General features: G+C 46.3%; 1 protein-coding gene across 3 annotated transcripts; it reads left to right on the top strand.

Moving 5' to 3' along the window:
* The first annotated feature begins 43,977 nt into the window (after positions 1-43,977).
* Positions 43,978-54,770, top strand: LOC103649816 (putrescine hydroxycinnamoyltransferase 1). 3 transcript variants are annotated; one of them, XM_020550134.1, is made up of 3 exons: positions 43,978-44,009; positions 46,661-47,106; positions 53,644-54,770. In XM_020550134.1, the coding sequence occupies exons 2-3, from the start codon at positions 46,687-46,689 to the stop codon at positions 54,514-54,516; spliced, it is 1,293 nt and encodes a 430-aa protein (XP_020405723.1). In that variant the 5' UTR covers positions 43,978-44,009; positions 46,661-46,686; the 3' UTR covers positions 54,517-54,770. The 3 variants fall into 3 exon arrangements, with proteins under 3 accessions (XP_020405723.1, XP_020405722.1, XP_020405721.1); XM_020550133.1 differs by lacking the exon at positions 43,978-44,009 and adding an exon at positions 46,277-46,320; XM_020550132.2 differs by lacking the exon at positions 43,978-44,009 and having other exon boundaries at positions 46,336-47,106.
* Positions 54,771-72,089: the final 17,319 nt, after the last annotated feature.

Here is a 72,089-nt window from a genome sequence, read left to right as displayed (position 1 = left end):
TATTCTTGTGCATTTGAGAATAGTGTGCTACCTAATGAATTAATTGTACTTAGGAATGAAGGAAAGGACCAGCAAGGACATGGTGAAGGATTTGGAGGCGTGGAAGGCTAGCAAGGACGTTCGGATCAAGGTGGAGGACCAAACCGACGTCCGTAATCTGTCTCGGTGCTGCGACACCATAATTGGCCTTTGGGCCGTGTATCTTTGTTGGGCCCATTAGGGTGCGTCCAGGGAAGGAGTCACGCTCCTAACCCTTATATAATCAGTAGCCACCACCACATTAGGACTCGGGTTTTGCTTAAGTCAGATCTGTTAAGAACAGTCGCCGTAGATCGGTGTGTGAGACTCCAACTTGTGAGCTTAATCATTCATCCGCAATATTCCAGATTGTGTTCTTTCTTGTTCTTGCTTGTGTCTTTGATTCTCAGGCAGGAATTAGCCCTCGTGGCGAGGTCAATCGCACAGTGCATGGTTGATAACCAGAGGAGAAGTGGTGCTACGATTGCGGGGTTCTAGTCGTGTTGATTGGAAGCCGGATCGTCTGTGTGACATCTCCACCAAATCGATAGTTACCTTCACCAGACGGAAGATTGGGCACCCTCATTCCTATCAAGTGGTATTCAAAGACTCAGGTATTACCGTCAGGTTTACCCTAGTTTAGTTTATGTTTTTCATCCTATAACTCTAGAAAATTGCCAAACAAAAAAAAATTCGCTGTCCTACAACCCTGTTTAGCCTTGCAATTTTGTTTCAGATTGCTTTGTTGAGTTTGTGTCCATGTTCGAGTCTTGTTGCTGGTTTAGGTCGTGTCGTCATCATAGTTCAATCGCTCCGTCGCTGTTATTTGTTTTCGCCGCTATCCCATCCACCTTTCCCAGATTACAAGTCGAGACACCACATTACTCGATTTGCCCTCGCTAGCCGCCTTGTGTGAACTCTCGCCACGCTAGCCCTAGATTAGGTTGCAAGCTGCCTTGCATTGTAGCCCCTCCTTGTTTCATCATCTGGCGCTTACCTATTGCTTATACCAGGGAGGTTTGTGCCCCTGTGCTCCATAGCCGCCGCTACGGTTTCTACCAATTTGTGCCATTGAAAACCATAACTTGAGATACCTTACAGCATATTCTTGACTCCATTCTGGGGTGACCCAAACTCGCCTTCGGCCTGTTTGGTTCGGTCAAAAAATTCAAAAAAATCGGTAAGATAATTAAAAAATTGTTTAAGAGTTTTCAGGAATTTTAGAGATCCTTTGTGATTTTCTCTAGGTCACAATACAACTCTGTTTCAAGTGAAATTTTGTGTGCTTCCATCCTTTGTGTTTTTGGATCAGTGGTAAAAAATTCAGAATATTTTGAGCTCTTTTGCTGATACTCCTTTGGAAATGCGCCTTTGATTTCTACTATTGCTGAAAAATCTGCTCTATTTACAGAACTGCCATTCTGCTGGTTCTTTAAGTTTTTGTCGACCGTTCCTTGTTGCCTTTACCTTGTTGTGCTTCGATAGGACATGTCTTAGCCAGCAATTGTGACTTGTGCTTTGGACACTTATTGAACTTCGCTAATCTGCACTCGATTTTTGCTAATCCTTGATATTAATTTTTGGCCTCCCAAGCTCCACATACTTTCTTCTCATCAATATAGCTTTGACCTTGCAATCGTGATTTCAATCCCTCTTGGTAAGTATCACGAACCAGCCTCCGATTGTACCATCCTTTGCTTTGTATTTCGTCAGACACTTGTAAGAGCTTGGTAAGATACATTAGAGCATGTTCCTGTGTTCCACCTGAGAGGAGCGTGTAGTGAAATTATTAGGGATAACCTTCACTATTTGTTTCCTGTTTTTGTGTTTCAATGGCAGGCGATGAAGAAGAAGCAAGGATCCCTACAGACTTTGATGAATGTGTTAGCCGCCAAGATCTTGAGGCAAACAACAAGCTCCTGAAGGAGCAAATGGAGGAGACGGTCCACAAGTCAGTGCATGATGCATTCATTGGCATGGACCTTGGCAAGACTTACGAGAGGCTGGATCGACGATTGTCCGAGATCGTCGACAGACTTGCTGTGTTGGAGATGCAACAACAAGCACCGCCACCACCACATCCTCGTCCACGTCTTCCCGATGATGCGGTGTTTGATGCAGAAGGTAATTATGATGAAGCAGCCACCAGAGATTTGCACCTACGTCACCGTCTTCATCAAAACACAGAAGGTATGCCACACCGCCAGCAAGGTAATAACAATCGTGCTCCTGACGACCCTTATGCTAAGATTAAATTTACTATACCATCTTTTTCGGGTCATTATGATGCTGAGGGATATCTTGATTAGGAGATGACGATAGAACAGAAATTTGTTGCCCACCTTGTACCTGAACGACATCAAGTTAGACAAGCCATTAGTGAATTTAAAGATTTTGCTATTGTCTGGTGGACTGGTCTAGTTGGGGATGGTAGAGCACCTACGACTTGGGAAGATCTTAAGGTAGCTATGCGCGATAGATTTGTTCCCCCATCTTATCATAGAGAATTGTGTAAGAAATTGATGTGTTTAGAGCAAAGAGATAAATCTATTCAAGATTATTATGCTGAGCTTCAGAAAGGATTGCAGCGTTGTGGGATAATAGAGGGACATGAGGACGCTCTTTGCCGTTTTTATTCAGGTTTGTGGCGTGACATTCAGGACATTGTGGATTACAAAGAATTTAACACTATCAACAAGTTGTTCCAATTTGCTATGCTTGCAGAGAAGGAATTGCAGGGACGCCAACATCGACCTAGGGCTACTTTTGGCGCCTCCTCTACATCACGGACGCACACACCTGCCTTGAGTCATACACCTTCGACCACTCCAGAGTCCATGCGACCTCCCTCGACACCTACTGCACATGTTAGTAAACTTCCTTTGCAGGTACCCGCCAAGAAACAGAATTCACCAGCACCTGCAGCACCTTCCATTGGTCATTCTTCAGGTATTGTTTGTCACCGCTGTCATGGGATTGGTCACGTGAAGAAGGATTGCCTGAGTCAGCGAACATACACTGCTACGGATGATGGCTACATTAGTGCTTCCGACGGTGAGGATGACGATGATGACTCCAGTGATGTTGCTGCTAATGATGATGCCATGCTTGGTGCTGATGCTACGGTGAACCTTCGAAGCATCATGGTGCAGTGTGTTCTTAGTTCTCAGCCTAAATCATCAGAGAAACAACAACGCCATAATTTGTTCCAGACTTTCTTCGCCATCGAGAATCGAAGTGCATGTATTTATATTTAAGGTGGAAGCTGCAAAATTTGGTGAGTTCAGATTTGGTCAAGAAGCTTGGTCTGACCACACGTCCACGGCCACATCCATACCACATTCAGCGGATCAATGATTCAGGAAAGGTTAAGGTAACACACATGGTACGAGTGCATTTCTCCATTGGTATGTATTCTGATTATGCGGATTGCGATATAGTACCTATGTAAGCTTGTTCTCTTTTGTTGGGTAGACCTTGGGAATATGATACTGATGCACGTCACCATGGTAGGAGTAATACATACACTTTTAGGCATAAAGATAAAAACTTTACTTTGCTACCTTTGATTCGCTGAAATTGTACAAGCTGATAAAGATATAGCTGCAAGTACCCATAAGGAACCAACTAATGAGACAGAAATTCAGCAACAAAATAAATTGAAAGCTCATGTCATACTTGCTACTAAATCTGATCTTCTTGAAACTCATGGTACTGATGCTTGTTGCTATGCCTTGGTTTGCAAAGATGCTTTCTTTTCTATTAATGATATTCCTAGCACTTTTCCTGCATCTGTGACTAACCTTTTGCAACAGTTCCAAGATGTTTTCCCTTTGAGTTACCTCCAGGACTTCCTCCCATTCGTGGGATTGAGCACCAGATTGATTTGATTCCTGGAGCGAGCTTGCCCAACCGTGCTGCATATCGAGCAAATCCTGAGGAGACTAAGGAGATTCAGCGCCAAGTCCAAGACCTTTTGGACCGCAGGTATGTACATGAGAGCCTTAGTCCTTGTTCTGTTACTGTCATTTTGGTTCCAAAGAAAGATGGCAGTTGGCGCATGTGTGTAGATTGTAGAGCCATTAACAACATCACTATTCGGTACCGTCATCCTATTCCTCGATTAGATGATATGCTTGATGAGTTAAGTGGTTCTAAAATATTTTCTAAGATTGATTTGCGCAGTGGGTACCACCAAATTAGAATGAAATTAGGCGATGAATGGAAAACTGCTTTTAAAACCAAGTTAGGCTTGTATGAGTGGTTAGTGATGCCTTTTGGATTAACTAATGCCCCTAGTACTTTTATGCGTTTGATGAACGAGGTTTTGCACCCATTTATTGGAAAATTTGTGGTGGTTTATTTTGATGATATCTTGATCTACAACACTTGTTTATCTGAACATCTTGACCATCTACGTGATGTTTTTGATGCTTTGCACGCCGCGCGCTTATTTGCTAACCTTGAGAAATGCACCTTTTGCACCGAACGAGTATCGTTTCTTGGCTATGTTGTCACTCAACAGGGTATTGAGGTTGATGCGGCCAAGGTGCATGCTATTCAGAGTTGGCCAACGCCATCGACGGTGACACAAGTGCAGAGTTTTCTTGGACTTGCAGGATTTTATCGTCGTTTCGTGAAGGATTTCAGCACCATCACTGCCCCATTACATGAGTTGACCAAGAAGGGTGTTTCATTTAATTGGGGGCAGTCACGAGAGGATTCTTTTGCTCTTTTAAAAGAGAAGCTTACTCACGCGCCACTACTCCAACTTCCTGACTTTGGTAAGACTTTTCAACTCGAATGTGATGCAAGTGGAGTTGGCATTAGTGCTGTTTTGATGCAAGGAGGTAAACATGTTGCACATTTTAGTGAGAAATTGAATGGCCCTGTTCTTAATTATTCCACGTATGATAAAGAATTATATGCACTCATACGATCTTTGCAAACATGGAAACTTTATTTGTGGTCTAAGGAATTTGTTATTCATTCTGATCATGAGTCACTTAAGCATCTTCGTAGTCAAACAAATCTGAACTGTAGACATGCTAAGTGGGTAGAATTTCTTGAAACTTTTCCTTACATCATTAAACATAAAAAGGGGAATGATAATGTGATTGCTGATGCTTTGTCTAGACGCTATGCTATGTTGTCTCAACTTGATTGTCGTATTTTTGGACTTGAAACAATTAAGGGACAATATGCTTTTGATGATGATTTTAAAGAGGTTGCATTAAATTGTAAAGAGGGCCATACATGGAATAAATTTGTGCTAAATGATGGATACTTGTTTAGAGCTAACCGCCTATGCATCCCAGTTAGTTTGGTTCGTCTTTTGTTGTTGCAGGAAGCGCATGGTGGTGGTTTGATGGGTCACTTCGGTGCCAAGAAGACGGAGGCTGTGCTGTCCACACACTTCTTTTGGCCTTGAATGCTACGTGATGTTGAGCACTTTGTAGCAAGATGCACGATGTGTCAAAAAGCGAAGTCACGATTGAACCCACATGGTTTGTATATGCCTCTTCCTATTCCTTTAGTTCCGTGGGCGGATATTTCTATGGATTTTGTTTTGGGATTGCCTAGGACGAGAGGGGGAGCGATAGTGTTTTTGTTGTGGTTGATCGTTTTTCTAAGATGGCACATTTTATACCTTGTCACAAAACGGATGATGCCATTCATATTGCTAACATCTTTTTCAAAGAGATTGTTCGTTTGCATGGTATGCCTTCTACTATTGTTTTAGATCGTGATGTAAAATTCTTGAGTCATTTTTGGCGTACTCTATGGAACAAATTGGGGACAAAATTGCTATTTTCTACTACTTGTCATCCCCAAACTGATGGAAAAATAGAAGTTGTGAATAGAACATTGTCTGCAATGCTGCGAGCAATATTGAAGAAAAACTTGAAAATGTGGGAAGAGTGTTTACCGCATGTGGAGTTTGCATATAATCGGGCGGAACACTCCACCACCAAGGTAAGTCCTTTTCAGGTAGTGTATGGTTTTAACCCTCGTGCTCCTATTGATCTTTTGCCTCTACCTACTACCGAGCAAGTACATAGTGATGCTAAGGAGCGTGCTGACTTTATTTTGAAACTTCATGCTTCAATTAAAGCCAACATTGAAAAGATGAATGAAAATACAGAATTGCTGGTAGTCAAGGTAGAAAACCAGTTAAGCTTGAAGTGGGTGATTTAGTGTGGTTGCACTTGAGAAAAGATAGATTTCCAGAGTTAAGAAAGTCTAAATTGATGCCACGTTCTGCTGGTCCATATAAGATTTTGGAGAAAATAAATGATAATGCATATAAACTTGAGTTGCCTCTCGAGTTCTGGGTTACTCCTACATTTAACATTGCAGATTTGAAACCATATTTGGGGGAAGAAGATGAGCTTGAGTCGAGGACGACTCCACTTCAAGAGGGGGAGGATGATGAGGACATCACTACCATGGATACAAACAACACTCCCCTAATTGATGTTCAAGGTCTGATTACTCGCGCACGCGCAAGACAATTGAATTTGCAGGTGAGCTCGTTCCTATGTACTTATTCTTGTGCATTTGAGAATAGTGTGCTACCTAATGAATTAATTGTACTTAGGAATGAAGGAAAGGACCAGCAAGGACATGGTGAAGGATTTGGAGGCGTGGAAGGCCAGCAAGGACGTTTGGATCAAGGTGGAGGACCAAACCGACGTCCGTAATCTGTCTCGGTGCTGCGACACCATAATTGGCCTTTGGGTCGTGTATCTTTGTTGGGCCCATTAGGGCGCATCTAGGGAGGGAGTCACGCTCCTAACCCTTATATAATCATTAGCCGCCACCACATTAGGGCTCAGGTTTTGCTTAAGTTAGATCTATCAAGAACAGTCGTCGTAGATCGGTTTGTGAGACCCCAACTTGTGAGCTTAATCATTCATCCGCAATATTCCAGATTGTGTTCTTTCTTGTTCTTGCTTGTGTCTTCAATTCTCAGGCAGGAATTAGCCCTCATGGCGAGGTCAATCGCGCAGTGCACGGTTGGTAACTAGAGGAGAAGTGGTGCTACGATAGCAGGGTTCTAGTCATGTTGATTGGAAGTCGGATCTTTGTGTGACATCTCCACCAAATCGATAGTTACCTTCACCTGACGGAAGATCGGGCACCCATGTTCCTATCACATTTGCTTTAAAATTGTTATATAGTCTCTTGCCACTACATCTATGCTTGTTACTGGTTACCCCTGCACCCAAACACATACATACTAAAAGTAATAATAGAGCCTCTTCTGAATTTAAGTAAGAGCATATCCCTGCATGAATGAGCTAGCCAAGTTTTTGTAACATCCCAATTTCTAACTCAGGTTTGAAACCCTAATCTAACCCCCTCCCCTTCTTATTACCTATTGCAAAACTCCCTTAGATTCTTCCCATCATATGCATACACTTTGTTTGAATATGAACACCTCGCTTAGATTTTATTTTCCAACACCAAGATTATCTACTAAATAAATTGTTCAAAAGGAAAAAGAAACAAAAATGGAAATAGGAATTTGAAAATAAAAAGTAAAAGAGAAAACCCTCTCCCCTAGCTAGGCTGGATTCAGCCCACGCCGCGGCCGCCTCCCCCCCCCCTCGCGCTCGCACTACCCCCCCTTTCGGCCCATTGCCGGCCTGCTACCGCGCGCGCGCAGCCGCTTTGCTCGCTCTCTCTCTCTCGCTGACGAGCCGGCCCCACCTGCCAGCCACCCTCCCTCACGCGCTCCCTCCCGCTGGCAGACCGGCCCCACCGGTCAGCCGCTTCGTCGTCCCCCTCGCGTACGGCTCGCCGATGTCCCCTCCATCGCACAGGAAAGTTGGGCACCGCTCGTCCTCGCCGCTTGACCGTGTACTCGACGGTACCGCCCCGTCATGAAGTCTCGTTGTCGCCGCTGTGCGGCATTAATGCCGGCACTATGCACCTCACCGGCGCCCGCCAAGCTCCACCGCTCCCCTTCCCTTGGGTGCCTATAAAAGGTCGCCCTGAGCTCCTCCTTCCCCACACTAGCCTCAGCCACCACTTCCCTCCCTCGCCAGAGCCCAATTCGCGGAAGCGCCGCCGTCGTCTTCCTCTCCGGCAAGCCGTCCCCCTCTTCTCTCTTCCCCTCTGTTGGTCCAGCGAGCAATTGGGTTGGCCTACCAGCTTCACCACATCGCCGTGAACTCAGAATGCCACTCCGCCACCCCAATCCCTCGCCCGAAGCTCACCGACGGCGACTCCCGCCGCCGAGCCCCGCCACCTCCCCACGGACAGTCCCCTCCCGGACCCCTCTAGCCAAATTAAGCCTGCCCCTAGGTTCGCCAGACCCTCCCCGTGTTAGGCGACCACCCATTGCCTAAGAATAGGGATGAAAACGGACGGAAAAAATCCCGTTCCGATCCGACCCATTTTCTACATTGTTTCCGTCCGTTTCTAGATTTTCGGAAAAATACGGGTTCGGGTCGGGTTACGGGTTGGAAGTCTACGGGACCGGGACGGAAACGGGAAAGGGTATTTTCCGTTCGGATTATCGGGATCCCGTATTCGGTCGGGATATTTCCGGATTTAACCCGGATTTAACCCGAAGCTTAAGGCCCACAAGTTGTATACTTTGTACAATCCATCAGCTTGTGCCCATCATCCATTCATCCGTCGGGCCCAAAACAGCCCAGATATTGTTTACTGGACACCTCTCTCTCTCTGGCGTGCAACCTTAAGCCCACTCACGAAGTCACGAGGACACCTGCACGGCTCCACCTCCACTGCACACTGTGCTCGGCGGCTGCAAGCCTGCAGGACACCTTCTCCTCCATACGCCGTCACGCCGAGTCGCCGACGGCGACGGCCAACTCACCTTCTCGCCGAGAAGAGCCGAGCAAGCCGAGCACGGACGCGAGAGTACGGGGCACCGGACGTCCACTCACCTCCGCATATATATATATATATATATATATATATATATATATATATATATATATATATATATATATATATATATATATATATATATATATATATATATATATATAGGGTGATGGTAATGGGAGCCCTGGGCTTCCATTAGTATGGGAAGCCCCAGTCAGGTATATCTACGCGCGCTCGATCTGGTTCTGGTTCTGGCTCGAGCGGATTGCAGCGTAAAACGTGACCTAAAACAGCGTAAATGAGTACGAAATTTAGCGTAAATCTTATATCTGTTTTATAACAGCAAACGGGGCCTAAAATTACGGCGTAAAAATCGCATGCAGCCGATCGTGCGCGGGTTCTGGCTCGGGCGGATTCCAGCGTAAAACGTGAGCTAAAACAGCGTAAATGAGTACGAAATTTAGCGTAATTCCTATATCTGTTTTGTAACAGCAAACGGAGCCTAAAATTATTTATCTTGTTGAGTTCCTTTCATTGTTTATCAGCATGGGTTCCTTTTATTGTTTATCTTGCTGCTTGGCTGTTTGCTGCAGCCCACAAGCATATATATGTTATGTGGTCATGTAATCTTCTGGTGATGCAGACTTATTTTCTCGTTGTTTAATGGACTGTTGAATTTGTACTATGGCTATAACACCTTGTGAGTGTTTGTTTTCGGCTATTTTTTCCGTTGAGGCAATTTCCGTCCGTTTTCGGTTAATTTTCGACCGTTTTGGTTCGTTTCCGTAAACCCGTGTAACCCCGACTGACTTCCGTCCGTGGTTGTTCCGCTCCCGATCCCGTTTCCGATGATGAATTGTGGGAGCGGAAACGGGAGAAGAGTTTTTCCGTCCGTTTCCGTCCGTTTTCATCCCTACCTAAGAACAGGGCCACCGGCGGCGAATCGCCGCCGAGCCCACCGGCGGCCGGGTTTCTTCCCCCGCGGACGGCCGGTTCGCCCGCGCCGTCAACCCGTGGCGTCGTTGCCCCCCTTCGCTCTCACTGGCGTGTGGGCCCGCGGCGACAACGTCCTCTCCCCTCGCGCCCGTGCTGTCACCTCGCCTTGGGCCACAGCTGGGCCGGCACCATCGCGCGCGCTCGCGCTGCGCCTGGCTGGGGCAAAATCCCCCCCCGGCCCACCAGTGCTGGAATCCCTTTTCTTTTTCCTTTTTCCAACCTTTTCTCATTTAATTAGTATTTCTCAATATTTTATGCACCAAAAATTATCAAAATGATTCCTAAAGTCACATGTAATAATAATGTTAGAAAATGACACACTACAATTGGTAAACCACAGTTGATGTATTGTTTTATTGACTGTTTTTACTAGAAGAAGCGGGGACCGTTGATCCGGAACCCGTAGCCCCGGAAGAAGGGTCGGAGCCCGATCTCCCGGAAGTAGATCTTTTGTGCCAGGAAAACTTCGAAGAAGGCAAGTCCATCCTTCCCTTGATGCATAAAATACCTATTCTTTCTACCACTACCTAGGCCGGGATTTCAAGGTGGGATAATTGCATAGTGAGTAAAGAGATAGCCTGCATTAACATATTTAGATACAAAATGTGGGTTGGGAGAAAGGGCAATATGTTACTTCAAATAGGGTTCTTTTAAAGGGATGTACGATGAAGGGTACTCACCCTCATCACCTTGGGAGTGGGATGATCAAGGACTCCCTGGTTTAGGGGAGGGCCTAAGGCGAAGGCTCAGCTGGTTTAGGCGTGAGCAGAAGGATTGTCCCCTCATATAAGGACCGGTTTGTCATCTTCACTACCTATACTCTTTAATAGTACAACCACTCGAGACTGTGTGGGCAGTCACTCAATCTGAACTCGTACAGTCCAGCCCCAGGGTTATGAAGGCTGGGGAGCACCGGGAGGTTAAGGAGGGGGAATGTTTTGTCCGGTTTGGACATGGCGGTGGCCTGACTCCTTTCAGGATAACCATTAAGGTTAGGATGTGCGAGGAAGGAAAGAGATCCGGCATTCGGGTCTCGCAACGGTGAGATCGCAGAAACCGTACTAGTGGGTAAAGTGTACCCCTCTGCGCAGAGTTGAAACCTATTCGAATAGTCCGTGTCCACTGGTATGGATGAGTCTGGTGTGGTATGAAAATTAGTGTTTTCATAACCTCCGTGAACAGGGAAATGTGTGTGTAAGTGCATACAAAAAAAGAAAACAAGGCCACGGGGGCGGGAAGCTCAGTGGCGGTTGAGTATTTTGTTACTTTAAGTCTTTGGGAAAATCCTTACCACAACTGCCTTTATCTAAGAAAATGAAGAGTGACTTCAACTCCACCAAATAAAGCATGTATGATATAGGTCTCTTTCTCTTTACGGGAGAGGGGTGGGCTTGCGGAATACCTAGTGTATTCACCCAGATTTATTTATATTTTTTTAGCAGCCTAAGACTTCTTTTCTGCTATGCTTGATTGAGAGGGCTGTGTCTGCACCTAGTTCTGCCTGTGGCTTGGGCTAGTATATTTTCTTACTGCGCTTTATATTCTGGCTCTCTCGAGCCTGTACCTCAGTATTGTAATAACTCTTATTTAAACTCTGTGCTATTTGAAGTAAGGAATGTGGTTACTAGCCTCCTGGGACTAGTAATTGTATCACATTTGAGTCCTAAAGGATTGGGACGCTTCAGGTGGTATCAGAGCCATAGGACTGACCGTAGGTCGCAGCCCTGACCTTAAAACTTGCCTTAAAAGAAAATACCTCTTACCCCAAGAAAAGACTTCTCTCCTCTTCCCCGATATTAACAGACCCTTCTTTTCCTATTCCAGATGGAAGACTCTCTGGCCATTAGGACATCCTACTGCTCAGAAGTGGAGGGGTTCCCACATCTGTTGCGAAGTTGTGCGCTTCACATGGGAATCCGCAAAAAGCCAGAATATGTCTGGAAGGAGTATCTCGAGAATGGAATGGAGAAGTGCTCTATGGTAGTCTACCTGGGAGAAAGCCGAAACTACTCGAACCATCCTTCTTTCTAAGTCACTTTCACCGGATACCGCTTCCCAGATACTTTCCAAAATGTTGCCCGGAAAGCCCTCCAACAACTATGCCAGAGCTACAACAGAGTGATCTTTGAAACCCCCCTTCGCTACTTCCCACCCAGCAACAAAGATACCCCACCTGGAGGAAAAGACTTCAAGCCCTGTCAGGAGGAGATCCTATCGAAAATGACACCACCATCGTCTACATGGCTGGATACCTCCACACCCTCGATAACCAATACGATGACCTTGCCTCGCACTGCACTCACCTAAACTCTCGGGTGGAAAGCCTGGAGCAAAAAGTCAGGGAACTTACAAGGGAAAAGGCGTCCCTTCAAGAGAGCCTCGAGATAGCAGAAGGCGAGGAAACCAACACCCGTGAGGCCTACCGCACACTGAAGATGGATTACGACAAGAAGCTGAAGAAACTCGCCCCTGCAAGAAAAATCCGCAAGAAGACTAAAAGTCAAGGATGTCAGACTGAGCAGAAGGAAGAAGCCCCTCCAGCCCTACCTCTTACCAGGATAAGAAACTCGTCCAACACCGAGGAAATGTCCCTAGCCAGCCTTGATGACCTTCTCAAGGAATTTGGGGCACTTTAGAGAAGGAGTTCGGGAGTACCCTAGATAGCACTCGCGTGTAATGAACTTATGGTAGTTGTGTGCTGTAATGAACCGGTGTAATAAATAAAGTAACTGGGAAAAAATCGGCATGTGCATGGTAGTAACTCTTTTCCCCTGGCAGATGGTGTCGGATAAAACCACGCCTACCGCCTCCGAGATTGGAGCAGGTTTTCCCCTAAGAGCTAATGGAGAAGCTGGCAGAGAAGGGGGTGAGACCCACCTCCCCGCACCTCCGGAACTACCACTAGATTTGGCCCAAGTTCTAGCCAATCAGACCCGACTCATCGAAGTCCTCACTAGAAGTCTGGAAAACCAGCGCCCAGGTGGTGGAAGACCACAGGACAGGATGGGAGAATTTCTGAGAATCAAGCCTCCCACGTTCGCAGGGTCTAGCAATCCCCTCGATGCAGACGACTGGATGCGCACGATCAAGAGGAAACTGGAAGCCATCGGATGCCCCGAAAATCAGCGTGTTCAACTGGCTGCTCACCAACTTTCTGGGATGGCCCTAGCATGGTGGGATACCTTCAGCGAGGCCGTCAGGGATGCTACCTAGGCAGAATTCGAAACAGCCTTCTGTGAGCACCATGTACCCCAGGGGATAGTTCAACTCAAGGAAGATGAGTTCCGGGAACTAACACAAGGTGGAAGGACCGTCAGTGAGTACGTTCACAAGTTCACAGAGTTGGCCCGTTACGTGCCTGACGATGTCAGCACCGAGTCCAGGAAGATGGCCCGTTTTCTGAAAGGGCTAAGACCCGAGCTTAAGACCATCCTCGCCAGCCAATATTTCCTCAACTTCTCTCACCTCTCCAACAAAGCCATCCAAGTGGAAAGGGCAAAAGAGGAAGAAAAAGGGCACCTCAAGAGGAAATTTCAGGTTCTCCGAGCTCAGCAGCAAGACCGTCACTAGAGAGCTCGATCCTTTGGGCTTCCATCCAGGGGACCAAGCTTCAATAGACCAGCTGGACCCACTCCGTCATGCTACAGTCAGCAGAGTCAAAGCTCCCTTTAGGCCCCCTCTGTTGCAAGCAACCAACCGCCAACAAATGCCTTTTGGCACTGCGGAGACCCCAGTCACTCCAAGAATAACTGCCCCCAGTTGAAGGCACCCGGACCTACCTACTCTAACTCAGTGAATGGCCCCAAGATTCCCTCGGCACCTACCCCCAAGGCACCTCCCTCCAACAGTAAACAGGGCAGGACCCAGTACCAGGGCAGGGCACGAGTCAACCACGTCGATGCTCAAGAGGCCTAGCAAGCTCCGAGAGTGGTGCTCGGTGAGTTCCTTGTTGAATTTACTCCCGCTACTGTGCTTTTTGATTCAGGAGCATCCCATTCATTTATAGCCACTAAGTTTGTGGAAAAGCATGGCATCCCCTCTACACCCCTAGAAATTCCTTTGGTCACCCGAACCCCGGGGTCAGACCTTCTATGCCAGCTCAAGTGCTCCCAAGTCAGAATCCTTTTAAGTGGGGTAGTGTTTCTGGCAGACTTAACCGTCTTTCCATCCCAAGGGATTGATGTGATCCTAGGAATGGATTGGCTAACTAAGCACAAGGGTATCATAAGTTGTGCAAGTAAGACCGTCCTTCTCACCGACCGCCAAGGAAAAGCAGTTTCCTATCAGGCCCAACCGCACGCCAATGATCCAATGATGTTTAATCTGGCAGCAGAAAACATATCCATAATAGAAGAGTTTGTGGATGTATTTCCGGAAGAGTTGCCTGGAATGCCACCAGAAAGACGAGTGGAGTTCTATATAGATCTCATTCCTGGCACTGCACCCATCGCAAAGAGACCGTACCGCATGGCCCCCACAGAGTTAGCAGAATTGAAACTCTAGATTGCAGAGCTGCAACAAAAAGGGTACATCCGTCCCAGTTCGTCTCCCTGGGGAGCACCCATCCTTTTCGTCACCAAAAGGGATGGAAGTATGAGGATGTGTATTGATTACCGGTCTTTGAATGAAGTTACAATCAAGAATAAGTACCCACTCCCTCGGATCGACGATCTCTTCGACCAGCTGCAGGGAGCCAAATATTTCTCCAAGATAGACCTCATGTCAGGTTATCACCAACTAAGGATCAAGGAAGCAGATATTCAGAAGACTGCATTCGTCACCCGATACGGACAATATGAATTCACAGTGATGTCGTTTGGGCTAACAAACGCACCCGCCTTTTTCATGAACCTCATGAATAAGGTATTCATGGAAGAATTGGATAAATTTGTCGTAGTCTTCATCGACGACATCCTTATTTATTCCAAGAATCGCAGGGACCATGAGCGTCACCTCCGAATCGCCCTCTGAAGACTCAGGGCACATCAACTTTATGCTAAGCTCAACAAGTGTGAATTCTGGTTAGAAAAGATAGCCTTCCTTGGGCATATCTTGACTGCAAGAGGAATAGAAGTGGACCCATCCAAGGTAGAAGTCGTTTCAAAATGGAAACAGCCATCCAACGTCAGTGAAGTACAAAGCTTTCTGGGAATGGCAGGGTATTACCGTCGCTTTATCAAGGGATTCTCCAGCATAGCAAGACCTATGACCGAACTTTTCAAAAAGGACAATAAGTTTGTGTGGACTCCAAAATGTGAGGGAAGTTTCCAGATCATCAAGGAGAAGCTTACAACCGTGCCCGTTTTGACACTACCAGATATACACTAGGATTTCGTCATCTTCTGTGATGCTTCAAGGCAAGGCTTAGGGTGTGTCTTAATGCAAAATGAGAAAGTTATTGCCTATGCATCCCGCTTACTCAAGCCACACGAATAGAACTACCCCACACACGACTTGCAGTTGGCAGCCTTAGTGCACGCCCTAAAAATATGGAGGCACTATCTGATTGGGAACAAATGCCACATCTTCACGGATCACAAGAGTCTGCGGTACATCTTCACTCAGCCAGACCTCAACCTCCATCAAAGAAGATGGCTGGAATTGATCAAGGATTACGACCTCGAGATTCATTACCACCCCGGGAAGGCCAACATGGTAGCGGACGCCCTCAGCCGAAAACCTTTCAGGATAAAGGGGACCAACTTTTTAGAAGATTGGAAGAAGGAATCAGCTTAGCTAAATGCATGTGTGGGAGACAACGGTAGCCTGGAAATCAAGCCAATGCTAGAAGATCTCATATGCAAGGCTCAACGCCTGGACGCGGAGACAGCAAGACTTATGGAAAGATGAACAAGGAGTCCTTTGGTTCAAGAACCGTCTGTGTGTACCAATGGGAGAGGCGCGAGAAGTCCTGCTCAAGGAAGCCCACAACTCAGCTTACTCCATCCACCCAGGAACCACTAAGATGTACCTGGACCTCAAAGCCAGATACTGGTGGAGAGGGATGAAGAAGGAGATAGCACAGTATGTGGCCCGGTGTGACACCTGCCAGCGAACAAAGGCCGAACACCAAAAGCCTGCAGGCCTATTACAACCCCTCCTAGTGCCTGAATGGAAGTGGGAGGAAATAGGTATGAATTTTATAACCGAACTGCCCCGGACGCAAAAAGGGAATGACTCTATCTGGGTAATAATCGACCGTCTCACCAAGGTGGCCCACTTCATTCCAGTAAAAACCACTTTTGGAGGTGCCACCCTTGCCTGGATATATCTTAAAGAGATAGTCAGGCTCCGTGGTATTCCTCGGAAGATAGTGTTAGATAGAGGGACGCAGTTCACCTCAAAATTTTGGAAAGGCCTTCAGCAAGCTATGGGCACCAAGTTAGATTCCAGCACCGCTTATCACCCCCAGTCAGATGGTCAAATGGAAAGAGTCAACAAGGGCATGTGTGTTAACGTTCGACAGGAATTGGGAGTCCAGTTTGCCGCACGCCGAATTCTCATACAACAACAGCCATCAGGCCAGTATCAAAATGTCGCCGTTCGAAGCATTGTATGGAAGAAAGTGCCAAACCCCCTAATGTGGTCCAATGTAGGGGAAAGGACACTAGAAGGACCCAACTTTGTTAAAGAAGCTGAAGAGAAAGTTGCCCTGATCCGCAAGAGGTTACTAGAAGCTCAGAGTCGACAGAAAAGTTATGCAGACAACAGACGGAGAGAACTCAGATTTGAGGAAGGAGATTTCGTATACCTCAAGGTCTCCCCGATGCGTGGTGTCAAAAGGTTCCAAATGAAAGGAAAGCTAGCGCCGCGTTTCGTCGGCCCCTACCCCGTCATTAGAAGAGTGGGACCCGCAGCATACCGCCTTGAGCTACCAGAATCCATGTCAGATATTCACAATGTGTTCCATGTATCCCAGCTCCGTAAATGCTTGCAAGTACCAGAAAACCACATCGAGGCAGAGACAATTCAGATTCAAAAAGATCTCCAGTACCAAGAAAAGCTAATAAAGATTCTCAACTCAGCAGTCCGAAGGACCCGCAACTCAGAAGTGAGTCTCTGTAAGGTTCAGTGGAGCAGAGAAGGAGAAGAGGAAGCCACCTGGGAAAGTGAGGACTCTCTGAGAAGGGAATACCCTTACCTTTTCTCGAGCCCCGTCTAAATCTCGAGGGTGCAAGATTCCTTTAAGTGGGGTACGTTTGTAACATCCCAATTTCTAACCCAGGTTTGAAACCCTAATCTAACCCCCTCCCCTTCTTATTACCTATTCCAAAACTCCCTTAGATTCTTCCCATCAAATGCATACACTTTGTTTGAATATGAACACCTCACTTAGATTTTATTTTCCAACACCTAGATTATCTACTAAATAAATTGTTCAAAAGGAAAAAGAAACAAAAATGGAAATAGGAATTTGAAAATAAAAAGTAAAAGAGAAAACTCTCCCCCCTAGCTGGGCTGGATTCAGCCCACGCCGCGGCCGCCTCCCCCCCCCCTCGCGCCCGCACTCCCCCCCCCTTCGACCCATTGCGCGCGCGCGTAGCCGCTCCGCTCCGCTCGCTCTCTCTCTCGCTGATGAGCCGGCCCCACCTGCCAGCCGCCCTCCCTCACGCGCTCCCTCCCGCTGGCAGACCGGCCCCACCAGTCAGCCGCTTCGTCGTCCCCCTCGCGTACGGCTCGCCGCCGTCCCCTCACCCATCCCCTCGCCGCACAGGAAAGTTGGGCACCGCCCGTCCTCGCCACTTAACCGTGTACTCGCCGGTACCACCCCACCGTGAAGTCTCGTCGTCGCCGCTGTGTGGCATTAATGCCGGCACTATGCACCTCACCGGCGCTCGCCGAGCTCCACCGCTCCCCTTCCCTCGGGTGCCTATAAAAGGTCACCCCGAGCTCCTCCTTCCCCGCACCAGCCTCAGCCACCACTTCCCTCGCTCGCCCGAGCCCAATTCGCGGAAGCGCCACCGTCGTCTTCCTCTCCGGTAAGCCGTCCCCCTCTTCTCTCTTCCCCTCTGTTGGTCCAGTGAGCAATTGGGTTGGCCTACCAGCTTCACCACATCGCCGTGAACTCAGAACGCCACTCCACCACCCCAATCCCTCGCCCGAAGCTCACCGACGGCGACTCCCGCCGCTGAGCCCCGCCACCTCCCCGCGGACAGTCCCCTCCTGGACCCCTCCAGCCAAATTAAGCCCGCCCCTAGGTTCGCCAGACCCTCCCCGTGCTAAGGCGACCACCCATTGCCCAAGAACCGGGCCACCAGCGGCAAATCGCCGCCGAGCCCACCGGCGGCCGGGTTTCTTCCCCCGCGGACGGCCGGTTCGCCCGCGCCGTCAACTCATGGCGCTGTTTCCCCCCTTCGCTCTCACTGGCGTGTGGGCCCGCGGCGACGGCGTCCTCTCCCCTCTCGCCCGCGCTGTCACCTCGCCTTGGGCCGCAGCTGGGCCGGCGCCCTCGCGCGCGCTCGCGTTGCGCCTGGCTAGGCCAAAATCCCCCCCGGCCCACCAGTGCTGGAATCCCTTTTCTTTTTCCTTTTTCCAACCTTTTCTCATTTAATTAGTATTTCTCAATATTTTATGCACCAAAAATTATCAAAATGATTCCTAAAGTCACATGTAATAATAATGTTAGAAAATGACACACTACAATTGGTAAACCACAATTGATGTATTGTTTTATTGACTGTTTTTACTAGAAGAAGTGGGGACCATTGATCCGGAACCCGTAGCCCTGGAAGAAGGGTCGGAGCCCGATCTCCCGGAAGTAGATCTTTTGTGCCAGGAAAACTTCGACGAAGGCAAGTCCATCCTTCCCTTGATGCATAAAATACCTATTCTTTCTACCACTACCTAGGCCGGGATTTCAAGGTGGGATAATTGCATTGTGAGTAAAGAGATAGCCTGCATTAACATATTTGGATACAAAATGTGGGTTGGGAGAAAGGGTAATATGTTACTTCAAATAGGGTTCTTTTAAAGGGATGTACGATGAAGGGTACTCACCCTCATCACCTTGGGAGTGGGATGATCAAGGACTCCCTGGTTTAGGGGAGGGCCTAAGGCCAAGGCTCAGCTGGTTTAGGCGTGAGCAGAAGGATTGTCCCCTCATATAAGGACCGATTTTTCATCTTCACTACCTATACTCTTTAATAGTACAACCACTCGAGACTGTGTGGGCAGTCACTCAATCTGAACTCGTACGGTCCAGCCCCAGGGTTATGAAGGCTGGGGAGCACCGGGAGGATAAGGAGGGAGAATGTTTTGTCCGGTTTGGACATGGCGGTGGCCTGACTCCTTCCGGGATAACCGTTAAGGTTAGGACGTGCGAGGAAGGAAAGAGATCCGGCATTCGGGTCTCGCGACGGTGAGATCGCAGAAACCGGACTAGTGGGTAAAGTGTACCCCTCTGCGCAGAGTTGAAACCTATTTGAATAGTCCGTGTCCACTGGTATGGATGAGTCTGGTGTGGTATGACAATTAGTGTTCCCATAACCTCCGTGAACAGGGAAATGTGTGTGTAAGTGCATACGGAAAAAGAAAACAAGGCCACGGGGGCGGGAAGCTCAGTGGCGGTTGAGTATTTTGTTACTTTTAAGTCTTTGGGAAAAACCTTACCACAACTTGAGAGCACCTAGAGGGGGGTGAATAGGTGATCCTGTCAAACTTGAAACTTAAGCCACAAAAACTTGGTTAAGTGTTAGCACTATAATCGCCAAGCGGCTAGAGAGGAGTCTCAACAAAACACAATAACCACAAGAGATCAATCACAGAGATGGCATGGTGGTTATCCCGTGGTTCGGCCAAGACCAACGCTTGCCTACTCCACGTTGTGGCGTCCCAACGGACGAGGGTTGCAATCAACCCCTCTCAAGCGGTCCAAAGACCTACTTGAATACCACGGTGTTTTGCTTTGCTTTTCTTAATCCCGTTCGCGAGGAATCTCCACAACTTGGAGCCTCTCGCCCTTACACTTGAAGTTCACAAAGAAGCACGGAGTAAGGGAGGGATGAGCAACACACACAAGACACGAAATCAGAATGTCAACACGCACAAAGTCGCAACAAGAGCTCGCAACACAACCCGACGAGTTCACAACTCAACTAGAGCTCTAGATGCTATCACGAAGAAACAAATGCGTGGAATCAAAGTCTTGGTGCTTATGAATGCTTTGAGTATGCTTGGTGTCCTCCTCCATGTGCCTAGGGGTCCCTTTTATAGCCCCAAGGCAGCTAGGAGCCGTTGAGTGCATTCCAGGAAGGCATTTCTTGCCTTCTGTCGACTGGCGCACCGGACAGTTTGGTGCACCACCGGACACTGTCCCGTGCGGATTTCCTTCCTTAATTAGCGAAGCCGACCGTTGGCAGCCTGGGAGCCGTTGGCGCACCAGACACTGTCCGGTGCACACCGGACAGTCCGGTGCCCCCTCCCGACCGTTGGCTCGGCCACGTGTCTCGCGCGGATCGCGTGGCCGACCGTTGGCCCGGCCGACCGTTGGCACACCGGACAGTCCGGTGCACACCGGACAGTCCGGTGAATTATAGTCGTACGCCGTTAATTTCTTCCCGAGAGCAGCAAGTTCGCCTGAGCCAGCCTGGCGCACCGGACACTGTCTGGTGCACCACCGGACAGTCCGGTGCACCCAGACTGCGCTGACCTTGGCTGAACTTAGCCATCTCTTCTCCAACTCGATTTTTCCTGTTTCCAGTACTTAGACACAATACATTAGTCCATAAAACAATGTACTAAGTCTAGAAACATACCTTTTGACATGATTTGCACTTTGTCCACCACTTTGCATAGATTAACACAAAGGCACTTGTGTTGGCACTCAATCACCAAAATACTTAGAAATGGCCCAAGGGCACATTTCCCTTTCAATCTCCCCCTTTTTGGTGATTTATGCCAACACAACATAAAGCAACTAAAACAAGTGCAATATCAATGCAAATGAGAACTCAAAATTGTTTTGATTCATATTTGGCATATATGGATCACTCTTTTCCACCACTTGGTTTGTTTTTGCAAATCAAACTCAAATTTCTATCTGTAAGTCAAACACACATGTTAAGACATAAAGAGAGTCATTCCAAGAGAAATTGATTCAAGATTTCAAAAACTCCCCTTTTTCCCATAATCAACACTTCTCCCCACAAGAAACCAACTTTTGACAAGAGAGACAATAAAAGAGTTTTGACAAACCAAAAGCTCTATTATACTATTTTCAAAATCTCTCAAGTGGTAGCTGATCCATTTGTTGCTTTGGCCTTTATTTTCTCCCCCTTTGGCATCAAGCACCAAAACGGGATCAATCTTGGCCCCAGAACCCCATTGCCTCACCAAAATCTTCAATAGGAATACAAAGGCAATAGGAGTTCGTGAGATGAACTTGGAATAAGTTACCCTCTCATCGAAGTGCAGTGGAAGTCTTTCATGGTCCAAGTCCACCTTTTCCCTTTCAAACCTCCTTTGAGACTAAAACAAGCAAACTCAAGCACACGGTTAGTCTCAAAGGGTCAAGTTGTAGCACAGCTCCCCCTAAATATGTGCATCACTTGCAAAAAGGACTTGTCAGGTCCAGGGAGTGTTTGTACAACTTGAGCATCATAAATAAACAACAAAATGCATTAAGGAACATGATCAAGGCATAAACACATGTATGCTATAAATCAATCCAAGTTCCGCGAATCTAAGACATTTAGCTCACTACGCAACTTGCAAAAGGTCTACTCATCTAAAGGCTTGGTAAAGATATCGGCTAGCTGGTTCTCGGAGCTAACATGAAACACTTCAATATCTCCCTTTTGCTGGTGGTCTCTCAAAAAGTGATGCCGGATGTCTATGTGCTTTGTGCGGCGGTGCTCAACAGGATTATCCGCCATGCGGATAGCACTCTCATTATCACATAGGAGTGGGACTTTGCTCATATTGTAGCCAAAGTCCCGGAGGGTTTGCCTCATCCAAAGTAGTTGCGCGCAACACTGTCCTGCGGCAATGTACTCGGCCTCAGCGGTGGATAGGGCAACGGAAGTTTGTTTCTTAGAACTCCATGACACCAGGGACCTTCCTAAGAATTGGCACGTCCCTGATGTACTCTTCCTATCGACCTTACATCCAGCATAGTCGAAGTCTGAATATCCAATTAAGTCAAAGGTAGACCCCTTTGGATACCAGATCCCGAAGCAAGGCGTAGCAACTAAATATCTAAGAATTCGCTTCACGGCCACTAAGTGACACTCCTTAGAATCAGATTGAAATCTAGCACACATGCATACACTAAGCATAATATCCGGTCTACTAGCACATAAATAAAGTAAAGACCCTATCATAGACCAGTATGCTTTTTGATCAACGGACTTACCTCCTTTGTTGAGGTCGGTGTGTCCGTCGGTTCCCATTGGCGTCTTTGCGGGCTTGGCGTCCTTCATCCCAAACCGCTTGATCAAGTCTTGTGTGTACTTTGTTTGGGAGATGAAGGTCCCATCCTTGAGTTGCCTCACTTGGAACCCAAGGAAATAGCTTAGCTCACCCATCATTGACATTTCAAACTTTTGAGTCATCACCCTGCTAAACTCTTCACAAGACTTTTGGTTAGTAGAACCAAATATTATGTCATCGACATAAATTTGGCACACAAAAAGATCACCATCACAAGTCTTAGTAAAAAGAGTTGGATCGGCTTTCCCAACCTTGAAAGCATTAGCAATTAAAAAGTCTCTAAGGCATTCATACCATGCTCTTGGGGCTTGCTTAAGTCCATAGAGCGCCTTAGAGAGCTTACACACGTGGTCGGGGTACCGTTCATACTCGAAACCAGGGGGTTGCTCCACGTACACCTCCTCCTTGATCGGCTCGTTGAGGAAAGCGCTCTTCACATCCATTTGGTACAACCTGCAACTTGGGCATAACCTTTTGCCACAAGTCGAGCCTTGTTCCTCGTCACCACCCCGTGCTCGTCCTGTTTGTTGCAGAACACCCACTTGGTTCCCACAACGTTTTGCTTGGGACGAGGCACCAGTGTCCAAACTTCATTTCGCTTGAAGTTGTTGAGCTCTTCCTGCATGGCCAACACCCAGTCCGGATCTAGCAAGGCCTCTTCTACCCTGAAAGGCTCAATAGAAGAGACAAAAGAGTAATGCTCACAAAAATTCACCAATCTAGAGCGAGTAGTTACTCCCTTGCTAATATCACCCAAAATTTGGTCGACGGGATGATTCCTTTGAATCGTCGCTCGAACTTGGGTTGGAGGTGCCTGAGGTGCTTCTTCCTCTTCAACTTGAACATTCTGTGCTCCCCCTTGATCATGCGCCTCCACTAGAGGTACCTGTTCGTCATCTTGGGTTGGGGGATGCACCATTGTTGAGGAAGAAGGTTGATCTTGCTCCAAATGTTCCTGTGGTCGCACATCACCAATCGCCATGGTGCGCATAGCGGCTGTTGGAACGTCTTCTTCATCTACATCATCAAGATCAACATCTTGCTCTCTTGGGGAGCCATTAGTCTCATCAAATACAACGTCGCTAGAGACTTCAACCAAACCCGATGATTTGTTGAAGACCCTATACGCCTTTGTATTTGAGTCATAACCTAATAAAAACCCTTCTACAGCTTTGGGAGCAAATTTAGAAGTTCTACCTTTCTTCACAAGAATATAGCACTTGCTCCCAAATACACGAAAATAAGACACATTGGGTTTGTTACCAGTTAGCAGCTCATACGAAGTTTTCTTGAGGAGGCGGTGAAGGTAGACCCGGTTGATGGCGTGGCAAGCCGTGTTCACGGCTTCCGACCAAAAGCGCTCGGGGGTCTTGAACTCTCCAAGCATAGTCCTCGCCATATCGATGAGTGTCCTGTTCTTCCTCTCTACCACACCATTTTGTTGTGGTGTGTAGGGAGCGGAGAACTCGTGCTTGATCCCTTCCTCCTCAAGGAACTCCTCCACTTGAAGGTTCTTGAACTCGGACCCGTTGTCGCTCCTTATCTTCTTCACCTTGAGCTCAAACTCATTTTGAGCTCTCCTGAGGAAGCGCTTGAGGGTCCCCTGGGTTTCAGATTTATCCTGCAAAAAGAATACCCAAGTGAAGCGGGAAAAATCATCAACTATAACAAGACCATACTTACTTCCTCCTATACTTAGATAGGCGACGGGTTCGAAGAGGTCCATATGAAGCATCTCCAAGGGTCTTGATGTGGTCTCACATTTTTGGTGTGATGAGAGCTTCCCACCTGTTTGCCTGCTTGACAAGCTGCACAAGGTCTATCTTTTTCGAATTGCACATTAGTTAAACCTATCACGTGTTCTCCCTTTAGAAGCTTGTGAAGGTTCTTCATCCCCACATGTGCTAAGCGGCGATGCCACAGCCAGCCCATGCTAGTCTTAGCAATTAAGCATGCATCTAGACCGGCCTCCTCTTTTGCGAAATCAACTAAGTAAAGTTTGCCGTCTAATACACCCTTAAAAGCTAGTGAACCATCACTTCTTCTAATGACAGACACATCTACATTTGTGAATAGACAACTATATCCCATATTGCATAATTGACTAACAGATAACAAATTATATCCAAGAGACTCAACTAAAAATACATTAGATATAGAGTGCTCGGATGAAATAGCAATTTTACCTAACCCTTTTACCTTGCCTTGATTCCCATCACCGAATATTATTGAATCTTGGGAATCCTTGTTTTTGACGTAGGAGATGAACATCTTCTTCTCCCCCATCATATGGTTTGTGCATCCGCTGTCGATAATCCAGCTTGAACCCCCGGATGCATAAACCTGCAAGGCAAATTTAGGCTTGGGTCTTAGGTACCCAACTCTTGTTGGGTCCTACAAGGTTAGTCACAATTGTCTTAGACTCACTCCAACAGGTGCTAGCCAAATCTGGCAGCTATTTTGCTCTTTGGCTGGCCCCTCCCGAATGCCTGCCCAGCTATCCGCGACGTGCATCCAACAGCAGAGGAAAAAAGAAAGAATGAAGCAAGGCAAATGATTGAGGGGACAGCTTGTCAGAGACAGGGGAAGAGAATGTCTGGCGCTCGAAGAGCAGGCAGAATGTCATTTTCTCTCTCCTCCTGGTATTTTGGCTGGCGTGTATAGTTGTTCTATTGGAAGGCTCAATTTTGAGCTACAATGCTCAGCGGCCAGTCATTTTACCTTTGCCTGCCTGGATAGCTGCTCCGTTGGAGTAAGCCTTAGGGACCCAAATGCAAGTTTTGTCTCCCTTGCATTTTGCCCCTAATTTTCTAGCAACTATCTTCCTATCCTTTCTACAAATAGCAAAGGAAGCATTTAAATCATGATATATTATAGAAGGTTCATTAACTTTCCTAGGAACATTAACAACATTTCTCCTAGGCATATGAACAAAATATCTCCTAGACATATCTTTACCGTGCATATAGGAAGAACTAGAAGCGAACATGGCATGAGATTCAAAAGTATCATAAGCATTACAACTCTTATAAGACTGTCTTCTATCATGGTACATAAAAGCATGGTTCTTTTTAGCACTACTAGCCATTGGGGCCTTCCCTTTCTCCTTGGCGGGGATGGGAGCTTTATGGCTTGTTAAGTTCTTGGCTTCCTTCTTGAAACCAAGTCCATCCTTAATTGAGGGGTGTCTACCAATCGTGTAGGCATCCCTTGCAAATTTTAACTTATCAAATTCGCTTTTGCTAGTCTTAAGTTGGGCATTAAGACTGGCCACTTCATCATTCAATTTAGAAATTGAAACTAGGTGTTCACTACAAGCATCAACATTAAAATCTTTACACCTAGTGCAAACAACAACATGTTCTACACAAGATGTTGATTTATTAGCTATTTCTAACTTAGCATTCATGTCATCGTTTATGCTTTTTAAACTAGAAATAGAGTCATGGCATGTAGACAATTCATAAGAAAGCATTTCATTCCTTTTAACTTCTAGAGCAAGTGAATTTTGTGCACTAACAAATTTATCATGCTCTTCATATAAAAGGTCTTCTTGTTTCTCTAAGAGTCTATCCTTTTCATTCAAGGCATCAATCAATTCATTAATCTTATCTATTTTAGTTCTATCCAATCCCTTGAACAAACTAGAGTAATCTATTTCTTCATCACTAGAGGTATCATAAGTAGTACTGTCTCGAGTACATACCTTCTTCTCCCTTGGCATGAGGCATGTGTGACGCTCGTTGGGAAAGAGGGATGACTTGTTGAAGGCGGTGGCGGCGAGTCCTTCATTTTCGGAGTCGGATGACAAACAGTCCGAGTCCCATTCCTTGCCAAGGTGTGCCTCGCCGTTAGCCTTCTTGTATGCCTTCTTCTTCTCCCTTTTGCTCCCTTGTTCCTGGTCACTTTCATTATCGGGACAGTTAGCAATAAAATGACCAATCTTACCACATTTGAAGCATGAGCGCTTCCCCTTTGTTTTGGTCTTGCTTGGCTGTCCCTTGCGACCCTTTAGCGCCGTCTTGAAGCGCTTGATGATGAGGGCCATCTCTTCATCATTGAGCCCGGCCGCCTCAACTTGCGCCACCTTGCTAGGTAGCGCCTCCTTGCTCCTTGTTGCCTTGAGAGCAAGGGGTTGAGGTTCATGAATTGGACCGTTCAACGCGTCGTCCACGTATCTCGCCTCCTTGATCATCATTCGCCCGCTCATGAATTTTCCAAGGACTTCTTCGGGCGACATCTTGGTGTACCTAGGATTTTCACGAATATTGTTCACCAAATGTGGATCAAGTATAGTGAAAGACCTTAGCATCAGGCGAACGACGTCGTGGTCCGTCCATCGCGTGCTTCCGTAGCTCCTTATTTTGTTGATAAGGGCCTTGAGCCGGTTGTATGTTTGGGTTGGCTCCTCGCCCCTTATTATCGCGAATCTTCCAAGCTCGCCCTCCACCAACTCCATCTTGGTGAGCAAGGTGACGTCATTCCCCTCATGAGAGATCTTGAGGGTGTCCCAGATCTGCTTGGCATTGTCCAAGCCGCTCACCTTATGGTACTCGTCCCTGCACAAAGAGGCTAACAACACAGTAGTAGCTTGTGCATTTTTATGAATCTGTTCATTAATAAATATAGGACTATCCGAGCTATCGAATTTCATTCCATTCTCAACAATCTCCCATATGCTTGGATGGAGAGAGAACAAGTGACTACGCATTTTGTGACTCCAAAATCCGTAGTCCTCCCCATCAAAGTGTGGAGGTTTGCCAAGAGGGATGGAAAGCAAATTTGCATTTGAGCTATGCGGGATACACGAATAATCAAAAGAAAAGTTTGAGTTAACCGTCTTTCGTTTATCGTAGTCGTTGTCGTCGTTGTCCTTTTGGGAAGAAGTGGACTCATCACTGTCGTCGTAGTAGACGATCTCCTTGATGTGTCTCGTCTTCTTCTTCTTCCCATCTTTGCGTCTGTGGCCTGAGCCCGAGTCGGTAGGCTTGTCATCCTTTGGCTCGTTGACGAAAGACTCCTTCTCCTTATCGTTGATCACGATTCCCTTCCCCTTAGGATCCATCTCTTCGGGCTATTAGTCCCTTCGTGAAGAGAACGGCTCTGATACCAATTGAGAGCACCTAGAGGGAGGGGTGAATAGGTGATCCTGTAAAACTTGAAACTTAAGCCACAAAAACTTGGTTAAGTGTTAGCACTATAATCGCCAAGCGGCTAGAGAGGAGTCTCAACAAAACACAATAACCACAAGAGATCAATCACAGAGATGGCACGGTGGTTATCCCATGGTTCGGCCAAGACCAACGCTTGCCTACTCCACGTTGTGGCGTCCCAACGGACGAGGGTTGCAATCAACCCCTCTCAAGCGGTCCAAAGACCTACTTGAATACCATGGTGTTTTGCTTTGCTTTTCTTAATCCCGTTCGCGAGGAATCTCCACAACTTGGAGCCTCTCGCCCTTACACTTGAAGTTCACAAAGAAGCACGGAGTAAGGGAGGGATGAGCAACGCACACAAGACACGAAATCAGAATGTCAACACGCACAAAGTCGCAACAAGAGCTCGCAACACAACCCGACGAGTTCACAACTCAACTAGAGCTCTAGATGCTATCACGAAGAAACAAATGTGTGGAATCAAAGTCTTGGTGCTTAGGAATGCTTTGAGTATGCTTGGTGTCCTCCTCCATGCGCCTAGGGGTCCCTTTTATAGCCCCAAGGCAGCTAGGAGCCATTGAGTGCATTCCAGGAAGGCATTTCTTGCCTTCTGTCGACTGGCGCACCGGACAGTCCGGTGCGGATTTCCTTCCTTAATTGGCGAAGCCGACCGTTGGCAGCCTGGGAGCCGTTGGCACACCGGACACTGTCCGGTGCACACCGGACAGTCCGGTGCCCCCTCCCGACCGTTGGCTCGGCCACGTGTCTCGCGCGGATCGCGCGACCGACCGTTGGCCCGGCCGACCGTTGGCTCACCGGACAGTCCGGTGAACACCAGACAGTCCGGTGAATTATAGTCGTACGTCGTTAATTTCTTCCCGAGAGCAGCAAGTTCGCCTGAGCCAGCCTGGCGCACCGGACACTGTCCGGTGCACCACCGGACAGTCCAGTGCACCCAGACTGCGCTGACCTTGGCTGAACTTAGCCATCTCTTCTCCAACTCGATTTTTCCTATTTCCAGTACTTAGACACAATACATTAGTCCATAAAACAATGTACTAAGTCTAGAAACATACCTTTTGACATGATTTGCACTTTGTCCACCACTTTGCATAGATTAACACAAAGGCACTTGTGTTGGCACTCAATCACCAAAATACTTAGAAATGGCCCAAGGGCACATTTCCCTTTCACAACTGCCTTTATCGAAGAAAATGAAGAGTGACTTCAACTCCACCAAATAAAGCATGTATGATATAAGTCTCTTTCTCTTTACGGGAGAGGGGTGGGCTTGTGGAATACCTAGTGTATTCACCCAGATTTATTTCTATTTTTTTCAGCAGCCAAAGACTTCTTTTCTGCTATGCTTGATTGAGAGGGCTGTGTCTACACCCAGTTCTGCCTGTGGCTTGGGCTAGTATATTTTATTACTGCGCTTTATATTCTGGCTCCCTCGAGCTTGTACCTCAGTATTGTAATAACTCTTATTTAAACTCTGTGCTATTTGAAGTAAGGAATGTGGTTACTAGCCTCCTGGGACTAGTAATTGTATCACATTTGAGTCCCAAAGGATTGGGACGCTTCAGTTTTCAAAAGCTATTATTTATGTACAACAATGCCTTTTGTCCTTCGCGCTACCCCATGTGCACACACACATACACACTGAAAGTCAACCTCTTCTGAAGTTATGTTAGAGCATATCGGAGACACCATATACCCCACAACTCGGATTTGAACATGGACTGCTTTGGGACATGATCAAGTAAATATCATCAATGTTCATAATAGTAGTAAACTAAACTGGAAAGCAAAGAACTATTTCACAACAATGATTTTGCAGTCATCTGAATAGATATATAGATAGTGTTTCAACATTCCCTCACCAAACAAATGCTTAGATAAAATCAATGCATGCAGTGACTCACGATGAAACGGTGTGTCCAACCAATTAGACAGATAGTGATGTTTCTCGTTCTGTATATATGTTTCATATTATTTTTTTACTCCCATGGCAACGCACGGGCATAGACCTAGTATAAGTAATGCCCATACCACATCACAATCCGTATCCAACAAATAACTAGTTGATTTAAATCTTGTCTAATCATGGTGACCATCACACTGAGATGACAGGCTAGACCTGACACATCTCATGCCGGCATGTGCAATAAACATCTCAGCCTAGACATGTGATAGCTTGATCAGCTACCACCGGGAGAGAAGAAGCAGAGAGAGGTAGGAGAGAGGGGGTCGTCGATCCGAACCTCTCGCCGCTGGGAGTTTGGGAGTGCCGGGGAGGAGCTACCGGGGCATCGCGGAGGCATCCGCGTCGTGATCTGATGTGGAATGTGAACCTGGGGGCTCTGGTTGTGCTCGTCATGCATGAAGAAAGGCGACTGCTCCCGTGGAGTCACAAAAACCTTGCCGCGGCTAGAAGATTACATGCATCAAGTCTCGATAAGATGCCTTGTATTGAGCTCGCCGTGATCCCCCCCATCGTGTAGTATCTTTAGTTTCGAAGTTTGGACAGGCGGGTTGCCAGAGCACGCACTCCGTCCACGGCGCCACCATGTTGGGCGGCGTCGCCGCGCTGCTGGCCGGGGAAGATACGAGGGATGGGAGGAAATCCCTATGATCCATAGAACCATGCGTCAACGGGTTAGATTAAATTTGATCATACTAGTTCAGCCGAAGCGATTTGAGCCATCAGATTATGATCCAACGGCTCGTATTGGGCACGTGAGTTTGGCCCTGCGAAAATTCATAAAGAGACCCTGATCTTTTTTTAAATTAACTTGTTGTCCCTCCATTGTAGGGAGACTTTGCATTTCAGTCCCTAGAATTAACAGATAAAGCCCTAGAAGCTATTTTGGCATTAACATTTATAATAAAACAACTTAAACTTGTTTATTTCATATCTTTTGTGTTTTAAATCCGCCTTGATCCATTCAAATTGCGCTAGTTTCATAATATTATTGCCTACATGATAATAAATCTATTTTATCATATAACAATAGATAACTAATTTGTTTAACCTATGTTTATTGGGTTAGCTCTTCTAATATATTTACTATAATATTCTAATCCTATAATCAGAATCAGACTAAAATATAATCTCTAATCAAGTAATAATTTATATTATGGTTGAATTAATTATCTCTTTAGATTATCTTTCTCACATGGTTTATAAAATCAACATAAGACATAATTTTAATTTCTTGATCGCATAGGTCTTTCAAAAACCATATCTTTTCAACCGTAACTCCGATTTTAGTGGTTCTCGAACCTATGATCTCGTAGCAACATGTAGAATATTATTACGCAGTTGTTTTCTCATTTTTGGTGTACTACTATTTTTATGTACTCCTTATCTATTTGTATGTATTGCTACGAGTAGCAGCAAGGTCATGAGAAACCTGAAGACGAAATTGAAGAAGTACCTGGAGTTGCACCAAAAAGGCAAGTTGTGCCCTTGGTCAGTCTTCTTTACCTAATAATGTTCCTATTAATCACTGTGACATGCTCAGATTAATTTGATGGGATCCAATAGGTTTTCCTAGTTTTGTTTACCCCACACCTTGCAGACAAATAAACTATTGGGTAGACTTGCTATTGCTCTACCTAGTTTTGGGATTAAAGGTTACATCTAAATTATGATCATGTTACAATTATACTGTTAATTTAATTATTGTTCATGACAAGATTATTGTGTTAATTGGAACATGGAGAACCACCCAAAAAAATAGTGCTACCACAAGGGTGGTATGGGACGCCCTTGGCTAACTAATTAGGAAAGCTAGTGGAGGACTATCTTACCCAAAAGGGGCAAGGGCGGTAGAGGAGTTGCCGGTGTAGTGAGGTTCTCGGGTCGATCATGCTGCGATGGCTTTTCGGATGAGGAATTCCTATATTTTCTTTCTCAGAAACCGTAGCGGGTTTTCTGAAGCTAGTGGAAATTTGTAAAGGCCTCATAGTGCTACCATGTCTCGTCTCCTCGGTAGAGATGTATGGGATTCATGATCCCGTGGCAAATGGGTAACATGACTTATGGGTAAAGATGCGCAATCTCTACAAGTGTAAAACTGGTATATCAGTCGTGCTCACAATCATGAGAGGCTCGGACACTCACATGATTAACTTATGAAATTAAACTTAATCAGTCATTTGCATTGCATTGTGGTGTTATTATTAATTGTGATCTATTATTTATTTGGGTTGGTATCTATTTACACTTAGTAACTGCTAATAAAACTTTGACCAACTTTAAAAGCAATGCTCAGCTTTAACCATCTTCTTTGGTAAGCCTTACACTTCCCATGAGCCCTCACCGTAAGTGAGCTAATGCACATTATTCCCAATAATTGTAGAGCGATGAACATATGTGAGCTCACCCTTGCTGTACTCACATTCCCATGTCAAGGACAGGTAGTACAAGCTAAAGAGCATGAAGGATGCAGCGATGAGTTCGTGAGAGGTCTAGGTCGTCGTCTCCCAGTCAACTATGGTTACTAGATCATCGTCTTCGTCTGATGTAATTATTTAGTTATTTTGTATAGAACTCATATTATAAATTAAAGATGTGACATTCATTTCTGTACCATGAGTCATCATATATGTGAGACTTGATCGTAGCACACATTTGATTCGCGTCTGGGTTTGCGCCTTTAAATCCGGGCGTGACATGTTACGACCATATAAAGTCTATAGCTTACTAAACTAAACAAATTAAATAATATGGGCTTCATTGGACCATGTCGGCCTGTGTGTGGGCCGTGCCGAGGCCCGATGGGACGGAATTTAAGGCCCAGCCCATGCCCGCTTTTGGACCATGCTAGGCCGACACATATTATTTCGTGTCAGGCCGTGCTTTGGACTTCTATTTTTGTGTCGTGCTCGTGCTGACCCAAAAAACTCGGTCCATATTCCCAACACTAGTTGTGCCTGTAAACGTATCTAGTTATTAGTTTAGACACAACACTATAGTGCCTAGTCATACCGTGACAGTACTATATGAGTGTTGGGGACTTGTTCTCAGATGCTATGAATTAAGAACAAGGCAACACAAAATGTTAAATGTTAATGTCCTTCATCTTTTGAAGCATTATTTCCTTTAGGATATAATGTTCTTCAAACGAAGGTCATGAAGGGCGTACCTTCATGATTATGACATATATATATAAAGGACGAAGCTAATGAAACATAAAAAAATAACATAAACAATTATATAATATCATAATATAAACATCTACTATTAAATAATCATGAGTGCATAATAGCAATATCAAATTACATTTGTACCTTGAGCTTGACAGAGGGCAAAAGTAAAAGTGAGATGCGAAAGCGTGAACAGTACGGGGATATTGTTCACCTATTTATAGGCATAGGGCGTAGCCTGTGTGAATTTACATTCATGTCCACTACAAATGATTATAATCATTACACAGGTTATCATGGGCCGATTGGTCATTTCATCTTTAAGTCGGTGCATTTTGAAATACACTACGAAGCTCCCTGACTGGTACCTTCGGCATTGCTCCTGTCTTGACCTTCCGAAGGTGCTTCTTCTCTCAGGACCTTCGGCGACGAAGCAGACCCCCAATAGTAGCCCCTTCACGGTGCCAGATCGTTTTTCGTAACGAGCTCGACCCGTGAAAAATTCTTTTAGGCTTCGGAATGCCGAAGGTCCGAAAAACACCTTCCCTGAGCTCGTTGTCAAGAAACGATTTAAGTATTCCGAGTGCGAGGTGGTCCCACCGTAGGACTGGTACACACGATTTGGTGATTCTCCTCGCGCCCTGTGGTCCACCGTTCAGTGAATGCGAGCGACTGTTCGGCGGGTGCAGGTGGCTTGACAATTCACCTCCCCACCTGCAGCTCTATATAAACAGACGGGTAGGTGTGAAGTTACCACAGCATTCATTACTATCGTACTGTTGTGCTGCTGAAAAATTTGACCATAGCCGAAGCTTATCCTTCGTATTCTCAATTAGAGCATCGTCTTGTTTTTTCGCTTCGTCATAAGAAGGAGCTTTGGCAAAATCAAAAAGTAATTAACTTCGTCAGAATCGCAAGGAGTTTAGCATCAAATGGCCAGGGTGCGTTCAACTGCCAGAATCACACGTGACGAGGAGGAGACAGAAGCTGCCGAGACTGCCCCAATCTCCGAAATAATGAGACAGTCAGGCCTGGTTGAGCTTCTGACGAAGGTGCGCCTGCTGCTGAAGCCGAGCAGGCTGATATTGAAGAGGGTGAGGAAGAGATAGATTATTCCGTCATGCCATCTAAACCCAGCCACCTGGAATTTGGAAAGTCTACAGTCTCCAAAGCCGATATGCCCATGATGACAAAGCTAGGCTACTTCGGGAAAGCCGAGAAGAAGCTGATTCATTTTGGCGGAGAAGAAATTACTCCGAAGCCAGAAGATGATGAGGTGGTAGTTTTCAGAAGTTTCTTTAAAGCAGGACTAAGGTTTCCTCTTCATGGAATGATTGCGGATGTTTTGAAAAATTTCGAAATTTATCTTCATCAGCTAACTCCTAACGCTATCGTTAGGCTCAGCGTCTTTATCTGGGCTCTTCGAAGCCAAGAAGAGGAACCGCTTGCCGAAGCCTTCTACCGGGTGCACGAACTTCACTATCAAACGAAGGCTAGAGAAGATGGACTGCACGAGAATTTCGGCTGCTATAATTTTGCCTACCGCAAAGACATGAAGACACCAGTGGTTAGCTACCGCACCAAATGGCCAACCGGCTGGAAAACTGAATGGTTTTATGTCAAGGTTGTTGAGAAAAAGGAGAAGCTAGTTCAGAGCCCACTGGAGCTAGCCTTCGGGTTAACTAGGCCCTAGTGCTGCATGATGCCAGGGTCATCATGCTCAGATGCTGTGGGCAAATTTAGAGTTGTGTCTGAGCATATTGGTACTAGGGATTTGGTTCAGGAATACTTAGCCAATAGAGTATTTCCGACGTTGAAGGAATGGAGTATGCCAAAGCTTAAAGGAGAGAAGAAAAAGAATGAACTTGTTCGACTGCCCTATCATTTTAAGTTCAAGAAACACTTCAAAGAACCCTGCCAAGAATGGTTGGATACGATTGAAGTTATGTGCAATGAAATCTTGGGCAATTATACGAAGAAAGAAGATCAATTGATGACAGCAGCCTTCGGCACCCGACCAAAACGAAGGCTAAACCGAGTAATGGACGCTCTGAAATTTGAATACCCTGACTATGAACGATTAAGCAAGGGTGCCGAAGGGCCAAAGCGAAAAAGAGTTGTCAGTGTTATGAAGAGAGAAGCTGCTAGAATGATAGAAGAAGATGAGAAAGCTTTAAAGAAGAAAAATCTAGCCCTGAGCCGAAGGTGGCTGCTCCGAAGAAAAGACAAGCTGCGGCTGCAAAGCCAAGAACAACTGATATAGAAGAAGAAGTTCCTTCAACGCCTCCTGCTGCTGACGTGGAGGAAATTTTAAAGGTAATGATCGAATCTTTACCTCTCAAGCTAAGTCCACTAGGGCCACAACTGATGAAGCTTTTACAGAAGAAGGAGGAGCCTGCGGCAATCAAGAAGCCTGCTGAAAAAGGCGAAGAATTGTTACTGTCATTGAGGCTATTGAAGAAACACCATCGTCGGCCTCAGCGCCGAGAACAGCAGCAGCCGAAGCTGCTCCTGCCGAAGCTTCTACTTCCAAAGCTGCTCCTGCCGAAGCTTCTACTTCTGAAGCTGCAGCAACCGAAGTCAAAATTTTGGCAAACACACTTACTGACATTGATGAAATGATTTTGAACATGGCTGAAGAATAAACTGTTGCAGCTGAAGAGGAAACCCAGGCTGCAGTGCCTGAGAAAGGGAAGGAGCTTGCCGAAGATGCTTTGGAAGAAAGAAATTTCAACTTTCAAAATATAATTGGGCAAGAGTTGTCTAAGGCCGAAAAAGAAGAGCTGAGGGACTATGCTATAGCTTGCGGATACTAGCCAGGGGCATTACTCTTCTGTGGTGTTGCCGAAGAGAGTTTAGGATGCCTCCGGGACCACGTTGGGGCGAAGGTTGTCAACACTCTATCAAAGAGTGTTGGCTTTCCGAAGCTTGAGGCTGAACTCAGCAGATACCGGCGGAAACATATCGCCAGCAGTTTGTTTTATTCTAATTTCAAGGTGAAATTCTTACCTAAGCTTTATTATTGTTTTTGAGATAAAGGTTTCTCCTGATAAAGGTTATTTTCTCAGAGTCTATTGCTAAGCAAAACCTTGAGGATGCAACAAGACCTCGAGGACGAGAAAAACGAAATTATAATTGAGGGCTTAGAGGGCAAGATTAAAGAGCACAAAGCTGCCTTGGAGAAGAAGGATTTCGTGATTCAAACAATGGAAGGTTCGCTGGCAGAAGCTCAAGCCGAGATCGCCAGATTGAACAGTGAACTTTCCATGAAGTCCAAAAGCTTTGAGGAAGAGAAGAAAGATTTTGAAACAAAACTCGAAGCTAAAATTGAAAAAAGTTCAAATATGCAGAAATCACTCAAAGAACTTCAAGAAAAATGTTTAGGCTTCGGCACTCGATGCATTCAACTGCTGAAACAAATTTTCAACTCAGTTGGAGCCAGTTCCGAAAATTTTAAACCTTCAACTGAAGACCTGCCGGGCACATTTGATCATATTGAAGGTGAAGTTGATGCTCTCGACGAAGTTATAGCTGGTTATGGTGACGTTTGTGCTCTACTAGCTTCTCGAGGCACAGCTGTTGCTTTCATGAAGGCTGGTTGTACACATGGAAACATTGTAAACAGATCGAACTTCAGCCTGTCACCAGCAGACTTAGATGACATCCCCGGCTTGGCCCGAAGCATCGGAAACAGATTCGTTACTCAGATCTGGGCAAAGGGCGGGCGAAACTTGGCTGGTGACGAAGCTCGAAGCCACCTCAAGCTGGTAATAAGCTTGTGCCTGCTGCTGTACCTTCGCCTTGAAATTTGTATTTTCCTTATGCCGCTTTGATATGTGCAGGATGACGAAGCCGAAGAGCAATGAGCCGAAGATTGGCAGATGACCCAAAGCTTAGTGAATGATGATGAAGCCGAAAACCTTGCTGTAAAAAATCTCTAGAAAAAGTCTTGTGTTATCCTTGTAAAGAATATTGTAACTTAAAAATCAAACAATGCTCTGTAAATTTGTCAATACCTTGTAATATATTTTACCTTTCCATCCCTGAATGAACTGGTTTGATGTGGACAAAACTTGTCCCTTTTGAGCCAAAGGCGAAAAACACCTTCCCTTCTTTTCGTACACAATGAAGCATAAATCTGCTTTTTTTTATTTGCCAAAGCCTTGTTACTGGAGCTGAAGCAATTGTCTGTACTCTATGATATGATGATGATGATCCTACGGATGTCGAGATGAATGTATATGTATGCAATGTATGATGTAATGTATCGTGCAAATGAATGCCCAAACACACACATATGAAGCCACATTCATAACCTTCATTCCCTTAGAAATGACTGAAGTCTCTTTGCCGCTTACTTTTCGACTTCACCACTTATTTTTGGGTGTAAGTTCTGCATTCCCTTAGGAACGTCTTTTGAACTTCTTCGCCTTCTATTTCGGTGGTATTTTTCGCGTTGACTTTTCGCGCTTCGCCTTATATTTCGGCGGTATTTGGCTCTGCATTCCCTTAAGAACGACTTTTGAGCATAAAACTTACGCTGCGCTCCCTTAGGAGCGGCTTTTTGTAGCTTCGTCATGCTTTGCATCCCCTTAGGGACGACTTTCGAGCCTCTGCCTGCTCTTCTTTTTTCTCTCTCTCTCTGCACTTGATGGTGCATGCTCAGATTTTACATTTTACATGTTTTGGGGGGTTTTGCTCTTGTAGAGCTGGATAAGAAAAAGAAAATTACATGCTATGGCCCCATTAAAAACCTTTCTCCCCCTTTAGAAAGGAAAAGGGTGCCATAGGAAAAATTTAAAAAGTTTACATCAAGTTACTCATAGTATCGTCGAAGCTCATCCGCATTCCAAGATCTAGGAATGTCGTTGCCGTCCATATCCTTTAGCCTGTAGGAACCGGGTCTTGACGAAGATACTACCAGAAGGGGTCCTTCCCACTTCAACTGAAGCTTGCCTACTGTGTCAGGGTTGGCTACTCTCCGACGCACCAAATGTCCTGGCTCAATGTTTTTCAACCGAACTTTTCTATCACGCCATTTTATTGTTTCGGCTTGATATTTGTTAATATTTTCCACAACCTGAAGTCTGATCCCTTCTAAAGTGTCTTTTGCTATAGAATAATTAGCTTCGTCTTCTGCCGAAGCTACTGTTCTTATTGACCCTGCTTTAGCCTCTTCGGGGGTTATGGCTTTGTCACCGAATAATAACTTGAATGGTGTGAAACATGTTGACCTTGATATAGTTGTATTGTGGCTCCACACCACTTTAACCAACTCATCTGGCCACTTTCCTCTAGACTGATTGAAGATTAACTTCATGATTCCCATCATTATAATACCATTTGCCCTTTCAACTAGCCCGCTTGATTCCGGGTGTCTTACTTATGCAAAATGAATTTTCGTGCCAATCTGATCACAAAAATCTTTGAAAGTTTCAGCATCAAACCGTGTCCATTGTCCACAGTTATAGCCTTCGGCACACCGAAGCGACAAACTATATTCTGCCAAAAGAATTTTTGGACTGTAGCCGAAGTTATTGTAGCCAAAGGCTTCGCTTCGATCCACTTAGAAAAATATTCTACCACCACCACAACATATCTCAAGTTGCCCTGTGCTGGTGGGAGTGGACCTAGCAGATCCAGGCCCCATCTTTGCAATGGCCAGGTTGGTTGTATTAACTGAGTCAATGATGAGGGTTGCTTCTGATCTCTCGCACATTTTTGGAAATTTTCGTACTTTTGAACCAAATCTTGCTGCGTCCGAAGCTGTCTTCGGCCAATAGAATCCTTGACGGAAAACCTTTCCCAGAAGAGGTCTGGACCCAATGTGGGATCCACACAATCCTGTATGTATCTCCTTCATCAGTTATATACCTTCGGTTCTAGATAAGCATTTGAGAAGTGGGGAACAAACTCCATGTTTATACAATTCCCCTTCTATTATGACATATGGTCTTGCTCTTGCTTCCATTCTTTTGTTATAAACATCATCATCCGAGAGACAGTTGCCCTGGAGGAAAGATATAATCTCAGTCCTCCAATCTTCACTATGGACAGGAGATATTGTGAGCACTGCTCTCTCGAGGAGTTCAACCGAAGGTGCTCTTATTGTCTCAAAAAATACTTTCGGAGGTAGAGGAAGCCCTTGTGCCGCTGATTTGGCTAGCAGATCAGCATGCTCATTTTCCCCTCTTGGGATATGCTTAACAGAATATCCTTCGAAAGAAGCTTCAAGCCTCCAAACTGTGTCCAGATATTTCTCAAGCTTCGAATCTCTTGCCTTGCAACTCTTGTCAACATGACCAGAAATAACTTGGGAGTCTGTTTAAGGACTGCCCTTCTCATTCCCATTGCCTTTAACTTTCGAAGTCCCAAAAGTAAAGCTTCATATTCAGCAACATTATTTGTAAAGCTGAAATCAAGCCTTACTGCATAGCATGTTCTAACTTTGGAAGGTGCAACTAAGACAGCAGCCGCCCCTGCACCGAAGGTTCCCCAGGAACCGTCACAGAACACTGTCCAAGCTTCGGCATCTTTATTTGCTTCTTCTTCCTGAGCCCCTGGCGTCCAATCAGCAATGAAGTCTGCTAACGCCTGGGACTGAATTGAGGACCTATGCACATAGTCAATACTGAATTCATTAAGCTCCGCAGCCCACTTTCCAATCCTTCCAGTAGCTTTTCTGTTTCTCATAATATCCTTCAAGGGCTGTGATGAAGGAACAATTATGTGGTATGCTTGAAAATAATGCCGAAGCTTCCTGGAGGCCATTAACACAACATACAACACCTTCTCCAATTTTGTATAGTTTTTCTTTGATAAACTTAGAACTTCATAGACAAAGTATACTGGGGCTTGCTTCTTAATTTGACCCTCAAGCTTCTCCTGTACAAGCGCCGCACTCACTGCAGAGTGCGAAGCTGCCACATACAATAGTAATGGAGCCCCTGGCGCAGGTGGAGTTAATGTTGTTAGATCAATCAAGTATTGCTTCAGCTCTTCGAAGGCTTTCTGTTGAGCTGGGCCCCATTGAAAAACTTCGGCTAACTTTAGTATTTCAAAGAATGGCAAGTTTCTTTCTGCTGATCTAGATATAAATCTATTCAATGATGCCAGTCTTCCTGTCAGCCGTTAGGCCCCCTTCTTTGTGCTTGGTGGTTCCATCCGAAGGATAGCTTCGATCTTGCTTGGGTTAGCTTCAATCCCCTTCGTTGAGACTAGACAGCCAAGGAACTTACCCTTCTTCACTCCAAAGACACATTTTTCTGGATTTAATTTCAGACCAGCTTGCCTGAAATTAGCAAATGTTTCTTGTAGATCAGTAATGTGATTTTCTTGCTTTGTGTTTTTTACTATGATGTAATCAACGTATGTTAGCACATTTCTGCCTATCTGAGAATGAAGAACCTTGGTTGTCATTCTGCTAAAACTTCCTCCAGCATTCTTGAGCCCCTCAGGCATCCGAAGATAGCAATAGGTGCCACTAGGAGTTATGAAGCTAATCTTCGGCTCATCCTCCTTCTTCATCCATATTTGATGATATCCTGAGTAGCAATCCAGCAGACTCATAAGCTCCAAAGAAGCTGCTGCATCTACAAGAGAGTTTATTCTTGATAATGGAAATTTGTCTTTTGGACAGGCCTTGTTAAGATCTGTGAAGTCAATACACATTCTCCATTTGTCGTTGGCCTTCTTCACCATAACAGTATTGTCGGCGTTTCGACCCCGGGGGGTCCCTGGACCGACGAGTAAATTGTCGCCGCGTGTCCCAGCCCAGATGGGTCGGCGCGAGACGGAGCACGAACGGGGGAGACAGGCAAAAGGGGGAAACACGCGGCCTTCGTGTTGTCCTGCGCCTAGGTCGGGTGTGCTTGCAGTAGGGGGTTACAAGCGTCCGCGTGGGAGAGGGCGAGGGACTCTATGCGTCGTCCCGTCCTCCCGCGCGGCCAACCTTCTTGTAAGAGAGCCCTGGACCTTCCTTTTATAGGCGTAAGGAGAGGGTCCAGGTGTACAATGGGGGGTGTAGCAGTGTGCTAACGTGTCTAGCAGAGAGGAGCTAGCGCCCTAAATACATGCCGTCGTGGCAGCCGGAGAGGTCTTGGCACCCTGTTCATGTGATGTCGTGGTCGTCGGAGGAGCGCTGGAGCCTTGAGGAAGGACAGCTGTCGGGGCTGTCGAGTCCTTGCTGACGTCTCCTTGCTTCCGTAAGGGGCTGAGAGCCGCCGTCGTCACGGAGCACGCGGGGCGCCATCATTATTTGTTTACCGGGGCGAGCCAGATGGGACGCCGGTCTTGTTCCCCGTAGCCTGAGCTAGCTAGGGGTAGGGTAATGATGGCCCTTCTTGTGACGTGGTCGGTCCGAGCCCTGGGCAAGGCGGAGGCTCCTCCGAGGTCGAGGTCGAGTCTGTCTTCCGAGGTCGAGGTCGAGTCCGAGCCCCGGGTCGGGCGAGGCGGAGACTGTCGTCCGGGGCCGAGCCCGAGTCCGAGCCCTGGGGTCGGGCGAGGCGGAGTTTGTCGTCTTCCGGGGCCGAGCCCGAGTCCGAGCCCTGGGGTCGGGCGAGGCGGAGTTCGTCGTCTTCCGGAGCCGAGGCCGAGTCCGAGCCCTAAGGCCGGGCGAGGCGGAGTTCGTCGTCTTCCGGGGCCGAGCCCGAGTCCGAGCCCTAGGGTCGATCGAGGCCGAGTTTCCTATGGCGCCCGAGGCCGGACTTGGCTGCTGTCAGCCTCACTCTGTCGAGTGGCACAGCAGTCGGAGCGACGCAGGCGGCACTGTCTTCATGTCAGGCCGGTCAGTGGAGCGGCGAAGTGACTGCGGTCACTTCGGCTCTGTCGACTGAAGGGCGCGCGTCAGGATAAGGTGTCAGGCCATCCTTGCATTAAATGCTCCTGCGATACGGTCGGTCGGTGTGGCGATCTGGCCAAGGTTGCTTCTCGGCGAAGACTGGGCCTCGGGCGAGCCGAAGGTGTGTCCGTCGCTTGAGGGGGTCCTCGGGCGAGACGTGAATCCTCCAGGGTCGGCTGCCCTTGCCCGAGGCTGGGCTCGGGCGAGGCGAGATTGTGTCCCTTGAGTGGACCGAGCCTTGACTTAATCGCACCCATCAGGCCTTTGCAGCTTTGTGCTGATGGGGGTTACCAGCTGAGATTAGGAGTCTTGGGGGTACCCCTAATTATGGTCCCCGACAAGTATTGGCTAGCCACACTAGATATTTTACCTCTCTGATGACACCAGCACTGAGAAGCCTTTTTACTTCATTTTGAGCACCTTCGGCTTTATCATCAGACATTTTCCGAAGTCTTTGTTTTCTTGGCCTGAAGGATGGGTCAACATTGAGTGAATGTTCAATGACGTCTCTGTTGACACCGCAAAGGTCTTTGGCTGACCAAGCAAAGACATCTTTGTTGTTGAATAAAAACCTTATCAAAGTTTTCTCCTGCTCTTCAGATAGTTGAGACCCCAGCAGTACCTTCTGTTCTGCTATGTCTTCACATAGAAGCATGGGTTTCGGCTGATCAGCCGAAGCAGCCTTCTCTCTTCTGTACTTGTACTGTTCACAAGCTTCGACTTCATCTATATTGTGGATTGCTTTTGAGTCTGTCCAATTTCCTTCGGCTTTTCTGGCAGCCTCTTGACTTCCATGAATAGCAATGGGCTCTTGTTCTGAAGGTATCTTCATGCATAGATATGTTGGGTGAAGTATTGCTTCGAAAGCATTAAGTGTCCCACGACCAATGATTGCATTGTAGGTGAACTCCATGTCAACAATGTCAAAAACAACATGTTCAGTCCTTGTATTGTGAACAAAGCCGAAGGTAACTAGCATTGTGATTTTGCCAAGTGCTACAATCTGTCTTCCTCCGAAGCCACATAGAGGATGTGTAGCATCGTGAATCTTATCTTCTGGTTCTTGCATCTGTCTAAAAGTCTTAGCAAATATGATATCCGCTGCAGTGCTTGTATCAACCAGAACATTATGAACCAGAAATCCCTTGATGACACAAGATGACCATAGCATCATTGTGAGGGTAATCTTTGAGCTGAAGGTCCTCCTAGGAGAAGGTGATTGTGATATGGGACCATTTTGACTTGATGAAGGGTCCCTGCACCCCAACATGTTGCACCCTTCTTTGTGCTTCCTTCTTCTGCTTCTTGTTAACCGGCTCTGAACTTGAGCCGCCCGTTATCGGGAGCACCAGCTTCGTAGCCGAAGCAACTTCAACTTGATTGTTGAACGAAGCCATCAGCTCAACAGTGGAAGTGAGTTCACCGGAGGTGAGCGCCAACGTTGGGGACTTGTTCTTAGATGCTATAAATTAAGAACAAGGCAACACAAAATGTTAAATGTCAATGTCCTTCGTCTTTTGAAGCATTATTTCCTTTAGGATATAATGTTCTTCAAACGAAGGTCATGAAGGGCATACCTTCATGATTATGACATATATATACAAAGGACGAAGCTTATGAAACATAGAAAAATAACATAAACAATTATATAATATCATAATATAAACATCTACTATTAAATAATATCATAATATAAGTAAAAGTGATTTGCGAAAGCGTGAACAGTACGGGAATATTGTTCACCTATTTATAGGCACAGGGCGCAGCCTGTGTGAATTTACATTCATGTCCTCTACAAATGATTATAATCATTACACAGGTTATCATGGGCCGATTGGTCATTTCATCTTTAAGTCGGTGCATTTTGAAATACACTACGAAGCTCCCTGACTGGTAGCTTTGGCATTGCTCCTGTCTTGACCTTCCGAAGGTGCTTCTTCTCTCAGGACCTTCGGCGACGAAACAGACCCCCAACAATGAGTATACGACACTAATATCTAGTAATGTCCATATCACATCACAATCGTATCCAACAAATCACTAGGCGGCTGATTGGTTGGACTGCTGCCCGTGGCCTGCCTTAGGCGAGCATGGCCCATGGGAAACTGAAGTTTCTAGCGTACCGGCGCATGCAGCCTGAAGAGATATTTTTGGCCAGTGTTGCATCTGCCGGTACAACTTGATCTCGTTTTATGCACTTAACCAAACAAAGGCTAGTGTTGGGTCAACGCACGCGCTCAAACGGGACAGACATGTGCAGCGTATACCAATCAGAAGGTAGTTGATTTAAATCTTGTCTAATCGTGGTGACCACCACACTGAGATGACAGGCTAGACCTGACACACCTCATGCCGGCATGTGCAATAAGCATCTCAGTCTAGACCTCGGCATGTACAATAAGCATCTCAGCATGTGCAATTAATATGTAGATCGTATCGTGCCGTAACAAAATAATACGAATCGTATCAGAGTGTCGATTTAGCCTTCTATAAATAATCGACCGGTTAGAATCTCCTCCCCCCATCGCGGGCTCAGATAGCACCGCACAGCTGAGGTAATTAAGGTTTCTGCAAGTCCAGCAATGCATGCATGCCTTGTTAACGTTCCAATTCAGCTGTCTTGTTAACGTTCCAATTCTATTTTCGTGAAATTAAATGACGTGCCTAGATGTTTGGGTGTGATAAATCGAGTCTAAACTCTTTGTCCCTTGCAGGTGCAGTTTATACTAGCAGCAATATCATGCATTCTGACACTAGTACACAAAGGCTCTATAGTGGCGGTTCTAGAGCTGTTTGCACTGGCGTTTTTCAGTACCGCCAGTGCTAGGGGCCAGTGGCTATTTCCACTGGCGGTTATTCTAGAACCGCCAGTGAAAATAGCATTTCCACTGGCGGTTTTCTGCTATTTCCACTTGCGGTTTCTTAAGAAACCCGCCAGTGAAAATTGTATTTTTCACTGGCGGTTTTTTTATTTAGCCGACAGTGGAAGTTTTCCCGCCTTTTTTTAAATTTTTGTATTGAAATTTATATATATTTACACACACAAACATATATATTAATATTGATATTGATAAACATGTAGTATTGATATTAAAAGCAACATGGAATTAAATTCTATCATACATTTATATACATCAAAGTCTTGTTTACAACCATGTATGCATCACACATTATATACATCAAAGTTTTCACGAAAGCTCTAATAACTATCATTTAGTTATTTTGTACAAAACTCATATTATATATTAAAGATGTGACATTCGTTTCTGTACCATGAGTCATCAATGTGTGAGACTTGATCGTAGCACACATTTGATTTGTGTCCGGATTTGCGCCCTTAAATCCGGGTGTGACATATTATGACCATATAAAGTCTATAGCTTACTAAACTAAAGAAATTAAATAATATGGGCTTCATTGGACCGTGTCGGCCTGTGTGTGGGCCGTGCCGAGGCCCGATGGGAAGGAATTTAAGGCCCGGCCCATGCCCGCTTTTGAAACATGCTAGCCTGACCCATATTATTTCGTGTCAGGCCGTGCTTTGGACTTCTATTTTTGTGTCGTGCTCGTGCTAACCCAAAAAACCTGGTCCATATTCCCAACACTAGTTGTGCCTGTAAACGTGTCTAGTTATTAGTTTAGACACAGCACTGTAGTGCCTAGTCATACCGTGACAGTACTATATGAGTATATGACACTAATATCTAGTAATGCTCATATCACATCACAATCATATCCAACAAATCACTAGTTGATTTAAATCTTGTCTAATCGTGGTGACCACCACACTGAGATGACTAGGGATGACAATTTAATCCGTGGATTTGGATATCCGGTGGATATTCGACCCAACGGATTAGGATATGGATATGTTTTTTGACCCACGGGTTAGACCTATATTCGATCCGAGATAAAGTGGGCATGGATTTGGATATTAAATCTCACCCGCGGGTAATCCGTTGGATATCCAAAATTAACCATTAGTCCATTATTGAGCCCAGGCGCCAGCCCACCGAAGCAACATTCAGCCCACCAAAGCACCAAGCCACCAGCCCACCCTAATCCCTAATTCCCCATCCGGCCATCCCCTCAATCGGTCAATCTCCAGGCAGCCTGCAGCCACCCGGATGCCTCACGCCTGGAGCCAGCATCCTGCCATGCGTCCGCCGCCGGACCCCTACGCGCCGTCACCTAGGCAAGCCGCAAGACACCCGCGCCGCCGCCGGCCCGCCGCGCCCCTGGCTCCCTGTGCCTGATCCAGATCCTCCTTGTATCTGTGCTGCGTCTGCTGCGCCCCAGGTGACCCACATCACTCGTCAGCCCACCCTGCACACACGCAGCTCTGAGCTCCGCCCTGCGCAGCTGCGCTGAGCTCCGCCCTACTCTGCGCGGGAGCACGATACTACGCCCTTCAGGTTCGCCATTCGCGGTTGTGCCCCTGCCATCCCTTCAGGTTCGCAGGAAAATTTGATTAATTATGTTATTCAATTGCTGAAAATGGTTTTATCATGTCCGATGGATATCCGAAACCCGATGGACATAGATATGGATATGAATTTCTACCCATGAATATAGTCGCGAGCGGATATTATTTATGACCATGGATATAACTGCGGGCGGATATTTTCAATATCCGATCCGAATCCGACCTATTGCCATCCCTAGAGATGACAGGCTAGACCTGACACATCTCATGCCGGCATGTGCAATAAGCATCTCAGCATGTGCAATTAATATGTAGATCGTATCGTGCCGTAACAAAATAATACGAATCGTATCAGAGTGTCGATTTAGCCATCTATAAATAATCGACCGGTTAGAATCTCCTCCCCCCATCGCGGGCTCAGATAGCACCGCACAGCTGAGGTAATTAAGGGGGTGTTTGGTTTTAGAGACTAATTTTTAGTCCCTCCAATTTATTCCACTTTAGTCACTAAATTGTCAAATATGGAAACTAAAATAGAGTTATAATTTCCATATTTTGCAATTTATAGACTAAAGTGGAATAAAATGGAGGGACTAAAAATTAGTCCCTAGTAACCAAACACTACCTAAGGTTTCTGCAAGTCCAGCAATGCATGCATGCCTTGTTAACGTTCCAATTCAGCTGTCTTGTTAACGTTCCAATTCTATTTTCGTGAAATTAAATGACGTGCCTAGATGTTTGGGTGTGATAAATCGAGTCTAAACTCTTTGTCCCTTGCAGGTGCAGTTTCTACTAGCAGCAATATCATGGATTCTGAGGTAGTGCATGTGGTAGAGTCGTCGTTTGTAGTGCCGAGCGAGCCGACACCGTCGGAGGGGCTCTCGCTCTCTCCGCTGGACCTCGTTCTGCCCAGCAGAGGCCACACCCCAACAGTCTACCTGTACAGCCCCAGCGATGTTGCCGCCGCCGATGGTTTCTTCGACGTGGCCAGGCTCAAGGAGGCTATGGCCAAGACCTTGGTGGCCTTCTACCCCCTCGCTGGCCGCCTCGGCGTCAACAACGATGGCAGGGTAGAGATCACCTGCACCGGCGAGGGCGCACTCTTTGTGGTCGCTCATGCTGACCTCAGTGTTGGTGACATCGAGGACGACTTCAGGCCGTCGCCGGAGCTGAGGAGGCTGTTTGTTCCATGCGTTGAGCCAGCATCCATCATATTGGCCATACAGGTCTCCAGTCTCCGCCTCTTGCTTATTCGATATTTCCATGCTTTGTTTCATATCGAGCACCACTACTAGCTACATACTAGGTATTGTTAAATGTTAGATCCCTTGCAGGATCTTGCTCTTAACCATTAATCGCAACTTCTGGATCTGATGAGATTTATGTTTGGCTAAAGCAACGACCCGTGCTTGCATGGGGAAGAGATACGAAAGCAACCGTACGTACTGTAGAGGTGCATTCGTCGTTGTAGATCGCTGCTTGGGGAATAGACACAGCGAGAAGGTGTAGACGAACGCCGACAGCAGGCGTAGGTCTTCACATCCATCCCCATGTTTATGTTGATCGGTAGTTTTCATATATATATATATATATATATATAGAATACACCCAGATCGAACCTACGCGTCAGGAGCACCTGGTCTGAGCCAATCGCCCCACCCAGGCTGAACCGACGCTTCGTCTTCGTCCCTCCCGCACGCTCCCGACAGAATGCTACAATTTTCGAACCAGACCAGCAGTTACATCTAGTTATATAGAAGTTGCAATCACACCAGACCAGCAGTTGCAATCATATTTTTTAACAAAATTTATCAGAGTTATTCAGTACTTGCAATCACATCAGAGCAACTCAGCAGTTGCATCTACACCACACCAGTAGTTGCAATTACAACACACCAGCAGTTGCAATCATTTTGTTTACATTTTTTTAACAGATATTTGGGTAGAATTATACAGCAGTTACAATCGCCCCACCCAGGCCAAACCGACGCTTTGTCTTCGTCCCTCCCGCACGCTCCCGACAGAATGCTACAATTTTCGAACCAGACCAGTAGTTGCATCTAGTTATATAGAAGTTGCAATCACACCAGACCAGCAGTTGCAATTACACCAGACCAGCAGTTGCAATCATATTTTTTTAACAAAATTTCCCAGAGTTATTCAGTACTTGCAATCACATCAGAGCAACTCAGCAGTTGCATCCACACCACACCAGTAGTTGCAATTACAACACACCAGCAGTTGCAATCATTTTGTTTACATTTTTTTAACAGATATTTGGGTAGAATTATACAGCAGTTGCAATCACACCTAATTCGGGGTTGCAATCACACCACACCAGCAGTTGCAATTACACCTCTTTGTCCTGACACTAAAACCAGCCAACTTTGCATAGTCAAGGTAAAAGAGGTAGTCTTCTTCCCTTGTATCAAATGTTTGCCGCACCCTGGGGACAAACACATCAAGTATGTTTGCATCCTGCAGAACAACACGCAATCATGAGTTTGCAATTAACGGATACCCATAGTTGCAATCAACAAGCAACAAACATTGCAACTGGAGCAACAACACACCATGCAATGGTAATCAAGGAGTAAAAACAGAGACTCAAGTTTGCAATTAGAGGATACCCGCGGCGGGGGGCAGAGAGGCGCGCGTATAGGAGGGCTGAGGGCGTGCTCTTATGGGGAGACGTGCTCGGGGTGTTATTGCACCTGGGTGCATTCAATATAGAGAATGCACCCAGGATATATATATATATATATATATATATATATATATAGGGAGGTGTCCCCGATCAGGGCACGTGGGCTCTTAGCCCATTAAGACTCGGTCAGTCCTTTGACTAAGCCCAAAATCAATCCTAACATTCTCCCCCTTGATCGAGAGACGTCAACTTACAAGTATCCAATTTCGATAAAACAATACACTGAAATGAAGCATTACAACACTTAATACCCACCACTAAAATTTTAACATATATATTGAATCATTCTATCTCAGGACAAATAACTTAAACTCGACAAGTACAACATTTAGGTACCTTATAAAATATCTCTTAAATAAAAGAGCACACAAAGTCAAAGGATTACAATAGACCGTTAAGAACTATTGAACCCAGTGACTACAATACCCCATTCCATCTCAAAAATCATAATTACTTAATCTTACAAGAAGTTGGCCTATACATGGTCCAGGTGTGCAATCTTTCTTAATATCTTCTTATGTGCACATTTAAATTCGAAAAGACAAGCATATCTCCATAATCATAAGTTGATATCCCAACTTGTTCCAAAAAACGAGCTTCCTTTTAATCTTAATTCCAGCAACTTAAGGCAAGCCACAATGGAAACAATAGAACTTGAGATATCTTAATTCTTACTTTCTGAGTATGCAAACTTGAAGCTTATTTGATACTCAATACGTTCATCTTAATACTTAATAATTATGTATTGAGCATCAAAAGCTTACAATTGCATTTCTGTTTGATTCTGGATTTTCAATCTTTCACAATGTCTTGGGTGCGGCAATACCACTAGACATGTTACTCGAATAAATTGCACTCTTCACGAACCCCGGGATGAGTTCATTGTACCAAAACAAACTTTTTTATTCTTAAGATATTATAATCTTACTCGCAAAACTTGCACATCAAGACATGCCACAATTCAACTTCTAATCAATAATGATAATGCAACTAAATAGAGTCAGAGTCATCCCACATAAAATGGCTCCTTCTAGAAAGATTGATTTATTTGTATTTTCTTATAATCACCTTGCCGAAACTTCTTTGCAAGTAGCATGCAATCATTTGCATCTCATATGCAACTTAGAACTCCATGGTTTCCAGGGGTCCAATCCTAGAACAAGATTGCCCAAATTCCTGGTATCAATGCTTTAAAGCCAGAAGATGAAGTTATACATCAATTATGTCAGCCATAAACTTATTTGTCCTTATTTTTGGAAAAAAAAAACCCTATTATTTGGACCTTTTTTGATAAATCTTAATAAACATCATCAATGTTCATTGAAGGAAACTTATGAACCTTGTATCAATGCTTATTAACTTACTATAGGTGTCACTTGTCAACATAATAATCATATCAACCACTTACTCAGTAAAATGCATATTGCAAGCATTTACTAAATGGCACCATACAAGAGTTTTATGTGTGAAAAACAAGATACTCACCCTTAGGTCTTAGAAGATGACTTAAAATCTTTAAATACTCACCCCTAGAGTCACTGAATTAATGTGAACGGACAACAGCTCACTGTTTTGAACTAGTCAAGAAAAATTCTCATCCAAGAAGGATGGAACTAAAACTTTAAGTTCTCAACTGTTTCCCTTTAGAGTCACTATATTCTATGGGGACCCATGACAACCCACTATATTGGCTCTTCCAGGAAAACTTCTTTAAATTAGATGGTATCATCTTATAATCAACCATCCAAATTTCTTGATTTCGTGGGCACCATCTACCCAAATTTCTTAATTCCAATCTTATAGGAGAAGTGGAATTCTTAATGGGACTTTTCTACCCCGTTGAAATATGAACTGGACAACTTCTTAATGGGATTTATCCCTCCCCTCGAAATGTGAACTAAAACAACAGTTCCATTTTCGATAAAATCTCATGATTGATATTACACTACTATGCCTTTACCTCAGAAAACATTATTTTCATGAGGTCACATACTATCAGTATTCACATGAACTTAGCATTTGCTAAACTTTATTATGTGCATGTTACTTTTAAAGTCAATTAAGACATTTTAATCAATGACAGTCATTTGATTTAGTATATATTGAACTTAGGGGATTACTCCCCCTAGATCTAAGGATTTCTCCCCCCACATTCTTACTAGCATGATGTACATTCTGCGCATAAACTTACTTTGCTTATATGGTACAAGTAAGGAACTTACTGTCACATAATAGTAGGGATATTGCAACTTCAATATCGCATAAATCACAACCAATTGACTTCCATGGTATTGGCACCATGTAAAAGCTTAATGATTCATATGACTTCCATGGCATTAGCATCATGTAAAACTTAATGATGCAATTCACTTCCATGGTATTAGCACCATGCAAAACTTAATGATCTATTTCACTTCCTTGGTATTAGCACCCTGCAAAACTTAATGATTCATATTACTTTCATGGTATTAGCACCATGTAAAACTTAATGATTCTTCTTCACATCACTATTGAGTAGAAAATGAAGAATTTAATAAATATACATAAACATTTATGAAAAACACCTTGATATAAACAACGTTGGTTAGAATATGTCAATGTGATATGTCTTATGCTTATAGAAGGTCGACATTATGAATATCACTTTATCTTTAAACATCACTTGAACATGATCATAAATGCTTAAGACAACATGACTTGATACTTGTGAGATTCAATCATAGACACATGACTATAAACAATGTTGGTCAGTATATAGCCATGATCTACTATCTTAATGAAAAACTTATCAAGTCTCAAGAAAATATGCCAATTAGAGTCGATGTTTTCTTACGTGATCATATGATCACCATTTTAACTTAATAGCGGAAGCAGACAACAGAGAAACTTGAGTAGAGATAAACATTAGCAATTGTTTTCGAAAAAATAAAAATGTTCACTATTTGGGCCAAAAACGGCCCAATTTAGTCCATTAGGGTTTGTCACTGGTATAAAAACTCAGAGTCGATGGAAAACCCTAGATTCTTCTCCCCTTTCCAAGCTGACACTGTTAGTGCTTGCTTTGCACACGCACATTAGTGCTTGCTTTGCTAGACGTCAGTGGTTATAGCACATATGTGCTTGCTTGCTACTACTCACTCTATTCACTATCCTAAGGTCATGAAGGTTTGTCCTAAATTAATATTTTAAAACTTTAACCAACAATATCTATAAAAATAAATATTTCTAAATTACATGAATTATATATTGTGGTAGATGTTTTAATAATAATCTAATAGTTTTGTTTTTATTTAATCAATATTTATAAATATTTTGTTATTAACGGTTAAAGTTGAAAATATTTTTGACATAGTATATAACTTCGTGACCTTAAGATAAATGAGGCAGGGAGTAGGTGTCAGCGGCATGAGTACACGTGTGCTTGCTAGTCGTCAGCCATGCGCGCCGCCAAGCTTTCTCTCCTTCCCCCAACCCCAACATGCACACGCCGAGCGGGCGCCTCCACACAATCGTGGGTGCGCTTCTCCGCCGCCGTCGCCAGAGCGCACGTGTTCTAGCAGCTAGGGTCCGTCGCTGCCGCTTCACTTCGTGCAGCTGCGCTGTGAGCCCATCTCCATGCGGGGTCGCGCCCCTCTAAACACAAGAGAGCCTGTGGTCGATCGGCACCATTGTCGTGCATGCCGCGTGGCCCGCTGAGCGCAGCAACTGCATGCTTGCGCGGCGTTTCCAATTTCCATGCACACTTGCACAATGACACATCTTCTCCCTCAAAGTGATTTAGGGATTTCTCTATTTCTTTTCTTTTTTTTTCTTCGTTTTGATATCGAATAAATCTTTCTTTCTTGAATCTCAATCAGAGTTTTCCTTCGCTTTCTTCCTATTTCGATTTGATGAAAACTAAAATAAATTTCTTTTTAGAGTTAGGGTTAGAGAAAAAAAAACTTTAGCTCTGATATCATTGTTAGATCTCTTGTAGGATCTTGCTCTTAATCCTTAACCATTAGAACATCTAGGTCTGATGATATTTACCTTTGATTAAAGTGATGACCCGCGGCATGACGAGCAACCGTACTGTAGAAGCAGAATTTGTCGTTGTAGATCGCTACTTGGGGGAGAGTCACGACGCGAGGAGGTGTAGATGAACGCCAACGCAAAAGGTCAGCGATGGGCGTAGGTCTCTACACGTCCACGGTCCATCTCGTGTCTATTTTGATCGGTATTCAGGGAGGTCTCGCCCTCAATAATGTACACAGATGGGTTAGACCGAGGACCAGACCACTAATTAGGTAGAGTGTTCACTCGATTAGGAAACGTGAGCTGCTAGACCATCTCCAATAGTCTTTCAAAACTTTACGGATTGCAGGTTTGGTCGCTCCTGTAGCTATCTGAATCTGTATCCGATCCTCCGTTGATGTTTGGTTTGCATTATAGAAGGATGTCGTCCGTCATCACTCTGTTTTATTTGTAAGACAATATGTGGGATGCCGAATAAAGCTATCCATGAAACCAAACACCCTATTAGTCTCAATCCTTATTTTTAGGAAAAAGAAAAAGGAAAAAACAACACTTCAATCGTCTGCTAGTGAGCTCCCAAACTGACGAAGGTTTCATGTTCTCGCGTTTTTTCAGTTTCGGTGCTACCCAATAATAAATTCATTTTTTTGAAAAATATTAGGAGCTGTTAGAGTATTGAGATTTTTTAGCAATTAAAGTTTTAGTAAGTTCCTAATTCTCATGTATTAGAACAAATATTTTAGAAATTATTAGAGATGCTCTTAGGCCACAGAGACTTGGTTAGTCTTTTTGACTAAGCCCGAGATCAACCCCAAACATGTATATATGCCAATTTGCATGCATGTGTAAAATGCGCATGTACTGATAGATCTACTTCTTGGATAGTGATAAAGTTGTATTCAGTGAATCGTGTAAAATAGAGAATGCAGAACTATAGATTACACTGTTTGATAAAGTTTATGAAGTGATATTTGAAATAGAGGATGGAATAGGGATCTAGTGAAGATAGTCTAATTCATGCTCATATGTCGTCCACTTGCAGGTGACTTTCCTCAAGTTCGGAGGTGTGGTGCTAGGGACGGCTCTCCACCACACCGCCAGCGATGCCTCAAGCGCGTTCCACTTCTTCCAGACGTGGTCAGCCTTGTGCAAGTATGGTGACCGCGCAACCGTGGAGCTCCCGTGCCACGACCGCACACTCCTCCGTGCACGGTCCCCGCCTACCGTCCACCCGGACGCCCTCTCGAGGTTCTACCCAAAGCTCACCTTCTCCGACGACCCGTTAGGATCAGGACCCCTTGCCATTGAAGTCTTTGCCATTTCCAAGGACCAGGTCGCCTCCTTAAAGCGCCTCTGTGGCGGCACAAGCACCTTCTGCGCCATCGGCGCCCTCGTGTGGCAGTGCGCGCTCGTTGTGCGCCGGCTTCCGCCCGACGCCGAAGCACGCCTCACCTTCCCAGCCAACGTCCGGCGCAGGGTGAGGCCACCTCTCCCGAGCCACTACTTCGGCAACGCGTTGGTCAGGCTGGGCGCCACTGGCGCAGTTCGGGATGTTGCTTCGGAGGCTCTGGCGTCCGTGGCCGGCCGCATCAAAGACGCTGTCGATCGGGTGGACGACGAGCTCGTGCGGTCTGCGGTCGACTACTATGAGATGACCGAGATGGACAGCCGGCCTGTGAAGGGCACCTTGCCAGAGACGGACCTACAGATTATTAGCTGGCTGGGCATGCCAATGTACGACGTGGATTTCGGATGGGGGAAGCCAGCGGTGATGTCGCGGGCGGACTCCGTCCGTGGAGGCTTAGTGTACCTAACGAGCGACGGGCCAACAGGCGGCGGCGGCGTCCGCGTTCTCATGTGCATGGAAGCTGCAAATATGAAGGAGCTGGAGCGGCTGCTTTACGCAAAACTCTAGCCCCTAGAGCCTAGACCTGCTAGGTGCTTGATGTGTGGAACACAAAACACAATAATAATAGGCCGGAGAGGATACGACTGGCTGTTTTTTTAATTTATCTAAAAAACTTTGTGTTTATGAAACTCCACTACCAACCGATCTACATCATACATGTATGACGGAGAAGATCGATCAATATCCGCCTGTTGGTGAAGTATAAAGAGTGAGTAGTGATTTTGAATGGGACCAATAATATATTGTTGTTGACTTTTATATTTCTTTCTCTCTGTTTCTTTATATGTTTACTAGGTATGTGTCTGTATATGATACCACATAACACAAATTGATGAGCCTCTAACGGCTCATAGCCTTGACGATGGGCGACGTGAGTATAATGGTGATGGTAAAATTCGTGATTAAACATAGATACGGAATGGTATAAATACGTAATATTATTATAAATATGTCAACCCAAATAGATTAAATTGATGTTGAACGAACATTATCAATACAGAACTGATGGTTAACAGTTGTCCGTACTTCCTTCGGCCCAAATTAAAATTCGTTTTAAATAATTAATGAGTTCATTCATTACTTGATGTATGTGTCTAGATTTATCACCATCTATCTAAATACAGACACAAAAATAAGAGCTAAAACGACTACTGTTTTGGGACAGAGGGAGTACATCTTAATGGAATAATGGTTAACAGCAATATATAGTAGCTAGGTTTGGTAAGATAATAATTACCTTTGTTTCAGACCACCAACGCAGGAAAGAAGGCAAAAGATGGTTGTCATTTCCTCCCAGCTCACCTCCTTTTGAGGCGTAGTATACAGTTTATCTTCTGTTGAGGTGTAAAGCAGGTCAGGTTTTTCGGCAGGAAATGAGGATAAAGTGGCCTAGAACTCTGACGGCATCTCCCATGCTCAAGCATTAGGGTGACATGCTGCTGGTGATTGTCAACCGCAATAAGGCAAACCTTTTTCCAATGGACAAAGATTTGCTCCAGTGCAATAATATCTATAAATATACAATGTTTCCATCTTCAATAGCTCAACATTTGTAACAAGTGCATACCTGCAGAAATTCAAGTCCCTCACCCCCTCCTACAGCCTGAATCACCCCCTCCAACTGATCATGATGATGCTCAATTGCTCATATAAACAAAAACATGGCAATGATGGCTTACACATCCTCTTTTCCGTGCATGGAAATGATATGAGCAATGCAGGCTTCATGGGCCTTTTTCAATAGCTTTAAAACAAACATAGAGGTCTATTGAAGTTGTGCTAGGTGGTGAGCTTCCTCTATCCGAGGGACATACAAATTCATTTCACCTCCATCAAAATCAGCATTGTAAGGGTTTAGATGGAGACTCATCAAATCTTAGTGTTCTCCATGGCATTATCCTTGCTTGTGCTCAAGTACAAAAGCAGGCTCACTATCTATTAAAGAGGACACTGTCTCCATCTTCAAAATGTCTTTCAACTATACATCCACACTTTAAATACTGAGTAGCAATCCTTCTGTCACCATACTTTAAGCTCCTAAAAAAGCAAACTGTGATGTTGTCTTCATTGCTGCAATAAGCAAGGCAACTCATGATCACATGGTTATTCTGTTATTCTAAATCACCAAACAAAAATGAGGATAAGAACAATAGCTCTTAAGAAGCAGAAAGCAAACCTTGTTTTACTATTACCAACAATAATAGAAGATCATATAGAAACATGTGGCACTGCAATCTTTGTCACAATAAGTTTCTCTGGCCTATCACCAAGGTTTAGTAATTCACAATAATATAGAAAAATGAAATAAAAAGAGAAAAAATTGTCAACAAAACTACAACGAATTCAAATCAGAAAATAACATCTAATGGAAGGCAACCAATGTGGCTTGGGAAACTTATTAGATACATTTAATGTTTTCTCCGGCTCACTTGACTGTCCTAGTGTCATTGAGCACTAAAACAGGAGTAGAAGACTACATCAAATAACCTTATATCTCATACATTATAGTACCTTCTTCACTTACTAAGACTCTTGAAGGATGAAAACTGGCACCAACCTCATCAATCATTCTTCTGAATAGAGAGAGAATAGTTATAGGGTCTAAAGCATGAACTGAAACTCTAGAGTGTTATGGTACCCAAGGTCAAGTTAAACAAAATAGGGTACTAGGTACATGCTGACCTTGATAGGAGCAGTGCAAAGCACTAAAGGAGACTGTCTCGTAATGTTTGGGCGGAATATACAAGCGAATTGTATGTAATTGAAAGTCGCCTAGAGGGGGGTGAATAGGCGAAACCTGAAAATTAAAAGTTTATCCCCCAACTAGATCCCTTGATTAGTGGTTGGAACAAGATATACAAATATAGGAGTATACAAACTAAGTTCTTGCTTGAAAAGAGTATTGCTAAATATTGCGGGAGTGATAAATCAATACAACTAATAAGTTATAGAATAACAAAGCAAGAAGCCTTAGATGAGAAGAGCACTAGGACAAGTTCTTTCTTGCAATGTGTTGCTTCACTAAATGGGAATTGAACTTGAAGCAACACCAAATGATATTAGCAAATAATGGTGCAAGAAAACTTGGAGCAAAGGAAAACAAACAAATCACAAGCAATAAACACAATGGACACGGGTGATTTGTTTTACCGAGATTCGGCCCTCGAAGGCCTAGTCCCCGTTGAGGAGTCCACTTAAGGACGGGTCTTTTTCAACCCTTTCCCTCTCTCCCCCGATCACACAAGGATCGGTGAGCTCTTCTTCTTCTCAAGGATCACTCTCGATCCCACAAGCCACCACACTCTTTGGTGTCTCTTGCTAGCTTTTACAAGCCTCCAAAACTTTGGAGGAAGTTCGATGGGAGTCAATACTCCACGCACAAATGAACACAAAGATGTAGCACACACTATCTCTCAATGAATCTCACAAGGCCCTAGGGCTAAACTCAATTGAGTAGCTCTCAATTGCTTGCTCTCTCTTTTGTGGCACTTGTGTTGGTTGTAGTGGACTAAATCTTGTGTATAGGATGGATCAATGAATATATGTGGTTGGGAGGGCTTGAGTATGTCAACTAGATGACTTGGAATGTTGCTTGGGCTCCCCACATTGAAGTGGCCGGTTGGGGTGGTGTTTATAGCCACCAACCAAAATCTAGCCGTTGGTGAAGGTTGTCTGTCGTATGGTGCACCGGACAGTCCGGTGCACACCGGACATGTCCGGTGCGACAGCCACGTCACCCGGTCGTTAGGGTTTCGACCGTTGGAGCTCTGACTGCTGGGCCCGCCTGGATGTTCGGTGGCGCACCAGATATGAACTGTAGAGTGCCCGGTGCGCCAGCATGGGCGTGTCTGACCTCTGCGCGCGCTGGCGCGCATTTAATGCGCTGCAGGTAGCCGTTGGCGCCTGAAGTAGCCGTTGCATCGTTGTCACACCGGACAGTTCGGTGTACATCGGACATGTCCGGTGAATTATAGCGGACTAGCCGTTGTGAATTCCCGAAGCCGACGAGTTCGGAGTCTCTTCATCCTTGGAGCACCGGACACTGTCCGGTGTACACCGGACAATCCGGTGAATTATAGCGCGACGACTCTGAGAATTCCCGAAGGTGCGAAGTTCAGCCTGGAGTCCCCTGGTACACCGGACACTGTCCGGTGGTGCACCGGACACTGTCCGGTGGCGCACCGGACAGTCCGGTGCGCCCGACCAGGGTGCCTTCGGTTGTCCCTTTGCTCCTTTGTTTGAACCCTTTTTCTTGGTCTTTTTATTGGCTTATGGTGAACCTTTGGTACCTGTAGAACTCATAAACTTGGGCAAACTAGTTAGTCCAATTATTTGTGTTGGGCAATTCAACCACCAAAATTAGTTTAGGAAATTGGTGTAAGCCTAATTCCCTTTCAGTAATCGTGATATACTATCGCATGGAGTTGGGACCTGGAGGGGGACAGGATTAACGCACCTTCATAGCGGTGAGCTCCTCGAAAATGTTGTTAAAATTGCTTCCGTTGTCCATTTGAGCCGCTGTCGACCGGATCTCGGAGGGCACGATGTGAACATGGAGCACAGACTAACACTGGTTGCACACCATGCAGACCCACATGTTGTTGCTCTTCTTCTGCTGCTTCACCCGAGACCAAAGCAAAATCGAGTAACAGAACCATATCAATTGGAATGGGGTTTTGAGCAGAGATGGCGATAGCAACGCAAGGTTGCACACCTGCATGGTGGCGCACTGCACAACACTGGAGGGCGAGGAAGAGTCTCGTCTCCATGGTGATTGCCAGTTCTCGAGTTGAGAGGAGATGGCGAACTCGGAGAGAATTCAATTTGGAGTTAGTATATTAGAAAATCCATGTAGTTTCATGATTGAATGGTCAAAGGGGAAACAAAAATATCAGGTTGCAAATGACAAAGTTTAGAACCTAAGCTAACTATTTGTGCTTGTTGACAGTAAGAAAAAACAATAGTACTCTACAAGTTTTAAGTTGCATCATGGTTAGACATAAATACTAGAGAGTAGTTATTGGGGAAAAGTGTCTAGTTTCAAAAGACACTTCAGAAAGCACATATATTATCTAAGTACAAGAGGAAAACATAAAGCAGAAGGTAACCATTGGCAATTACAACATAGGATCTTGTGCATCTAAAAAGTAGTGGCAAACAAATCATGTGTATGATTACTAGGGGACAGATCAACAACCAATTAGAAAGATCCACAACTTATATGATGCTTAGACTTATCACAAGATGGCACAAAATACTCATGTGATAATTATGTAGTACATGTAAATGAATTAAAGAGTTACATTTCATTTCCCGCAAATTGATCTTATTAATTTTTTATATAGCAATATTAACCATGTTAATCATGCAAAACTCAAGAGTGGTCTTGATTTGTGTTTTAAATTGAAAATTAGACGGTGGTCTATGCCTCTAGCCCTCTAGGTCGCGACAGATGCCACACGACACTTGCAGCTGCAACACCATTAACAAATCTGGCCACAGCCATTCCCCATGGAGTGCCTTTGTTGGTTCCCCTCTCTCTGTTAAATTAACAACCTGGCTGGATATGACAGTATCTCTCGTTTCATCAAGCTAATCCAAAGTGTGATTAGTTTTGTAGGAAAAAATAAATGCAGACATGTTGAATTGCTAATTACTTACCATATAATCGTTAATGATTATCATGGGATATTTTTAGCTGATCACCTAGTTTAGAATGACCCACTGCTATTCTATGCTGATGGCGGAGGTGTCAAGATTGTGAGCCGTAGGATCATATTTTCTCCATCTCCGTCTCCATCCATGATCCATCTCATAGCCTAGAGAGCCCAAGGTGTTCAGAGATATGCCTGTTTGAACCTGCAATTGCACCAAGCCAAAAATTCGCCATCATTTCCCAAGTAAAAAATCTTAGGATAAAAAATGGAAAGAAATTAAATCAGAAAATTACCTACCTTGCCTATCACTCTCTAGCACAAACAAAAGCCTTCTACATAAATAGAAAGGAGAGAAATAACTAAAGCATGACATTGTTTGAGAAGATCGAGCAGATGCAACTCTTGAACGCATGGGGCGTGCTCGATGAAGCGACGGTTGGCGGCTGCGCAAATCCATACGTCGACCTAGGCCAGGGCGCCCAAATTAGGCTAAGATCGAGGGAGGGGTGCCCACCTTGGCTGATCCGTCATGGAGGCCCATGACGAGGCATAACTTCTTCTTGTTGCCGTCGAAGCCGAAGGCAGGCCTGTCGTCGTCCTCGTCCACGAAGCTGACACTATTACGGTTGTTGCATGGTGCCGAGGCCGAGGAGAGGGGGGAGCGCATATTGTGGACACCTTCCCTAGCCACTGTGGAGATCCGACAGCCCTGAAGAAGGCTCTGCGTTAGTGGCGGGGATACAATAGTCATCGCGATGCCGCGAGTGTGGGGCCATAAGGGCATCGCGCGTGGGGGTGGGGAGGGGGAGGCCGTCGGGGGCACAACAGTGTGAGCCTCATTCCATGCGCATGTGAGGAGGGGGTGTGCAGGCGGGGCCATGCGATGATGGCGAGGCGAGGATCACGGGGATTGCGGGGCGCGAGGGCGGTCTGGGTGATTGCGGACGCGCTTTCCATTGAGCATGGGCGAGCATCATGGTGGAGGAGCTGCGAGGGGGCGAGGTATGCGATAATGGTGGGATGCGAGTGAGTTTCCATCGATGAGGGGAGCCAGGGCGGGGGCACGACGCACCTAGTGTGGACCCCCCACACTGTTATCTTATAGAGTAGTAGTAGATTACACATCGTATTAGTTTTCCAACAAGTCAAATATTTCTATGTTTAGCCATCAATTTTAAATAGATTTATGTATATATGGATTATTAACATAAGGTTTATATTTTATATTCTTTTTTTTGGAAATCAGCTTTTTCATCAATTTTAAGTTGTAGGAGTATAGACACACTGTTCCAATTGCTCTAGCCATCATATATATGCTTAAGAGAAGACTAGGTGATTAGCGTAGTACTTTGTGAAATGCTTAGACTAATTAAACCATAATTAATATGTTTATTATAGGATTAAGCCTAGTGTTTATACCTCTTGCTATTTGGTGCTTGCGTGTACCATGCTTACATTAAGGACTTATAGTCTTACGAGATCACACCATCCAGGTTTGTGGGCTGTTGAGCATGCATGAAAGGGGGCATGTGACCCACAATGTTTTGACCAAAAACATGATATTGAAGATGGTGAGTACTCCATGAGAAGGTCTAGTAGAGACCCACTTGTCCCGTTGCACATACAGAAGGCCCACAAGCTCTACAAAGTTATCTTGCCATGAGCTTGGCACTTAGAAAGGTATCTTTGCGAGATACTCCAACAAGCAACGGGGATGTTGGTACCCGTTCAGGTGAACAAGTAGATCCAACGGGAAAGTGGAGCGAATGTTTGCAAAGTTCAACGAGGAACAGCAATAGTTCTGTTAATCTGCCTCTCAAGGGTACTGTACGGGGGTATTTATAGGTGCTCGAGTGCCTACCGCCCCCAAACAAGGACGTTTATGCCCTCGAGAACCTAGAGTATCCTCAGAATATTCCCCCAAAGTGAGGTTACAGTCCGTCATTACAGAAAAGGCTATTATAGATGAGGCCCGTAACACGCTTATCCCTGCGGGGCCCGTTAGAGTGGGCCAAATCTTACTTGGGCTTCCGGACCTAATGAGGACGTGCGGCTGGCAGACATCATCGGAGTCTGGCCTCTGTCTCGCGATGGAGAGGAGCGAAGGGCGCCCGCGAAGTCCAGTCGCGAAGTCCTCATCGGACCGGCGCCCTTGGCGTCGTTGGTGAATCGAGGCGACGAAGGCGACGAAGGCATCGAGCGAAGGGTAGCATCTTCGCCTTTGCCCCAACATTTGCCCTCCGAGGGACCAGTTCGACTGAGTCATCTGGTGCCGAAGACATCGTTAGATGGTGGAGACGCTGCCCTTGCTCGAATTGGTCCCGCAGGGGTTTTTGAGGTGACCTTTGATGGACGTGGCACTGTTGGACTGCGGGTTTCCCGAAGCGCCGTGCCCTATGTATAAAAAGGGCGACGCGGCTTAGGCTCTCTTATCTTTGCGTGCGCCGGAAAGCCCTAAGCTTTTGAAAACCGCTCGCTCGCTTGCCTGCCCTCCTTGTTCCTCTGCATCGGAGATCTGGCCCGCGTCAAGCAAACCGCGCGCCACCGCTGACGGTACGTAGCAATGTCGTCTTCTTCCTCATCTGCGGTGAATGCGCCGTCAGCTGATTCATCGTCCGAGGATACCTTGAGCGATTTGGCGGTGAGGGGTTGCAGCCAGGCCACACGGTGGAGTTCGGTGTTTCGAGGATTTCCTCGGTTCATGTGCAGGATATACAGCAGTTGGGGTACTTTGGGAACGGTGTTGGGCACGTTCCGGGGGCAGAGGAGATTCCTGAGCCTGAGGGCGAGTTAGTTGTGTTCGAGGCGTTCTTCGTCGCCGGCCTTCGCCTACCTACGCATTGTTTTGTGGCGGAGGTCTTGCAGAAATTTGAAGTCCAGGTCCACCAATTGACACCTAATGGCATGGTGGCCCTAGCGAAGTATGTCTGGGCGGTGACTTCGTACGGTGGCCAGCCCTCCGTAGAGGTCTTCGCCAAGAATTATTGTCTGCACTGGCAAAAGAGAAAGATTGGAGATAAGATTGCAAAGTTTGGATTGTGCACCTTCACACCGAGGATTGGAAAGACTTCGACGGAAATCGTGGAACTAGTTCCCTGCGCTCGCAACAAGTGGGGCAATTGGTGGGATTATTGGTTTTATGTTTTGGGAGGCAAAGTTGAAGACCTCCCAGGGCTCCCCGCGGCCGTGATGTGCTCCCACTGTTATGTGGCATTCCCACCGTTTGAGGTGGCAGAGGATGATGAGGACGAAGGGGCCTCCGGTGCTCTGCCCGCATGAGTAGCGGGCGCGATTTGGTTGAGGAATTTATTGATTATGGAGTGTGGCCTTTGGCACATGGCTGGGCGCTGGGCGAAGTATGCCCTCGCCAGATGCCTACCCTGGGCGAGCAGCTGGTGCGAAGTCCGGCCTTCGCTTTGGATCTGCGCGGCCGGGACCCTGCCGCGTTCGTTCGTGAAGTGGAGGATGGAGCTGTGAGGATTGTGGGGCAGTATGCGCCGAGGATGGAGGCTCTGCGGAGTTGGGATATTCGTGGATCCAACATTCGCTTGAATCATGTCTTTGAGTTAAACTGTTTGCCATATGGCGGCTACCCTAGAGACGACGCTGCTACGGCTGTTGATCGTCGTCGAAAAAAGCCAGCGGCTGTGGCTGAGGAAGGCCCTTCGCGGGAGGCTGCCCCGGCCATTAAGAAGAGAAAACTAGGTACTGCAGCTGAGGGGTTGGGGGGTCTCTGATCGTTTTGTTGTGGAGTTGATGGGGACTTGTGTGGCCCTCGGGGGAAGGATGTCTTCGCCCGAGCTCCGGGAGTCTTCGGCGCGAATGCTAAAGGTTACCGGGGGTCGATGGCCAAGGAATGTTCCAATTCCCCGGGCGGCCGTGAGGACATATTTACGTCTCGTTTGGCCCGTGAGATGAAGATTTTTCCTTATGGATGGAATATTGCTGCTGTTGTATCGGCAGTGATGGACAAGGATCGTCAAGATGTGGCGTGGAAGCGGCGGGCGGTCATTAGGGTCGGGGACCCTAATCGCAAGGTTAAGAAGGCGCGGGAAGGCACGAAGGCCGCCGCCCTCGGGAGCAGCAAGCTACCGCCGGCTATAAGCCAGCCATACCCGGGCCCAGCAAGTCTTCGTCGGGTGCGAGGGCTGTCGCTTCCGGGTCGAGCAAACTGCCCTCGGCCGAGCCCACGAAGGAGCGAAGGCCACCGTCTCCGGTGCGCACCGACGAGGCGGTGGCAGGTGTTGCCGACCTCGACATGGACATCTGCGTGGATGATTACCGAGTAGGCGGTGTCATGATGTTTGATGCGCACACCGGCCGAGGACTCGTTGGTGAGTTTTTTTAGAGTGGGTCTTGAACGAGGTTGTGGTGCAGGGTCGGATGCTGGACAACTGGCTGTTGCCCTAGCTATGATGGCGGCCATGCCGGTGGCGTTAGCGGCCGAGGCGAAGGGTGCTTCATAGGACCCGTGGTCTAGATTTTGCGCCAGCGGCGAGATTTCGTTGGCGGCCATCGCTAAAGACGTGGCGGGCTCTGTGTCCCAGCAGCTGAAGCATGTAAGTCGTCTTGGACTTTGTTAGTTCGTTGTTGTCATGTGGTTGCGAGTCTGATGGATTTTTCGTGGCAGGCGGCCGCTTTCGCCGACTATGTTGCGTCAGGCGCCCTGACTTCGGAGTTCGCGGCCGAGAGGCTGCGACTCGAGGGCAGGATATAGCGCCTCCGTGCGCAGCATACGGATGTTGTTCGGGACAAGTCCGCTACGGAAAACAAGAGTCGCAGACTGACGGAGAGGTTGGTGGCTGCGGAGGCCGAGCAGGAGGATCTCAGGCGGCAGTTGGCGGTGGAGAGGAAGGACGCAAACAGAGCCTGTGCTGAGGCACAGGCTGCGCAAGCCGAGGCCAAGCTTGCGTGGGTGGAGGCTAGTATCGCCCGCCAACGCACTGAGGAGATGGAAACAAGGCTCTGCGGCCTGCGCGATCGTCTAGACAAAACAGAGTCATCTACTCGCGTGGAGGTCGACCGGACGCATGCGCGGCTCGTGGACGCGTACCGGGAGCTTGGTGCGCAGACCGCTCCCTTCGATGCGTCCGGTAAGAAGGTGGGCCTCCGCTTCCTTGGATGGCTATAGGAGGAGCTGGAGGTGCTCCCAACGATTGTGACGGGCCTCATGTCCTTCGCGTCACTCATCACCTGCGAAGGGGCCGTGAATGCCCTGTCCCGTGAGGGATGCTAGCATTTCGAAGTCTTCGACCATTCGGACGAGGACTTCGAGCGCGGAATCTTCCAGGTAGAGGACCCGGTGCTGAAGCGGTCGGCCAGGTCATTGTACGATAGGATGTGGGGCCCCCACGGTCGTGGAACTGTCCGGGAGAGGTCGGACCGGGCGATGGAGCAGGTATGGAGTGTATGTGTATATTCGTGATTGTGTATGGGTATATGTGTGTATTCGTGTGGTTTTTGTTGAATGGGTATGCTAATTATGCAGATGGCGCATGATGAGGAGGTCGAAGACCTCGGGGACTTGGAAAACACATAGCCTAAGACGTCGGGTGCGAAGGAGGGGACTGGGGGGAGCCGGCGCTGCCATCTGATGCAGGCGAGGGCCCCGTGGTGACCCCCGTGTCGACCTGTGACGTCGAGGACCCCATGCCAGCCGCTGCGCCGACTAGTGGGGACACTTCGACGGTGGCGGGCGTCGAAGACCCAGCGGCGTCGGCCGGCCCTTCGCAGGTGGCGGAATAGGGACTAGGGCTTTCGGTGTGAAATTTTGTTTTTGTGATACTGAACCTCGGTTGCTGTGCAGGTTCAGACGTTTGGGCCTGCGCAAGCAACCGCTACTAGCAATACTATTTTTGTGGCGGCCGGACCCGTTGTGCCTGCCGATGATAATTTATCTGGTCCTAGATCTGAGTGCTTTGAGTCTGATGGTGAGTCTGGGAGTTCGTTTCCCTGGACTAAAGAGTCCTTGGATGAAGGCTTGGATTATTTTGCCGCATTAGATGTGGTCGCGGTGGAGTCCTCGCCGCCTGTGGAGGTTGGCGAGGCGGCTGATCTTCCTAGTGTGAGGACCGAGTACAGGCGACGAAGGGTGGTGTCGAAGCGTAGCATGGGTGAGGTTTCGCGAAGTGGTAGGCGCCGTCGTATGGGGATGGAGCGGGACCGTCTTCAAGTAGATCGGATTGGTAAACGAGAATTGTTGTCCTCGCCGATTGGGACGAGCATAGGTGAGGGGGATCTGCGAAATCTTTTTGAGGGTGAGGAATTGAGAATAATGTTATTCAATTATAGGGAGTTGGGTATCATCCCAAAGGTTGAGCCGATGTAGTATATGGTGCCCTCGCTAAGTGTGTGAAAATACAACTTGTATTAACTGCGACTTGTGTTGTAATGTGGCCTGTTGGCCGTTTTCGCGCGCTTGTGCTGGTCCAGCTGCATCCTTAGGCGACTTTTGCGCGGAGTGTCTTTTCGGTAAAAGACTTCGATGGCGTGCGTATTGTGCTTGTCTGGCTGCACCCTTAGGCGTCTTTTGCGCGGAGTGTATTTTTGATAAAAGACTTGGATTAATGCACTTGTTGTGCTATTTTGGTTGCACCCTTAGGCGACTTTTGCGTGGAGTGTCTTTTTGATAAAAGATTTCGATTGGTGCACTTGTTGTGCTATTCTGGCTGCACCCTTAGGCGACTTTTGCGCGGAGTGTCTTTTTGATAAAAGACTTCGATTGATGCACTTGTTGTGCTATTCTGGCTGCACCCTTAGGCGACTTTTACTCGGATTGTCGCACACGAGGGTAGTCTACGCTACCTACCGCGGTGACATCGGAATGGTCGAATATCGAAGACCGTCGAAATGGTCTTTTTCGACACGTTGTGTCTGAGTTTTGTTTTTGCGAGGGCTTTTGTTGGTATATTACATGGCTCTGCCTCGTTAAAAACCTCACCCCCCGGGAGGAAAAGAGTGCGGGCCGGAATAACATTGTTTGCTGGATTACAAGGGCGCATGGGCCCTGATGATTAAACAAAAAATTTGCGGAGGTTGTCAATGTTCCAAGAGTGCTCTAAGTCTTCGCCGGATGGCGTTACTAGCCTGTACGCGCTGGGGGATGCCTTCGACTTGATAATGAATGGACCTTCCCATTTTGGCTCCAGCTTGCCCCGTGATTTTGTCCGGGTGGTCCGGACAAGTACAAGGTCTCCTTTGTCGAACTCTCTTGGGACGACCGTGTGGTCGTGCCAGGCCTTAGTTTGAGCCTGATATTTGTTGAGGGCTTGTAGGGCGAGGACGCGGTCTCCATCGATGAGGCTTTGGACGTTGGTTCATCGACATCGAGGACCGCTGATGTGATTGTTCAGGGCGACCCATGCTTTATCTCTTGCGGTGTCATGGCCTCGGATCCATATAATAGACGAAAATGTGTGAATCCAGTTGCCCGGCATTCTGTCGTGTTTACGGCCCAGACCACTTCAGGTAGTGTAACACCCCACTGATCCCACACAATGGATGATACCAAAAAAAACCTTTCTACAAGACTTATGCAACACATAGAGAAAGAAAGTATTGCAAAATCCGGCAGCACCTCCCTTGAAAGTAGCATAACAAGGGAAGCATATAGTTTATACAGGATATAAAAGAAAGATAATTGCCATAGTATAATCAAAATGCAACGGTAGAAAAGAACATTCATGACCAGACAAAAGATAGACATCTCAGCCCACCAGACTAAACAGTTCAACTACCATGAAAGATTAGAATGTAATAATTCCCTAGACTTGACCCTTCCTGTTTAACATCATTAATAATCAGTTATTCCTTTATTTAAAAGTGTGGTGGCCGTGCTGCTACATCCCTTCTTTCCCAAAGCAAAGATCAGGTGCCTGCATCAGACAATGCAAGAGTGAGATGACACATCTCAGCAAGTAAAAAAAAACAAACAACAGTTGGACAATGCAAGCCAACCGTGCATAAGCAACCACATGGTTCCCAACTTCTTCCTTAAATATTAATTTGCAGCAAGTAAGCAAGTAATCAATTACTCAATGCCAAGATGAATTACAAAGTAAAGATCCACCTTATCCACATCACCAAAATAGGTTCCACACTTCACCCATGAATGCACATGGCTACAGATGCAACATGACTTCTGCCTTCATACCTCTAAGGATATGAAGCTGCATCATACCCCTTCTCGGGAAACATATGATGCTCATTGTACCGGTACGGTCGGACCATAAGATCGCGACGAAAACTTCAATGCAATGGATGATGAATGCATTATGCATGTCAACAACATGAGTTCTTCCCAAATAAAATGTGCTAGACATATACTTCCACCCATTTCACATTAATAACCACATGGGTAACATGATCAAACCACACCCTCCACATGTATAATCAATAAAGCATGAATAATTTCAAACGATGGTACCCAATTAGGAATATGGATACGAACACAAATAGCACAAACATAATCAAGTATGAGACTCTTCAATCAAAAGACGAAATAACCATCACTGTTTTACTTGCCTTTACCGAAGTTCGGGCAAAATCCCTAAGAACGATCCGGAAGTCCACCACCTGTTTTTGACACCCAACTTAGTGCACCAAATTCTCATGAAAAAACTCAAAGACAACACCGCACCTACGCGCAATCTCAAACCCCGCCACGGTAACAATTCTCCCCTCACTAACCAAACTGCAGCGGCGCTGCTTAACAATTCCATAACTTAAAATTTAGGACAGCAGTGATGATAAACAAAAACTTCAGAGACAACTACATAAAATTCCCCACAAGTTTTGTATACAACTCATGATTGAATTCTAACATCTACTTACCTCTAAACGGTCCTCAAAATAAACCCTGCAATCTGTTTTTTTTTATTTGAGCAGCGACATACGCGGATTCAAACAGCGATAACTTTTAAAATATAATTCCGATTTGAGCGCATAAGTACTTGTTGGAAAGATAAGAAAAAGCCCTACATGATTCTCATACTGATTAACACTAATTACTCCCGAAACATCCCCAGAAACTGCTAACACTGCTGCTGTTCATCACTCTGAAAAATCTGTTTTCTGGACAGCCACATACCCGGATTCAAACGATGATAACTTTTAATTTATAACTCCAAATTGAGCGCATAAATACTCGTTGGAAAGATAAAACAAAGTGCTACAAGATTCCCAAATTGATCCCCATTAAATCTTTACGAAAAAAAACTAAAAACTGCTGGAACTACCGTTGTTCATCCACCACGCAAAATTCTGGACAGCCCCCCCCCCCTCTATCTAATCGCAAACACAACATCTAATCAATTGAATCGCAGCGCAAATGAACAAGGGATGAACACAAAAGAAAAATCACCTTGGGTTCTCCCCTTTTCCTTCCTCCCTTCTTCCTTCCACCAAAACGATTGGAGATTCGCACCAAAAGACGATGATCCGAGCGGCACGGAGTAGCACCTAGGGAGGAGGGGATTGGGGGGGGGGGGGGGGGCGGCTAGGGTTTTGGTGGCTGCAACAATGGAGGGAGGAGGAGGTGGGCAGGGGGGGCGGCGGCCAAGGGGAAAGGAGGAGTGGGGGGCGGCTGCACATGGGGGGTAGTTAGGAGGGTGGCGGCTAGGGTTTGGGAGGCTAATGGGCCGAAACACCAATTGCGGCCCAACTAACCCACGCGACAGCTCCCGACCGCAACGCAAATGTCAAACCAAATAAATTCTACTGCCCTAGTTGCGAATGTTGTTCACAAAATTCCAAATCCCCAAAACAACAACTGGATGAGGGAAAAAACAAAAAGAACAACCCCCAACTTCTCTTCTTTGCAAACCGGGTATCACAAGTAGTTGGTCGGTCCATTTGCCCTTCTTGTCGTCGAGAAGTCGTTTCTTGATGGCAGTGAAGATCTTGTCGTTGGCGCACTCGACGATGTCGTTGGATTGCGGGTGGTAGACCGAGGCGAAGACAGGCTTGGTGCCGATGGAGGAACAGAAATCCCTGAAGTCCTGGCTATCAAACTGTTTGCTGTTGTCGACTGTGAGTTCGGACGGGACTCCGAATCGGCAGACAATGTTTTGCCAGAAGAACTTTTGGGTGGTCTTCGACGTTATTGTTGATACTACTCTGGCCTCGATCCACTTGGTGAAGTACTCAATGGCAATGAAGGTGAATTTGAGGTTCCCTTAGGCCGTAGGCAGTGGTCCGACAATGTCCAGCCCCCAGCGTTGAAGTGGCCATGTGTGGGCGATCAGCTTGATGAACTGCGAGGGGTTGCTTGAGCGGGGGAAAAACTTCTGGCATGCTTCGCAAGACCTCATGACTCGATTCACAGTACAGATTATTGCGAGCCAGTGAAATCCTTGACAGATCACCTTGGCGGCGAGGGCCCTGGGTCCTGAGTGGGAGCCGCAAGTTCTGTTGTGGACTTCGTGAAGGATTCGAATGCCTTTGGTTTTGGTCACGCACTTTAGCATGGGCTGACTGATCCCCTTTTGTACAGCTGGCCCTCAACTAGTGCGAAGTCCTGGCTTCGGTGCTTGAGGCGTTTGGCCTCATTGATGTCACTTGGGTGGTAATGTCCTTGCGGATACAAAGTTATAGGGGCCCGCCAGTCTTCAGTCATAATGAGGTTGACGATGCGATGGCCTTCGGCGTCATTAGTTATTTGTAAGCCTTCCGAGTTGCGGACAGCTGGTGTTCCGATGACGTGGTAGAACACGTCGGAGGGCAAGGTATCGCCTTTGGCTGCTGCCTTAGCCAACGCGTCGGCCTCTTCGTTCTTGGCATGGTCCACATGTTGTAGGGTGAAGCCCTTGAACTGTTTCTCGAGACTGCGAACAGTTGTGAGATACTGCATGAGCGTGGGGTCCTTCGCTGAATATTCCTTTTCGACTTGGCCGGTAACTACCTTGGAATCTGTCTTGACTATGCATGTGGTGACGCCTAGTGCTCGCAGTTTGCGAAGGCCCAGGATGACGGCTTCATATTCTGCTATGTTGTTGGTGCATCTGTCGGACTCCAAGGCGAAGCTAAGGAGTCCCGTGTATCTGTGCTTGACACCTATAGGTGACGTGATAATTGCCGCTGCGCCTGCCCTCACATGGCACCATGCGTCGTCGCAGTTGATGGTCCACACCTTCTCTAGAGACCTTTCTTGCTGCCATGCTGTCCCTGTCCAGTCAGCGATGAAGTCTGCAAGGACCTTTGACTTGATTGCTGTCCTGGGTTCGAAGGTGATGTGGTACCCAGAGAGTTCGGCTGCCCATTTGGCGATTCAGATGGACGCCTCCGGATTTCTGAACAGTTCTCCCAAGCCCCTGTCCGAGGTGACCCACACCTTGAATGCCTCGAAGTAGTGGCGCAACTTGCACGATGCCATGACAACTGCGTATCAGATTTTTTCTAGTTCAGTCATGTTGCACTTGGAGGTCGTGAGGACTTCGGAGATGTAGTAGACTGGGCACTGCCGGGTCGTGCCCTCTCTGTCTTGCTCTTGGACTAGCGCTGCATTGACTGCACATGGCGAAGCTGCAATGTAGAGCAGCAGAGGCAGCGAAGGGTCGGGACTGGTAAGAATTGCCAAGTCTGCCAGGTGTATCTTGAGTGACTCGAAGGCTACCGCCTGCTCTGGTCCCCATGCGAAGTCTTTTGTGCCGCACAATGTCTTGAGAAAGGGTAGACTCCGCTCTGCGGACTTGGAAATGAATCTGTTCAAGGCGGCCAATCTGCTTGTCAGTCGCTGGACGTCCCTGGTTGACTGCGGGGGTGTCATGTTGATGATTGCTTGAATCTTGGTTGGGTTGGTCTCGATCCCGCGGTGCGACACCAGGTAGCCAAGTATCTTCCCGTGGCGAACTCTGAAGACGCACTTCTCGGGGTTGAGGCGAAGTCGTGCGTCCCGCATGTTAGCGAATGTCTCCGCGAGGTCAGCCATGTGATCTTCTTTATTTTTGCTTGCGACAACAATGTCATCCACGTACGTGAAAACGTTGCGGCCCACTTGGCTTTCTAGCACCGTCTTGGTGAGGCGAGAGAAGGTTGACCCGGCGTTCTTGAGTCCCTCTCGCATCCTAATGAAGCAGTATGTGCCGAAGGGTGTGATGAAGCTGGTGATGGCCTTATCTTCCTCTTTCATGTATATATGGTGGTAGCCGGAGAAACAATCGAGAAGGGACATGACTTCGCAACCGGCTGCGCTATCGACTATTTTGTCGATCCGTGGCAGCGGGAAATTGTCCTTGGGGCATGCCTTATTGAGGATGGTGAAGTTGATGCACATGCGCCATTTGCCGCTTTTCTTTTGTACCATGACTATGTTGGCGAGCCACGTAGGGTAAGCGATTGGTTCGATGAAGTTAGCTTCCAGCAGGCGGTGCACTTCGACTTTTGTGGCTTCTTTCTTTTCGTCGGACATTTTCCGCAGTCGCTGCT

Source organism: Zea mays, chromosome 3 (assembly GCF_902167145.1).
Source record: "Zea mays cultivar B73 chromosome 3, Zm-B73-REFERENCE-NAM-5.0, whole genome shotgun sequence".
Taxonomy (NCBI): Eukaryota; Viridiplantae; Streptophyta; class Magnoliopsida; order Poales; family Poaceae; genus Zea; species Zea mays.
The sequence above is the reverse complement of the archived record's forward strand: the minus strand, read 5'-3'. Positions and strand labels throughout refer to the sequence as shown.

Excerpts from the sequence above, each read along its gene's own strand:
- LOC103649816 (XM_020550132.2), top strand. The coding sequence starts at position 46,615 with ATGTTTGGGTGTGATAAATCGAGTCTAAACTCTTTGTCCCTTGCAGGT. Across the intron at positions 47,107-53,643 it reads CCATCATATTGGCCATACAG|GTGACTTTCCTCAAGTTCGG; the intron begins GTCTCCAGTCTC and ends GTCCACTTGCAG.